This window comes from Strigops habroptila, chromosome 12, assembly GCF_004027225.2.
Source record: "Strigops habroptila isolate Jane chromosome 12, bStrHab1.2.pri, whole genome shotgun sequence".
Taxonomy (NCBI): domain Eukaryota; kingdom Metazoa; phylum Chordata; class Aves; order Psittaciformes; family Psittacidae; genus Strigops; species Strigops habroptila.
The window spans coordinates 17502104-17572951 of record NC_044288.2 but is presented as its reverse complement, the minus strand read 5'-3'; the positions used below and the strand labels follow the sequence as shown (position 1 = coordinate 17572951).

At 47.2% G+C, this 70848-nt stretch overlaps 2 protein-coding genes across 2 annotated transcripts; both read right to left on the bottom strand.

Moving 5' to 3' along the window:
* Positions 1-8692: 8692 nt before the first annotated feature.
* Positions 8693-10239, bottom strand: NKX2-5 (NK2 homeobox 5). Its single transcript, XM_030504635.1, has 2 exons — positions 9957-10239; positions 8693-9300 (listed from the first exon to the last, which is right to left on the bottom strand). The coding sequence occupies exons 1-2, from the start codon at positions 10237-10239 to the stop codon at positions 8693-8695; spliced, it is 891 nt and encodes a 296-aa protein (XP_030360495.1).
* Positions 10240-39603: 29364 nt separating this feature from the next.
* Positions 39604-52312, bottom strand: STC2 (stanniocalcin 2). Its single transcript, XM_030503960.1, has 4 exons — positions 51904-52312; positions 49607-49749; positions 46897-47108; positions 39604-43287 (listed from the first exon to the last, which is right to left on the bottom strand). Exons 1-4 carry the CDS (start codon positions 52052-52054, stop codon positions 42894-42896), a joined length of 900 nt encoding a protein of 299 aa, XP_030359820.1. The 5' UTR covers positions 52055-52312; the 3' UTR covers positions 39604-42893.
* Between the last annotated feature and the right edge of the window lie 18536 nt (positions 52313-70848).

The window sequence follows — 70848 nt, the reverse complement described above, 5'->3', positions numbered from 1 at the left end:
CCCTCTCCAGCCTCAGACACCTGTACCTCAGTCTAAACTTGACTCCTGTCATTTATGCTTCCTGAGCATGTCACGTTGACTTCTGGATGAAAGGACCGAGTAGAGCTAATGAGTCCCAGTGTCTTGATTTCAACTGCAGTTGGGAACAGCTGTGTGAAGGGAAGGAACCTGCCTGGAAAATGAAAGGAATGGCCATCTGGGAGGCACGGACAGGAGGAAAAAGTAGTCAGGAGACATTTCCTTCTGCTCTGCAGTTGACCAGCGTCTCTGTCTTTCAAGACAAATCTTGGAAGGCCAGCTTGGCTTTCCTGGAGAAGAATCTTTAAACCAATTATTTTAGTGCTTCCAGTAAGGGTGCATTTTACTATGGGGAGCAAATAAGTGACTGACTTTGGCAAAACACCTCCTCTATTCTGTTTTAGTTTTACACTGAGGTTTGAATAGATCTACACCTAAAACATGTTTCTACACAGGGCAAGTTGAGCATAGTGGTATTGACTTTCACCAGGAGAGCATCCTGTGTCACCAGAACTGACATCATGGTTTCTCTGTGCTACAAAGGGCCTTCTACTGAAGTTCGGGTCTGAATTACATGACATTTAGGAGCATATTTGTATCCAGCCTTTGCTTTGGGAGCCCACTTGCCCATATAAAGGTTTTTAAGGCTAAAAAGGACAAGTAAGATGGTCTAGCCTGATATCTTCTGTCATATAATCCCAAGTGTCTTCCTCCTTGCGATTTCTTATCCTTTCCCTGTTTGAGTAGACAAAATAGCACCATGGTACCTATTATCCAATATAGCTATCCTTGCAACAAACCTGTGTAACTCTTACCGTGACCAAGAAGTTAGCAAATCAAATGGATTAGAGAAGAATCCTTCTGTATCATAATAATGACGAATGTACGCATTTGCTAAGCATAAGTAGGTGGAGTCAGGGTGAAACTGAAGTTCCTGTACATCAGGGGTCCAAATCACTGAACTGTCATCTTCTAGGGGGAATATAAGGGAAGCTCTGGGTGTGTAAAAGGAAAACTATTTCAATTTCTCTAGTGATTTTATGTGATTTAAAGTAAGGTTGACATCTGATAGGGATTCTTTTATTCAGAAATCATTGCTCCACCAGGGCCCAGCCATCTCTGCAGGAGCTTTGACATAAAACTGTGGCATTACACCTCTAATGCTCCCTGATCTTCTAAGTAGCTTGAGTTAAGTCCCTGTTTCTGGATGTGTGAGATGGTGGTCCCAGTAGCTTGCAGGGAAGGTGGTGTCAGATAAGTAACACTGTGTGTGTGTGTGTGTTGGTTCGAAGCCCTCATCTGAAAGAACTGAAGAAGCATAGTTCATTGTTATATTCCAATAGGAGCTAAAATAGGTATTTGATGGCCAAGCCATCAGATGTTTTGCGTGCCCCACTGATCCCCAGCGCAGGATGGGTTACTGCTGCACAGGTTGATTTCAGCATGTGTAATCTGGATGTGCACTGCCAAAAGTCATCCGTCATCTCCTGTTGTGACCTTGTACCACCTGTCTGTCCCATGCAAGGCCAGCAATTAAAATGTAAGGTAATGAAGACAGCAAGACATGAAAGGGCTTTTCCCTAGCTGATCAAAGGGACAGAGCACAGTGTTTTCACAACCAGAATACTGAGACCAATAGGACTGGAAATGTGGTTAAGAAAGAAAGAAAATCAAAGAGGATATTTGGAAATTAACCTACGACTGCCCCTGTTGTTCCAGTGTGCTGCATGAGGAGGGATTCCCTCACATGCTCTTACTTTTTGGTAGGGAAAAATATCAAGTATTTATGTTCATCTTGTTACATGGGGCATAATCTTTGTGTGTATAAAAGCAAAACGCCGTAGATAATGTTACCTCTCAGGACTGAATAGGGAAATTTGGTTTACATTCCTAATGCCTCACTGTGTGAGAAATCATTTAGGCTTACATTTTCACATGAAATCCTGGTGGGCTCTAAATTGGTGTCTAACCAAACAAATGTGGTCACCTCTGGCCTGGCTCTCAGAGGTGCTGATGATCAGCAGCTCTCACTGATTCTATTTTATTTTGTGTACATCTAAAAGGAGAAATTAGCCCGAGGTCCCAGATGAGCACGCTGGATGCTTGTGAGTGTTGGATGAGAGATATGGCAGAACGTCTCTTTTTATAGCAGCAATTCCACTTTCATGTCTTTAGAACAAGGGTTAGTAAAGCAGTTTTTTTGGCCTTGCTTGAAAAGCGCCGTCTATAAAGATGCCAGTGAGGAACCTGCATTCTGAGCATGGCTGTGTGCATGGCATCTGTGTATGTTTAGTGGCTGTACGATGGGGACTCCTGCAATACCCGCTGGTGTACAGGGTAGGGATTACTTTCTGAGCATGTAATTGAAAAGAAAAACTCAGACATAACCTGTAACCCAGAACAAGTATAAAAACTCCCCTAAGCCTCACAACCAGAAATAAACAGCAGCAGAGTACTAGAGCTTCAGCATGGGAGGATGCCAGAAATGTAGCCAAGTGTCAGCATGTCCGTCTACTTCCACTGTGAGCCCTCGTACACTGTCTGTGTTGGTATGAGAATCTTCAGTGGGATTAACCATGACCGTAAAGTGAAGTGTGTGTAATTGCAGGATGGATCTGGACCTGTCTCTGTGGGTATGCAGCAGAGAGGGAAGCAGCAGCTGACACTGCACAATACAAAGAGCAGGACATAAAAACTCAAGTCAACTAAGATTTATATTTTCCTTCTCTGAAATAGCATAAATCATCTCCTTGATATCGTTTGAACTGAGTTGCTGAAGCCAGGCAGTAGGACTTTAATTTTTTTGTATTTAAAAATATAAGAAACTGATTTATTTGACAGAAATGGGTTTGGATTTTTTTGTGTGACCCATTTTTTAGCGGCTGCTCTTGATGACAGCCAGGCAGCGCTGTGCACATGTCTGTATGCTGCACCTCCACTGACTGCAGTGACTGCTCTCAAAGCTGCTTTTATTTTTCACAGATAGTAAGGAGTACAAAAAAGATCCTGGCCAGGAAGATGGGATGTGGGGGCAGTTTCTAGGAGCCGGTACTGTGACTTATTCAAAGCTTATGCTGGAAGACAATGCAATCTATTTAGGAAATGTCTGCTGTGCTAAAATAAACAATGGTATATTCTTGCTGCAAATCCTATTCCCAATACACAGAACACCTAGAAAATGTTTTTGAGAGTAGGTGTTTTTAACTGTGAAAGTTAATAAATTGCTCAACAACCAGATTTGTTGGTTCTAGGACTAAAACTCTAAAGTGCCTTTCTAAATTGTTTGGTATGTTTCTTACTAAGTAGCAGTTAGAGCAGTTCACAGAATTTGAAATCCTTGACAAACTTGCTTTTATTTTCCTATTTGAGCCTGTTAACTCCTGACCTTGCTCACTGTACAGTAGTGTCATTCATGCTTGTTTCTCCTTCAGCCTCCCCATCTCCAGAAATAGTAATTCAGCTCCACGATGTCTCCCCAAGACCAATTAACTTTATCCAACTCCAAGAAATAAAATTATTTTGGCCACTAAGAACTTATGCCTTTGGCAAGTTAGTTTTTCTTTTGGGCAACTTATTTCTCCAGCATATCAAACTAAGCAAGTATTGAGTTATCCCTGCAAATGGAATCGGCGAAGCTCTGTGCTTCACTGGCCCCTGCTTACAGCTGCGTAGGGGTGAGGGTCTGCCTACACTGACTCAATACCAAACCCCTCTCTAATACAGCTGGGAAAAGTGCCCAGATCTCCTGCGTTATAGACCTGTGTTTTAGCCATTCACCCATGATGCTTTGTTGACACCAAAAAAAGTTATTTTAAGCAGGAATAACTTAATGGATATGTTATAGTCTCAGTGGAGTCAGTGCATCAATTGCTGAGCACACAGAGCTGATTTAAAAATGCCCTGCTTTGCTTTGCTAAGTTTTCATCTCCCTTGCTGGGCTTCTGTCAGCTTTTCCTCTTGCTCAGTTTCTGGGAAACAGTTTATTTTCTGTCTTATCCTGCCTCTTAGTGTATTCATCCAGACATGGTTTGTATGTGATTTGCAGTTCCAGTAACTCCTTTGCGCAAAGACAGAGAAACTCACCTATTTTTACCCAGCCAGCCCATCAGCTCTAGAAGGCATTTCAAGCCACAGTCTGCGGTAAGTCTGTGCAGTACTGTAGTAGGAATGGTAGAGACGCTTTAACATTAGTCCATTAGCTAAGGCACAGCAGTACAGCCTTCTCTGTAGCTAGAAGTGGCAGCAATAACCTAGTTCAGCTGGTGCTTTTGTTCTGTGTTTTCTGAGGACTACAGTGGGAAGTGAGGTGAGTTTTAGATCTTTAAAGATCCCTTGTTGGTACCTAGAAGGAAAAATCTGTGTGGTTCAGTGCACTGCCCATGAAGCGTACGAAGCAGTAAGGATGAGACCTCTGCTGAGGCTGGGTTGGAGTTTGTACTAAAATAATAAAGCAAGCTGTTTTGAGAGAGGAAAAGCTGGCGGAAAAATACCTATTGGAACTAGGGAGAGGTTATGAAAGGCCTGTGGCTGATGGACTATTCTGAGGATGATTGTGTTGTTAAATGGGTCTTTCTTACTGGATGAAGCTCTGGAGTGGCGGAGTTTGAAATGACTGCAGGAGGCAGGTAGTGATTTTTAGAGTAACTTACTCCCTGTCACTTTGCTAAACCTTGATTGATTAACTTTCACAAATGTATTGCCAGAGCTTGATGTTCTCTTAGAAGAAATCTCAACTTCCCTCTCTTTTTGCACTAAAATGTAGCATAAAGTTTGTGTTGTAGTCAAGATCTAACCACCCAGGAATGAAAAATCAGATTCCGGCATGAAAGCCTATCCCTTTCTCACTTCGAAGACAACGTGAAGTAGCATTTTAAAGGTGTTGATTCTTCTTAATAATCCCTATTAACAAGAAATCACTCCTGATATTGATCTAAACTGTTGTCAGTGAGATGCATTAGGGTTGTTGATCTGTTGTTTTCCTGCTGGGCTTCTTGGGAACATTGAAACATTTAGCTAATTCCTGCCAGGACCATATCTCCTTGTTTTCTGATTCCAGAGAATAACTTTCTATGTGAAAATTCCTTGAATTAAGAAATAAAATTCTGCCCACAGATGCACTTTAGGAACTGCAGGGGTGTTATTTGGGAAAAACAATTACTTCAGTTCCTACAACACTGCTAAAGGCAAGGGATTTGGTATCAGTCCCTTACAGCTGACAACTTGTTCCTGTGCAAATTGTGTGAATTCCAATAAGTTTTTATAACCCTACCATATGCCATTTGTTTCAAGAAGACAAGTTGTGCTGAGCTGCACTTGCCCTGTTACCTACAGGTGGAGTCAGGGCACTGAGTTCTTCTAAAAAGGCTGGTCTGATGCAGAGAAATGAATGCCAGTGCCAGGCCGTGTAATCCAAAACAAGCCAACTGAGATCAAACCCAAGTGCAAATCTTATTAAAACCTCCTTCCTACACTCCTTAGCATGCCCCCAAACACTGAGAAGATGTCTGATTTCAGGTTCACTTGGGAAAGTGCCGGTATCCTGTATTTTCCTCTGGAATGATGTTTTCCAAGCACAAGGCTTTTCATATTGCTCTGTAGATGTGAAACACTTTGGGCTCAGGCAGAGAAATATATCGGGTTTGTTGCATTGAGTTTTTTCTTTGAGAGGGCTGGGCTCAGGACAGCACATCAGCATGCTGTGGTGTGTGCCAACAGCCTGGGTGCCTTCAGAAGTCCTGGGAAGACCTTTTACCGCCACCTGACCCTGTGGCTGTACTGGCTGCGGAGGCTGTTCTTGCTGTGGGGCTGCAGCCAGAGGGGAGGCAGGACTAGTAACAATGGGGTGTCTGTGCATGTGAGCCCCCCTTAGGCCAAAATCAGTGTGCTGGGGGTGAATTCCTACCGTATATGCTCTTGCACTTCCCCTTAATCCAGCTAATGAAAGGTCTAAAGACCGTGCCTGGCTCTGGGCTGCTGGAGCCTCTGCCAGAGCTGGGCTGTGGCACTGCGCTCAGCCTCAGCCAGCTGCGGTTGTGTCCTCTGTCCAAATCACTTTCTGAACCGGCTCCAGCGCTCCGGCTGCTGTTCCAAGCCGCTGTCTTATCCTGCCATGCATCTGCTCATGATGCAATTCCCGCAGGAATGGGGAAGTATGGGGAGGAGGGGAACATGTGAGCAGCGGTGTAGGCTGTAGTACATCCATCCCTATTGAGAACGAGCACAGTGCAGTCCTGGGATTTGGACCAAAGCTGATGCCCAGAACAATCTCTGGAAAGCAACAGCAGCAGGTTGAATCCCTCTGGACAGTAGGATTCCTTGATATCTGTAGTTCTGAGATATTATAGGAGGAAAATAAACAGTTTTGAAGAAGCTAAGGAATCTGAGGAAGGGAAAGGATCTTTGGAGTATGTGGAATGAGGTGCTGTGTTGATGTGTGGAGTTACTTTTTCCTGTGGCTTCTCCTGGACTCCCAGTGAAGTCCATCTTGGTAGACCACCTAATAAAGAGCCCTAATTAGACCACCTAATAAAGAGCCCAGAAACTCGGAGCCAGTTTCTGCAAGTAGTGGTTCAGGTTTTAGCTAATATGAATGCTTTCCCTCATGTTAACTCAGGACTTGTCCTGTCTGTTGAGGGCTCCCTGTGACCTCTGATCCCTGCCAAAGTCTGCAGTGGCAGGATCCAACTGCCAGAGGCACCAGTGTCACAGAGTGGTATGGCAGCTCTGTGCCCATTTTACAGATCAGGCAAACTAAAGCACCAAACTGCATCCGACAGTGGCAGAGTTTTCTCCTGCCCTCTCCCATAATCTTTGCCCAGGGCTCTCAGACCGTCTTAGAGCAGAGCATTTTTGGCTAACCTTATTAAAGGTTAACCTGCTGCCTCTCTACCATCTGCTGAAGTCAGTGTGTCCCTCCATGCTCCACCCTGCATTAGGGGCTTTGTGAGCAGCACCCAGGGGTCCTCTTCCATTTGCAGGGATAGGAAGGAGGTCGGAGCTCCTTATCTGTGCAATCCTACCTTGGGGTGTGTGTGAGGTTGGTCCCTTTGGGAAGAAGGGATAGAGGCTGCAAGCAGCTTCCATTCACCGGCAGCCTTTCATCCTATGTCCCAGGGCCACAGCCACCCTGTCTCCATCCCTGTTTACTGATGGGACCGATATGGCCGAAGCAGGAGAGGTTGCAGGTTCCCTTAATCGCCTTGTCACCGGGCCGGACAATCTCAGACACTCAGAGGATGTTTTGACTGCGCTGAATTACAATGTTTGTTGTTTCTCACTCCCAATAATTGACATTTGATAGCGACTACTGTAAAAGCGGCCGGCAGGCTGGGGCTGAGGCCGAGGAGAGGCAGGGAGCCAAGCGGTGGGAGCCCCGCTCGCTGCCGGGGCAGGCGGGGGGTCCTTTCTCCTCTCCCCGGTGGGCACAGGGTGCGAAGGGGCTGCGGGAACCTCCTGCAGATGCGCTGGGTGCGGTTCCCCTCCGGCAGAGCCCGATCCCCTCGGCTGCGGGCGTTCTGATCCCCCCCTTGCATTGCTTTTGTGTGCGGGGAAGAAACCAGCTGCTCGCTCCCCGCTGCCGGGGATTCGGGGCGACGAGGGGGCCGGGACACGGCCGGTGCATCTCGGTCCTGCCCGGGCTGTGAGCTCAAAAAGCGGCTTTAAAACTGGTTTTGGCAGACGTTAAAATACAAGCAGCGTTTGCAGGCGTCAAAAAGCGAATTGTTTGAAATTACTGGAGAGCTACACAAAGCGGGGGGGGGGGGGGAACCGGCAGGGCAAGGGTCCCGGAGCGGACCGGTGAGAGCCCCCGGGAAGGGCGGTCATAACCCGGGGGATGCTGGGGAGGACCGGAGGGACCGGGCTGTGCAAGGAACGCCAGGGACGCGGAAGGTTAAGCCACTCTCTTTAATGACAACTCGCTGATCTCCATCAGCTTGTACAGCAAAGGGAAACACGGACGAACGGGCGGCGGGGCAAGGGGCGGACAGTGCATTTCAATACTAACTCACGGTTTAGTGCATAACCCTACGGGGACCTGGCGGGTCGCAGTGTCTGTATTCTCGGCCGGGGTGTGTGTAGGGGGGGTCTGTCCTACCCCGAGCGCTGGCTGGAGCCGCCGCCGGCCCCGCTCCCGCCCCGGTACCGGGGCGCAGCCGAGGTCGGCGTCAGCTGCCCCGCGAGTGGTGACCTGGGGGCTGGCGGGATGCTGAACTGGCTGAACAGCGGGGACCGGACGGGAAGTGCAAAAATTGAATGTGAATTTCGGTAATAATTAGTATAGAGTAAAAACCTAAAAAAGTTGCAGGGCTTGGGTAGCTGTTGTTGGGACCAAGTCAAGCGAAATGCCCGGCTGCTTTGAAGGAAGGAAGGAGGGGAATAACCGGGGCGAACCGATGGAGCGAGGGGAGCCGGGAGCTGCGGGAGCCTCCCCGTGCTGTTCCCGCCCGAAGCGCAGCCATCGCACGAAATATTGAAGACCCCCTCCCCGTGGAAATGGCCGCCAGGCTGGTGACCTCCGCCGGGTTGCTGCATTGAACTATCCTCACCCCCCCCCCCCCGTAGCCTGGATATGTCCCGAGACCGACTCGCAGGCGCGGCCGGGGCCCCTCCATCCCCGGCGCCGGGGTCTCGCCGGTGGCCGTGGACCACATAGGGGAGCGGGGCACGGGCGGCTCTACCAGGCTCGGATCCCGTGTAACGTGGAGATCCCCGCGTTTCCCTGCGGGATGGGCGTCTGCACCGAATTCAAGTCCCCTACGCCGAAGTTCATGAAGTTGTTGCCGGCCGCCGAGGGCTGCATGGTTTGCATGGACGGGTAGTTGCAGTTGTAGTTGGCGTTGCAGGCGGGGCTGTTGTAGTTGGTGTACGCGGGGTAGGCGTTGTAGCTATAGGGGTTAATGCTGACATTGTACGGCGAACTGTAGGGAGAAGACTCCCCCAGGCAGGGCTTCCCATCGCGGACCAGTACCGGCACCGCTATCCGCCGGGGGGGAGGGATGCCCACCATTTCGAGGGTCTGATCTTGTCTCTGCCTTTTGCATTTATACCTTCGATTCTGGAACCAAATTTTCACCTGGGTAGAGGTGAGCTTTAGGACATTCGCTAGATGGTCTCTCTCCGGAGCCGAGAGGTATTTCTGCTGCTTGAACCTTCTCTCCAGTTCGTAGACTTGGGCTTGAGAAAAGAGAACGCGAGGTTTCCTCCTTTTTCTCTGTCTGGGGCGCTCGGGATCTTCCAGGTCTCTCTTCTCCTGTTCCAGGCTCTTGTGCAGGGAACATAGTTCTGCAGGAACATAAACGAGCAAAGGAGAAAGGGGAGGGGAAAAAAATGTGCAGAAAAAAACATAAAGCAATGTTCAACAAACCGCCTGCACCACGACTGAGCCCCGGCTCTTCCCCAGCAATTCCCCGCTGTGCCTCGGCCCCGCAGGCCGCCGCGGCGGCCGGCCCTGCCCCACTCTCTAAGCACCTCTTTCGCAATTTTCCGTCGGTCTTTTTTTGTTTGTTTTTTTGAAAAGGATGCTCCGTGCACTGATCTGAGTCGCGATCGCCTGGATTTTTCGCGTGTAGTCTTTGTACTGAATCCCACCCTGACCCACGGGCGTACATTCAGCCGAGTTAATTAGATTTGTCGCCTCATTTATGGACCAGCTCGAGGCCTCACGTATCATTCTGAAGCCTTGCCCGGCCCGTCGAGTGGCCGGCGCGGCCGCAGCCCCAGCCCCAGCCGCGCCTGAGGACCGCGGGGGGCTCCGACCCGGCGCAGGGAACGCTGCCTGTGGTGGCTCTGCCCGTTCCTGCACTACGGGGCCTGGCGGGGGATGAAGATGCTCTTCCTCTCTCCCGCAGCCCTGCACTCTCCCCGGGAGCTCCAGACTGGAGGTCCCCTTCCCCCTGCCTTCCCTCTTCCTCAGCTCGGCCAGCCCCGACGGTCTTTACCTTTCTTGTCTGCCTTGGCCTCCTTGGCCGAGTCCATCTCCACGTAGCTCTTAACGTAGTAGGAGCCGGGGAAGGTGGTTTTGGCCGCCTCGGGCAGCTCTTCCCGCGGGCCGGGCAGGGCCGGGGGCTCGGCGCCGAACGCCTCCTGCTTGAAGGTGGCCAGCATGCAGGATGGGGAGGCCAGCGAGGAGAGCTCCATGGAGGCCAGGCTGCTCTGATGCTGTTCCAGGTTCAAAATATCCTTGACCGAGAAGGGTGTCGTTGTCACAGGGCTAGGAAACATTGCGGAGGAAAGCAGGGCAGCGGCCGGAGCCCAGGGTCATGGAAAGGGAGGTGAGGAGCAGCCAACCTGGAGCAGTGGTGGAGCGTGGGCTCACGGAGGGGGCACATAGCATTCCTGCGAGTAGCCTTGACTTGTGCACTGGAGGCAGGTAGGACCAGACCATAAGGGAAGGGAAGGAGGGACTAGGCAGTTTTTGGGTGACTTTAGCTTTCTATTGGCCAACATTGCAGTGATGGTATGAGAGATGCAAAGTTCCATGTCACCTAATATAGTAATACATCTCAAAAACATCTCCACTCATTTAAAGGGGCGGCACTGTATTTATCCAGCTTTTCTCCGCTGAGTTTGTTGATCCATTAAAAAAAAAAAAAGAATCCAGAATGGCCTAATGTGTACAAAGCCTCTATCTGATGCCATCTATCATACAGTCAGATTAAATAAACAGGCCGGGAGGAAACCATCAACCAAATATGTGCTGATTTCAATTTTTTTTTTTTTTTTTTTTAAAAGCGAAGGAACGGAGGTTTCGATTTTACTGTTCTGCAATAGCCGATCGCAGGAACTAGAAAACGGGTGTTCACTGTTGTGTGGAGCGTGCTTAAGGTTTATACAGGTATTCTGAAGTAGCACCCGCAAATTCCGGCTGATGGGTGAGAGCCCCTAAATCGAGGGTGTTTCCCCCCTCACACACGTGTCCCCGTCCGTCCCTCCCCCCCACCCCGTAAAGCTTTCAAACAAACCCCAGCACGGTCTGAGGAAGAAGAAAAAACAACGCAAAGCCGCAGTTTGAAGGTGGTTTAAAACACATAGGAGTCCTGGGGGAGCAAGTCAAAGCAACCGGCCGCTGAGCTGCGGCCGGGAGCGGGGGACGAGCCGCGGTGCGGCTGTGTCCCGCAGGATTCCCGGGCGCAAGTGGGACCTCATTGATCTAACGGGCTCGGAGTCGCTAAAATAAACTTTAGCGGCAAACTCTCAGGTTGAGAAGGGGCGTTACGGCGCTTTCTGGCTTCGGGGGGCGAGGAGCAAAATAAACATATAAAATCAATCTTCTCCAGCGCTCCGCCGCTCTGCCCCGCGATGCGCGGGACCGGCTCTTCCCATCCGAGTCCCGTCGCGGCCGAGGGCGGTGGGAGACCGGGCAGGGCAGGGAGCCGAGCGGAGAAGCCCCGCGGGGTTGCGGTGAGTTGAGGGGTCCCTCGGCCGGGCCCTGCTCGGGTTCCTCCTCCCCCGGCAGAGGGAAGAAACCCTCCGAGGCGAGAGAAAAGGCGGCACCTGCCCACTCTGGGCTGCTCCTTCCTGATGGTACCTGCTGCTGTCCCACCCCCCCCCCCCCCTTTGTGACTCGGGCTCCTTTTGGGGGGATTCAGTTGCAGGATATTTTGGGGGGTGATGCTGTGGCTTTCGCCCGCTCCCCGGAGACCGCCGGCCGGTGCCATAGCAGCCCCGGCGCTCGCAGCCCCTGGCTGCAGCCGTCCGAGGATGTCCTGGGAGCGGTTTGCTGGCGAACCGGATCCGGATCTTGCGATGACAGTTGGAGCGATTATTGTGTACGGGGAGGCCTGAAATATTGCTATTTAATGAGGGGAGGGGGGCGGCCGAGTGGCCGCCTCGCTCTTCGCGGCTGCACTTCCTGCAAAATTCCATAGGAAACGGTTCGGAGGGGGTTTTCCTCGGTTGCGGGAGAAGGGGTGAAGTGTCCGGGGAAAGCGGAAGCGACTTTGGTCGCCCGGCTCAGGAGAGGGGTCTGCGGCGGGACTTTGCCGGGTGCCAGCGGCACCCCTTGCCCACGGCAGCGCTCGGGCGGTATTTCTAACCGCATTTCCTCCTTTTTATTACAATCTAATCGGGATAGGTTAGATAAATACTAAAATAACGAATCGATCCCGTGGTCCTCTTCCCTCCCCTCCCCCCCATAATCCGGACACGCAGCCGCAGGTTCGCCTGCCCCAGTGGCATCCAGATCCCTCGGGACGGGATAAACGCGGTCCAGCGCTGCCGTCCTCCAACCTGGGCCCAAACCGCCCTTCCCGGGTCGGGTCCGGAGCCCGCAAGGCAGTGCCCGGCGAAGCCGGACGGGAAGGCAGCCCCGGCCCGGCGGCGGTCCCGGGTACCGGCCCCGGAGCGCGGCCTCGGCGGCGGGCTCTGCCTCCAGCGGGACGGGAGCTGCCGGCCACAAACTGCCATTAATCGAGGGTTGACGGGCTTCCTCCAGACCCCCAATCACACGGCGGCTCCCGATCGATGTGGGCCCGGCTGTAGAGGGTGGAAGTGATTAATTGAACGATAAGCCGGAGCTATCATTTGGAATGTCATTAATGCGTCGGGGAGACATTCATTGGAGACAGACAGCGTTATCTCCGCTTTATCTTCAACAATGCATCACTTTTAATACTGCGGTTTAGAAACAAATGGGGGCTTTAGCCTTAGCCCTTCTCTTCGTGTTTATATTTTTGGAAGAATCACAACTAGTGGGAGTCCCGGCCTCGGCCCCCTGATAAATGAACATTAGCACTTTTTAGAACTACTGTATCAACAAAAAGAGCTGCAGGGCCGCAATAATTGGTGAAAAAGCAAACACTCCGAAAAGAGAGGCCAGGTCTGCTCTGTGTCCGGTTGATTGATGAATAAGTTACTGACATACAGCAGCTCATGGACTTTCCGGGTCGGGGCTCAGCACCCATTCCCCCCCTCCCCGGCCTTCTCCCTTTCCCGGTGCTCCCCGCAGCCCGCTGAAGCCAGGCTCCGGCTGCAAACGACGTCTCAGCCGAGGGCAGCTGAGCAGAGGGGACATAAGGGACCGGTTCAGGAAGCCGGTTCCGTTTCCCTGAACCCACGGGCAGGGGCAAGGGGAGCTCCCACCCGAGCTTCCCCCCTGCCTGTTCCCTCTGTGGGGCATCTTTTGATCTCAGGCCCTTGGATGCGAATTATAATCGCGTTTAAATAACACTGGGGAAGAAGTATATGGGTACAGGGGCCCCGGAGGAGCGCCCTGAAACACCTTCTCGAGCCCACCCGGGACCCAGGCCCTGCGGGAGTTCGCGGGGGAGATGGGGTGAGCAAAGCCGCTACTGTTTCTGGCTGCAAGGGGAAAGCGGGAGGTGCCCCGCTGCCCCCCCACCCCCCCGCTTTGCAGGTTGCTCTTGCTGCCCCTCGGGAATGAGCGGGGAGCCCACACCCAAAAAAAGCCCCTCGCAGGCGAGGATTGTGTTCCTCACCCAGTTGCTGCTCCTCTCCGGGGTTGCTAAATGCGATTTTCTTGCTGAAAACAAACAAACAAACCCCACGCAATTAGCTCCGGAGAGCACATCCTCTCTGCCCCTGAGCTTTCGACACCTCGGACTGTTCAGAGAGAAAGAGAGATGGGGCCTTTTAAAAAAGTTTTCCTCTTAATCCCAGTCGGTTACGATGTCCAGGGCGCCCTCCCGCTCTAATTCCCGGCTATCTACCGAGGACTCTGTTTATACCTCACCAGTAAACGCCGGGATTTGAAACCTTGTCACTAATTGAGTGCCAACACTTCAGGTGCTATAGATTTGTTAAGAGCCAGTAGTCCAGAAATAGCCTATTAGGGTTTCCTTGGGAGAACTTGTGCCAATCTCCCGGGTCCCATCGTGGGCGGCGGGAGCCGCTGGGACCACGGGATCTTTGCGGGACCCCGAGGGCTCCCTAAGGTCTTTTGGCCAGTTATTTCTTTTAAACGATTGTGAAGGGATGCTACACAACAGCGAGCCCTGGTTCAATAAATCCTTCCGGCGTCGTTGCTGCTCTGCCGTGCCTGTCTGCCGTGGCGGGGTCTCACCGGGTTGCGGCGGGGGGCCGCACTGCAGGAGCTGACTGGGGCCGGGGTTAGGTTTCCTTCCGTCCCTCTGGATTTCTGCAGAGGAAAACTCCTTTGGAGCTGTCCAGGCTCTCCACACCGCTGTAGCTAAACCCTTCTTTTCTTGCTACCTTTCTTTCCTCCTCCCTCCCCCTTTTTTATTTTTTCTATTTATTTGTTTAATTTTTAAATTTAGTTTCTTTTTATTTCTATTTTTTTCTTTCCCCTTCTCCCTTCCCCCGCCGGTCCTCTCGGGTTCTAACGCACCCGTGTTTCCCGCCGCCCCGCTCCGCTTCCCGCACCGGGGTTGCTGGCGGGGAAAGCGGCCTCCCCGTCCTCGGACACTGCAGAAGAGAAACAGTTTTGACCTTGCCGTGAAGGCGGCCCTGGCGAGGGGCCTCGGCTCTGCCCGGTGCTCGGGACCGCTGCGCCGGAAGCCGGGGTAGCTCCGCCGGGGCAGCACCGCTCACCGGCGGCGGGGCAGGTGGAGGCGGCCGCTCCTCCGCTGCTCGGCCTCCGGGTGTCCCGCCCGCCGCCGCCGAACCCCACCTCATCCCTGCCGTGCACTGGGGAGGGGGAGCCTCGGGCCCTTTCCCTCCGTGCAAAACGGAGAGAGAGCGGTGGAGAGCCGCGCAAGCTGATGCCAGGGCACAACAGGCGAAAGCAGCAGCCAGAAAGAACCGGAGCGTCTTCGGTTTGTTTCAGGACAACTTATGCAAAGCCCGGATAAACCCGTCCGGTGTGATTTCGGTTGCGCACCCCCGGTCCCGCTCCTCGGGCAAGCCGCGGGCAGCCCGGGAGGAGGCTCTGCCGCTACGTGCCAGTTTTGCCGGTGACCCAGGCAGGGGGACTTGGACAGCAAATGCCATCGTGGATTTTCCCCTCCTGCCCTGGGCTCCGTGCCTAGAATCTGACAATTAAGCTGGCTTTTGCACCTCGGGCGCTGGAGGTGGGTTTTTCAACCTTGGGGTGAAGCGAAAGCTGGGAGCCGGTCAGATAAACCAAAAGCTTTTATTTTCCCCTGCCTGTAACTTTTTCCGCCTGTAACTGTGCTGGGTTCGCTGGTGAAGGGAGTGCGATGAGGGTTTTCGCCGCCCTTCCCGGTGCCCCCTCCCGCACCTGAGGCCGTCGCGGTGCAGACGCCGGCCCCGGGACCCGCCGCTCTTCCGCGCCCGAGCAAAAGCTTTTTAACGCGGCTAGTTCATTACAAAAGCGCTTGTTCGTTATGTTTCCAAGGGGAACGCGCACAGGGCAGAAGCGATAGGTTATTTTAGGTATGGGGAAAATCAAACGACCGAAGAAGCTTTCACGTGTAGTAAAATTGCAGCAACGGTTTGACAGGCGCGTCCAGTAGCCAGGACGCACCGGTGTCTGGCGACGGTCAGGAAAACCGCGTTAAAAGCGAAATACCTTCCAGGCACTATGAGGCGTGTGCTGTTTGAAGGACAAAGCTTTGAATGCGGCGGGGCTGCCTTGCCCCATCCCTCGGAGCTTTGTCCCGATTCACCTCCCGCCGGCTCCGGTGGGAATAGGAGCCGCGCTTGGCCGGGAAGCCTGAAACCGCCGCAGGATTTCAGGGTGTTTGCAGCTTGTCTGTCCTCACGATGTTTTCCAGAGGAGATAAAGGTCTGACTTCTTGGATACTTCCTGCTGGCCGTGCAAATCCGATCCGTCTTGCGATGTCACCATGCGCGCTTTGCGCTCCCCGGGAGCCCGGGGGGGCCACAGCGGGCAGGGCCGGGACAGCGAGGCCCTGCTCCGACCTGACACAACCCACACTCCCCCCTCCCGGGTTTCGGGTCTGCTCTTGGCCGCGTAGTGCGGAGAAGGGGATCGCAGTCTGGAGGCGCAGGTCGAGGGGGAGCCGTATTTGACATGAGACGGTGTTTGGGCTTTAGTTGTCTTAAAATTGATATTCCCCAGCCCAGTTTGATGAGGGACCGGTGGCGTTCCCAGCCATCGCCTTACCCGGGGGTGCCGGCCCTCAGCCCCTTCGGGCCGCGGCAGGATCTCCCTCGGGGGTCCATGCAGCAGGACTCAGTCCGGACCCGTTGGAAGAACCCGAGGGGATCAGCTCGGCCGGGACAGGAGGGGAGATGAACCCGGGCGACTAAAGTTACAGAGCCTTGACCCCCACCTCTGCTCTGGCGTCTCCCGATGATGTCCCCTCTGCTCCGGCGAGGGCCCCGCCTGTGACCCACAACCGGAGAGGCATGAAATCGGCTGCCCCGAGGGCAAGCCGCGGGACGGGGCCGAGGAGGGGCTCCCTGTTCCCGCCGAGCTGCCCACGCGGGGCCTTTAGGGGGTGGGTGGCTGGCTCTGCCTCCCTTCCTTGTCGCCCCGGACCAGGAAGGCGGCTTCCCGGGACGGCCCCGTCGATGTTCCCGCAGTTGCAGCGGTGCAGCCGGGCTACCGTCGGGAGGCGCGGGCGGGTTGTGTCTCATCCCTGTCCTGCGAAATTCCCACCCGCCCCAGGATGGCTGCTGCTCCCGGCGGGACGGCCGGGCCTCTTCCCCGTGATAATAAATATATATTTTTTTAAATTACAACAAAACCCCTCAAAAAAAAAACAAAAAAAAAAACCCAAAGCAAAACAACCCCCAAAACCCAACGAACAACCCTCCCCCCATCTCAACAAAAAACAACAAATAAAGAAAAGGGTGTGTGTGTGGATTAACCCCCGCTCCTCCGAGACCTTCGGACCCGCTTTAATTTTTATCTGGCGGAGCCAGTTCCTTCTTTCCCATCCTTGAATTCTGCAAACAGCGGCCCCGGAAACGCGCCTGTGGGATCCCGGCGGTTCGGCCCCGGGAGCGGGATCGGGCCATCAAGTCGCGTTTTTATCTCGGAGCTGTTTGGTTTTGTGGCGGTCTGATGAGGAGTGGGTCTGTTTCTCCGAAGGGTCCCTTTTCTGCATCCTCTCCGTCAAACTAAACCTCGAGTGGTCCCGCGGCTTATTTTGCAGAGAGAAAAACGTTTGGGAAGAAATCCGTGCAAAATTAAAATATATGAGGGAGAGAAACTGGTAAATACACGCGCGGAGAAGTGTATTCGTCAGCCTGATGAATATACAATTCACCGAACGTAAACTACGATATATTTGAAGTATGTGCCAAGAATAAAGGGGTGAAAAGAAACGAAAATCCTGTAAAAGTTCTTCCAGATTTTTACTTTTCTTTCTTTTTTTTTTTTTTTTTTCCTTTTATTATTTTTTTTCTCCTTTTTAAATTTTCTGGGTAAAATTCCCAAGGTTGGATATCTTCACAAGCCTGTCTTTAAACTTCAAAGGAAGGTCGCATAAATAAAACTAGATCTGCATTTCCCCCCTAATTCCTGCATTAATTACCAGCCCGTTTTTCAGCGGTAGATGGAAAAGCACTATTTAAACGGCAGCCCTATTTTTTCCCTTGGAGCCCAGGAATACTGTAAGAAGAAGAAAGGGAGGGAAGGAAGGAGCGTCCCCCGCGGTGCCTGCCTTGTTCCTGCCTTGTCCCTGCCAGGTCTGCGCCGTTTGCCGCCGTTCCCAAGCCACCCTCCTATTCTGTTTGTCAATTAGAGAATTGAAAAACCCGAATGAAATACATGCAACGTTAAGCACCCTTTTATTTCTTGGATACGGTTTATTTCTTAAAGAAATTGGAGGGATTTGGGTTTGGCTGTTGGCGTTTTCTTACGGTTTTGCACGCTTTTCTCCTGGCCGGTCCTCGGGGGTCACTTTTGGGTTTTAATTGCGCTGTATCTTTCCTGCTTAAAAGCTAAAATTAGTGAGAGGAGCCGGCGTGGGACGGGGCCGCGCTGCTTTTGGGACGGTGGGATTCGTGGGGAGGGATGAATCCCGAGGGAAGGGGTTGGCCATATCCTGGTGCAGCCCGCTGGGATGCGGGACTGAGAGGGGCCCGGAACCTGCACGGGATGTGGACGGGAGAGAGGAAAAGTGGGAACCTGCTATCCCCTGCGGCTGAAAACCCGGCCCTGGATCTGTCTGACTTTTAGGTGTCTCCTGGTCTTGGTTCCAGCACTAAGCCGGGGGCTTGGGCTGGGATAGTGGCTCCTGGGGCCAGGAGGGCAGCAGGCTTCCTTCAGGGCTGACTTTATAAGCGTTATTGGTTGCGTTATTGATGTGCTCAGACTCCTTGCAACCCCAGGGCTGCGTGCCTCCAGAGCTATGCAGCTCCAGGGTTATGCATCCCCGGGGCTGCACATCCCTGGGGCAGCACCTGCTGCAGCTGGAGGGATGAAGGAACACTGCGGGGACTGGAGAAACAGCCCTTGGGCCCATCTTTCAGGCCCTGTCTCTCCAGCTTTCTAGGATAGTGATTTGGGAAGAGATCCCTGGGGAGGCAGTGCAGCCTTTCCAGTCACCTACTCATGGAATGTTAGAGCAGGAGTCAGAAAAGATCCTCCCATTTTTTCTGGTTTTTGACCCCGGCCCATCGCCGTTTTAATATACAGCCCTAATCAAAGCTCAAGAGGATATTTCCTCCTCCAGTGTTTCTCTGGGCAAAGAGGCACCAGCAGATTTTTTCCATAATGATGAAAACATCTGGCCATCTCTGAGCTGTCAGGCTCTGCATTGCTTCTTCACAGATGCCTTCTCCTCTCCAACCCTCTGACCACCCCAGCACAGCCCTTCTGTGCCTGGGGCACTCACTTGGGTGGTGCACTTCCGACCTTCAGCTTCAGCTGAGAGATACTCTACCCTATATCTGCACAGGGGGACCAAAACCTCCAGGATCCTCACTGCGGGTTTGGAAACACAATTTAGCCACAGTCAGCCTGGGGAGGTGGAAATCTCTATCCTAAAGTATTTTCAGAGGATTTTTCCCTTTGCTGTGTCCAGCAGGAGTTTTTTCCCCCCACTGCCTCCACATGGGTAGTTCAGGATTAGCTGCCCTGTGCCTTCCAGTTTGGCAGAATCCATCCTAGAGGGAAGGGCTACGGGAGCGCTTTCAGCCAGAGCTCTGCTCTTCACTGCTCATGCTGTCAAAACATGCTTTGGTGAAAATGTGCCCTTAGTTGTGTGCGTTGTGTGTATCAGAGCTGGATTATGCATCTGCTTTTAAGAAAAGTAAAAAGACAGTAAACCCCCAAAAGAGAAATGAGGAAACATGCAAGTGCTGATTCAGTAAGATCCTGAAGTGCTGGTCAAATTTTAAATATCTGAATTGCAAGGATCACTCGTGCTTGAAGTATCATACGAGAACTGAGGCCCAAATAGGAACTCTATTACATACTGTGATTTAAAAGAAGAAAGTAATGAAGCTAAACTGCTCCTGGAAAGCGAACAAAGGTATATCCAAGTGGAATGACTGAGAAAATAAATGCTTCCTCAGCCCACAAGAACACACTCTGAAAGATGCATTTGGGTCCAAGCAGGCAGAGCAGCCTGAGCTCTGTCTAGGGTGACTCTTAGAATTTCAGTATTTAAAAAGGAAAGGGGGGATGTCCTATGTTTAAAAATATGACTTTACTTAGTCCCAAAGAAGAATAAACAAAGCAAAGGCAAAAACCTAGATGCCTCTAGAGAAAAAATGTGTTTAACCACAATTCCAAACTATCCTTTTCCCTCCCCACTTTTTAAAAGATGGACAAATAACAACCAAGCTCAAAACCATTGTGTCATATTCCAGCCTCTCTAACTTTGCTCTCATTGATGCTAAAGTTCATAAAATAACAATAATATTTACAAATTATGAACCTGATCCAGTAGTTCACATTCAGACAGCGTTCTGCGCTGAAGTCATGGGAGTTGTGGCAAAACAGAGCAGAAAACGGCCATGTATCTCTTGTCTTGGGAACTTAGATTTCGTCAGGGATGTGAAACCTCTGCTAGTCTGATCCTTGGCTGTGTTAATGCTGAGACTTTTGGTGTTGTGCAGGAGGCAGCAATGGACTCACCACTGCTGGTGTAAGTCTGCGGTGGAGATCTAATGGAAATAGAGAAGGTCCGTTTGCTTAGTTGACTCTCCTGTTCTCATTATGAACACATTTGTTCTGAATGACTTGTTAGCATTAGCTGGATTAAAGTTCCAGTAGGATAAAACATCCTGCAATACAGATTTCTACTCTACATTTTGATGTGAGTAGATGGTGTTGGCTCTGTGCGCTTTTTAATGATAAGCTCCAGCAGTCCTGGAGGAAATCTGTATTTTGAAAAAGCCTGTTGTATGACTGGAGTCACTCTGAACTACTTTTTATATGTATCACACATAGGCAAAAATGAGGCAAAAGGGACATTGTCTGAGCTGCAACACCAGGCACTTGGCACTCAGGCTGTGACTCTCTAATGTGTACATTCCACATCCAGCTTTTGGTTTTATTTCATCTTTGCTTTTTATCCTAAAGTTTCTGTCTCCCAAAGTGCCCAGGATGCACAGTGCTTATGCCACAAACAGCCATTCAATATTCAGTTTTATCCCTCCTGGTGAACTCCAGGCTTATTGTTCCACAGCAAGCTGCTAAACCCCAGAGACAGATCTTTTCAGTTCCTCTTTCATTTCAGAGGTGTCTGAGAGCTTTGAAGGTACGAGTGGTTTTGCCTTTGCCTATCCCTTATGTTGGGAAGACATAATCCAGGAGCTTTACCCCTACTGCCTAAAGAATTTCAGGTGCAGAGTTTGAGGTTAAAAGCATCCATTTATTTGGGGTACCCAATGTGAGGCAGCTGCAGTGTGGGTTAAAAGTATTTTTGATGTTAAAAGATGCTACAATCTTCCAAGTATGTAGAAAGCACAGAGAAGCTGCTATTTAGCAGGGTGTGTAACTTGGCTACATTTAGGGTGATTCTCATGTAGGTGACAAAAATGCCTATTCCTGGCACAAAGGTACAAGGTCAAATCTTTTCCTACGCACAGAGGTGTACTACAGTTTCCCAAAGCAAAGATCCCGAGGACTTTTGTGGTGCACCATTTTCCATCTTTGCTCTCCCCTGAGGTTTTCCAGAAAGCGGGCAGGTACCATTTTGGTTCAAAAAGTGCTCAGCAGGTAGAAAGAATGGCATATGGGGCGAATATCCATTAGATGGGAGAGCCTCCTTGATCCAGAAGTAACCACTGGCTTGTTGGGCCAAGTGGCATCTTGTGGGAGCAGAGGCCCTGTCTGGGAGCTCCCAGGGTTTGGGGGAACAGGGGTACCCAGGGTACCCAGGCTATGGGTGCAGATGGTGAGCAGAAGGCTCTGGCTGCTGCTTGAGAAGTTGGGTGTCCCCAGGAGTGCCTGAGAGCTCTGCTGGAGAATAACCTGAGGCATGAAATCAGAAAAAGCCAAAAGCAGAGCAAAAAGCTATGCAGCCCTCAACAGCCAGTTAAATCTCGTGTCTTTGTTGAGCTGAAGGCAGATATTACCCATAGAAATCAACCAACACGGATGAGATGCTGTCTCCAGTTGGTGAGCTTGGAAAGCTTCAGTGCATGAACAAGCAGCAGGCAAAAAAAATGGGCTTACTTTAGGTAGAGTGCCCTGAGCAGGTAATTTACAAACTGCCCTCCCACTCACGCAGACCCTTTTTTTGGGGTGAGAAAATCTACCACAGACAAGTGCCGTTAGCACGTGCATCTGTCCAATTTGCAGACACCAATTTGCAGACATGCTCTTCTCTTGCTTTCTTTTTGTTTACTTTCCATTTTGTGCAAGTTAAATCTGTCTAACTATGGTTCTTCAAGTGAATAGTCCATTTGTACAAACTTATAGCATCCTGCCTACTGCCTTTTACAGGGAGTACTATCTTGGTCTGCTTTGTATCAGCTCTGTCTGGTTTTGGACACCCCATCCTCGGAGTGGGTTTACTTATATCAGTCACTGTGGTACATTTTTCTGATGGGGAAGGCTATCCTTAGAAACAGAAGCTGTTACCTCATCAGAAAGGTGTTAGGTGGGCTTAGCTTTTGATCACTTTATTAACTCAGACTTGATGGGGCTGCTGCGGCAATTGCATGACCAATACACCAAGGCATCCTGTCAAACTCATCCCTTTCTCCTTTCTGCCATTGAAGTCTTGAGATAAGCAATAGTGAGATGTCTGTCTGGTTGGTGGAACTAGCAGTTTCTGGTCTAATCCATGCTGGGCTACAGCACAAGTGTCTACCAAGGATCACAGAGTAGTATGTTTTATACAATACAGGCTGGTGGGTAAATTTAGAGTTGACAAGTCCCTTACACAGTTGGAGAACTCAAGGACAGTCCTATCAGGTGGCAACTGGCTGGGGGAGTATTTATAATCCATTTGCTGACTGGAATTAATATGAATCTGTCATCCCTTGTGTCACTTGGGAAACCACGTAACCGAGGGCTGATGATGCTAATAGCTGTTGGTGATCTTTTTTGGCAACAGCTGAACATGTTGCTCCCAACTGATTTCAGAAAAGAAGGTTGTCACCAAGATAAAGCACTGTCTGGATCCTCTTTTCTCTGAGCTCTGCAGACTTGGGGAAATGGGACATTTGACACAGCTGGTAGACTGATGTCAGAACACAGCTAATGGGAGAGGTGGTCTGATCAGAAGGGCAAAATGTTAGTGCTGGGTAAGATAAACAGAGAGAAGGGGCTGATTGGGGTCCAGATGTCAGAGGAAGGGTTGGTGAACTGGTTTCTATGGAGGTTTCTGGTGAACTGGTTTCTATGGTTTCACCAGTGCTTGGAGCATATTCCCTTGGAGCAGACAGGTTCAGCAGGACTCAGGCAAATAGGTACTGCTTTTTTGTTTTCTGTGCATGTATACGACAACCTAGAAGATGATAGGACTGTGAAGGTCCCTAGAAGAGTATCCTCTATCTGTGCCTGCCCTTTTCCTCTGTCAAAGCACTTTGACAGGCCAACCTTGGTATAGGTAAGCCCCTCATGCCCATGTGCCCATATGTCCAAATCTAGGATGCATCCAGCTATGAGTGCGCCTGCTTATCTGAGAGCAAGACCTGCAGCAGATCTTGCTCTGGACACTTAACAACCCCAGGCTGGCTGCTTGTCATCTGACCTGGCTGCTTCTACATCTTCTGGAGAAGTGATGCAGTTCACATGGCATCAGGTACACCCAATATCACTGGCCTACACCTCCTGCATGTCTGTCCAGGACTCCCTTCCAGCCTGTCGGATGGCTAAGCTAATTGTCTTAGTTGTCTTCTCCTAAAGAAATTGAACCAAAATAGTATAGCCAGCTAACCCTTGCAAAGGCTCCAGGTCCATCGCTTCTCTGCTGCTCCCCTCTACCTTCTTTATTTCCTTTCTTTTCAGCTTGAACCATTGTATTCAGTCAGTCTTTCCCTATCTGTTTGATACGAATGCTTTGCTGTAGTTCCTTACCTTTACCATTTGGCTTTCGTATATGTTAAGAATAGCTGAGTTTTACCAGCAGGAGTCACCTATAAGCAACATGTACCCACAGTGGAGAGGTCTGTAGGCTGTGAACAGCCAAATACCCATGAGCTCGTGTTCAACAGCCACAGCTGGGCTAGAGCTACTGCAATCTTGGGAGAAATTAAAACTGTACATCAAGGTTTCCTGACAAATAACATCCCTTGGCTTCACATTTGGGTAATCCTGTGATAACATCAGCAAACCTAGCACACATCCTCCTCTATTTCAGCCTTCGTATATGTGCATGAGGAAGGTTGCCTCAGGATGTGCTGTGGAGCAAGTCCAGTCCAATGTATCTATGGTGGGTGCCAAGGAATTGGCAGGAATTGAGGAATGATGCGATGCAATGTGACAGTAAAAGGGAAAGAGCGATTGCTGGGTAAAGCCACAGGGCGTGCGATTAGATTACAGCCTGTCTGGCATGGAAGCAAAACAAGCTGCTATTAATTTCAGAAGGGGGAGTAGCCTTTATTTACTATTTGGCAAGAGGCAGTCATGTCTGCAGCCATAGGCAGCAGAAAGCATTTGAGAAGCAGTCAAAAAGCCAACTCAGCACCCTATTTCCTCCATGGCTGGGTCTAGGAGCCATGGACACGTATGTATGCAGGAATATAGGTGCGCAGGAATATAGGTGCACAGGAATTTAGGTGGGTCTTGTGTGAATAGAGATATTAAAAACTTTAACAACTTTCCCAGAAGGAAAAATGGAAATCAGGGAGAAAATGTACAACCCTTTGAAGGTGAGTCAGTCAGGAGACCGTATACTTGTTCCACTTTGCCAGTGACATTAGCTAGTTGAGTAGATTGAGTGGCTGTCCCATGTTTGAGGGCCATGTGCTTCTGATGCTGTTGTTACCTCAATAGAGCTACCATATTCTCATAGCATAATGCCCCTACGCTGGAAAACACACCTGTCTGCTGGATGTGGCTTGCTCAGTTGGCTGCTAAAAAAGACAAAGCCGTGACAGACCTACCACAAACAGGATTAAAAAGGACAGATGAAGCATAGGTAAAAACTTCAGTGAAAATTGTGGACTGCTTTCTGGGCTGTTGGGAAAGAAGCAATGCGATTTGATGATTTTGATGTTTTTCCTTAGGCCTCCTACTTTAGTAGATATAATAAATAGAAATAAAAGCCAGGGCTGTTGTAGCTGAAAGGAATTTTAAAAAGTAATGAATTTCTCCTGGATTTTGATGTTTATTTTTGCATTTCTTTCTGTTCACAAAGGCAAAGAGACTGCTTCCGTCTTTTCCTCTACTTGGACGTTGACCTCTTCCCTTGGAATTAGAGTTTAGCCACATTTTATCCCCAAGCAGTCATAGTCAAGATATTTTTTCATTTTATTGCCTACTCTAAGACTGTCTTCCCAAGTTTTAGAACCTGAAAGATGAGACCTTTAAGCAAAAGGGTTTATTCAATGATAGTTTCCTGGAGACTTCCCTGAGAAATAACAGGAGGCTGGTGATATTCCCTAGGGAGCCACACGCCTGTCCTCTGCTTAATCCTCCTATGACCCTCAGCCTGGAGAGCCTGGCTCCCTCTCTGCAGATGCTCTTTCCCAGCATTGGCTGTGCAGCTCCTTGACTGTTCCTGTGCCCCAGATGGACATGGCCAGGTTTCAAAGCTCTGTCACCAGTGTGCTGGGACATTTGGAAAAAAGATCAGAAACCTGCCCCAAAGTTGCCAGGCAGGGTCTTAGGTTTCATTTCCTACTATTTTCTGCTCACAGACCAGGCGGAGTTGGGACCAGATAGTTACAGAGGCAGTACGGGTCGTTAGATGAGACTTTCTACTTCTGCCTGTGCCTCCAAGCCCTGTGTATGCAGTGACAGCTGAGCATATGCACTACACTCTAGTTCTTACAAGTTTCAGATGTTGCTTCTAGAACCAAGACAGGCGGATGCACAAGGAGAATTATTCTTCCTTTAGGGATAGTCTACGCTGCCTTCCCAGACTCCCACACTCTCCTGAAATGGGAGATTTTGCCCTGATACATCTGAGGAGGATCCTCAGTTTCAGATGAAAGTTCCTAGAAGTTTTAAATGGGACTTCAGGCAGGTTTCATGGGGTTAGTGCAAGTAACGTAACTGTGGATAATATACTGAATTTACCACTTAGCCTGAGCCTCTGTGGAAAGGGATGCAAATCTTTCTAGTTTGACATATTGCATGCACATAGAGAAAACTGTATGGTAACCCACAGCTTGCTTCACACCAGATCTTTTCAGCATCTGAATTTGACTTCAAGCCCATGTACATTTCAGAAGAGAACTATATTCTGCATCCTTAAATCACATGAACTGCTGGAAGTTGGCACAGATTTGTCTCCAAACAGAAACCAGAGAAAAGGCTCCATTCCAGAAAGTCTGCTGCCAGATGGTCATTTGGAGCAGAAGGAAAAGAAGAAAATGTTAAATACTGCTCTGCTTTGAAGAGCGGTTTCATAAATGCAGCTTAATGCACAGTAATGTTATTGGTTGTTCTCTCCAAAGTAGTGTCAAGAGGTGGATGTATATAATTTATCAATGTGTCTGTTCCCTGAAACGAATGGAAAAGACATGTTTAAAGCACTGAACTCTTAAATTTTTCTATATTCCATCTCCTCGTATTCTTCTTCTCTGCATAAAACAAATTACCACTCACTGTTGTACCTCTCACTGTTGACCAGTCCATGGGTCCTGCTATTCATCTTAGGCTTTTTCAGGTACTTATTTCTCCTGATATTTTTTTCCTGGCATCACAGTTAAGCAGATAGGTCTATAATTGCCTGATTCCTCCTGTCCCCTGCTTTTGGAGAGAGACACTACCTTTGCCCGTCTGCTGGTATCTCACCTGTCCCTCACAAGTTCACTAATGGCTGAGATAACTGGCTCCCTGAGAACCCAAGGATAAAATTCCTCCGGGAGAGCTGATTAGCAAATATCACTCTTATCTACATTCCAGCTTATTCTGTCCTCGCTCAGAACTGAGCTCTCACTCTGTCCCTGCTATTAATTGGGTCATTGCTGATGCTGTTGGTGAAGAGAAGAGCCAAAGCAGGCAGTGAGCACTGAGGCATCACCCAGGGACATGTGTGCTCCCGCACAGCTGCAGATCCACTCTTTCCAGCACTGTACAGGACTGTGATAGGAGAGTTGTGAAATCACGTTTACGGGAACTAAATGACAAATCAGCAGTGTGCAAATATTAATGAATCAAGCCTTATAAGTGCAATTAAACTGTTCCTCCTTTGCAGCTGGAGCTCTGCCTCTTTCCACCTGCAAAGTGGGGTATCTGCGGGGTGAAGCAGCTGCCGTGCTGCCCCTGCCCAGTTCTTTTTATAGACATATGTGGCGCAAGGTTGCCTTCAAGTGAAAACAGAAAGGTACTGCAGGGAGGGGGGAATGAGGACTATGGATATCAGGAAAGATGGAAGCAGATTTGTGAGCTGCACTCCTAGCTAGAGCTCTGGAGTTCAGAGCACAAGAGAGCCTGTGAATAAAAAAAGACACAGGAAGACAGAAAAATCCCAATAATTTGAGAAAATGTACATAATTTTGGTAATCCAGACCATAATGTGGCCTGTGCAACCCGCTGTGTTTAGAAACAGTTTGTTGTCCTTTCCCACTGCTGCGTACAAATCTGAGCAGTGGCTTTGTGGGAAAAGATGGTGTTGCCAAAGGGAGGTGAAGCTTTGCCTTGGAGAGTTGGCACACAACGTGGTGGCTGTTCTCAGCCCTCCTCTGATTAAGATCTCAGGGTTTTCTTTAATAGAAGTAAATCTTTATGTGCACTCACACTGCCTGACACGAAAGGGAAAATGCACCCTGTGGTGTGCAGGAGAATGAGCTTTGCCCTGAGTCCCAGCTGCTCACCATTTCTTTCTTACTGGAGAACCACAAAATCTCATGTACTGGCAACAGGTAATTTTGGTCCATTTGGATTATTTTTCTCATTAAAAAATGCAGCTAGTTTCAGAACTAACGACACAAATGGTAACAAGAAAATGGTTAAAAGAGAGTGTAATATCTTGAAAATACCTTCTTAAATTTTAATTTCTTTTACTTCAAAGGCTCTTTGAAATAATCACATAAAGCTTACTTAAAGTTAATATCAAGTTTACACAGTTTCCACTGTCAATTTTTAGGTGGGTCTAACTGAATATTCTTCCTATTTTAAGTACTTGCACCTCCTCTGCTCTTATTCTCAGAGTTATCTGAGAAATCTAGATGCTGACAGGAGAAAGACGAATTCCTCTCCAGAAGTGAGGAGACCTAACTAAGAGTGTCACCAAACAAATTGAAAACCTGAGGCAAACACCTCCATGTGCTCTGTGTCCTCTCCCCATCCTCACCACCTCTGATATTGCCTAAGCAGGGGGAGGCAAAAGACTGTAAAGGGTCATTTTGGTGTTGCTGCTATGGTTTCAGTCACATCCTTTGCTCTCCCCAGTGCTCTAGAAGCACATGGCAGGGAGCATGGAAAATGTGGGAGTAGGGAACAACATTTTAGAGGTTGTGGGGACATATTAGACTTTTTAGACTCCTATTACTGCCTTTGTGCAGATAAGTCACACTTGTTCCCTTCCTGTCATGGATGTGGCTATGCCGGTATGGGGCAGGTTGGTGGCGGATGGAGGGCTGTGCTAGGAGCAATGCTCACAGAGAGGTTCAAGCAGAGAATTTAGCAGATATCTTGGTTTTAGTTGGGTGGAAAGCAGCCACCAGCAAGGGAGGTAGGACGAAAAGGCGCTGTGAGGGCTGAAGAGTTTAACTATAAAATACTGAAGCCTGCAAACTATTCCCACGTTCCCTTTCAGCCCAGTGCTGATGCTGGGGTCTGTCTGGGATGCTGGAGGCCATAACTCTCTATCCCTAATAAAAATCTTTCATCTGTTGTCTGTTCTGCTCCTGGCTGCAGCTGCAGTCCAGGCTGCCGTGTCCTTCAGGTCCACCTCTCAGTGTTGCGCGTAAAAGGTGCTTTCTTCCCTCTTGCTGCAAGATGGTGCTGCAGAATAGGGAAATGCGTCTCTGGGAGAGCTGCTGGGTCTCAGAGCCAGAGATGCAGGAGTCATTGCTGCTGGGGGACATGGCCTCCCCTCCAGTCTGTGCTTATGGTTGTGAGATGGTGCAGGAGCTGCTGGCAGCATGGGGGCCCTGGTGGAGCAGGGTGAAGGGGGCTGGTGAGCCCCTACAAAGCTGGGGTGGGCTGTGGTTGCATCTAACCTGCCCAGGGAAAACTGACCAACTGGTGATCCCTCCATCTCCTGCCCACTCTTCAGGTACGGGGGTGTTAGGGCAATATGGGTGGAAACTCCCTATCTGCCTATGCTATATGACAGTGCCTTTTTCTGCATCATGAACAGGAGAAGAAGGGCAGCTTTGGTTTGAGCATGGTCAGCTGGTATAAGATCACTGACGTTATCATGCTTTAAATCATGATGTTAATGTCATGAATCCCCATCCTGCCCTGGACTGAGGTAGTTATTTCCTTGCAGAAATCTGAGTTCACACTGTTGGGACTGTTTGCAGTCAGATTTTCTGGCTAATGTGCTCTGGTGAAACTACTGCTGGCAGTTTAAGATATTACTGCCCTTAGTTCCCCGTCTTGTGGTGTTGTGGGAAAGGACAGGCTGTGCTTTCAGATGTCCAGCCTGATAGCATGTGTTTGGGGGGCAAACTGACCTTTGTCTATGGCCTAAGCTGATGTAACAAACTCCTCTCTGAAACTCCTAAAATGGAGGTGTGTGTCCCATGATGCCAGGTTTGCTGCAGGAGTGGTGACCATCAGCAAGCCACAGCAAAATCCTTTGGGCGTCTTAAACTGGTCTGCTGTGGTTGACCAGAGGATGTAGGTCAGAGCCCTAAATACAGCCCTTGCACTGCATTTGTTCTGGGTTTTGCCATACCTGTCCACATTTACTTACATGGTTATACAGCTTATCATAGGTTTATTCAGATTCTCAGGAGGAGACTTTATTACATAAGAAAATAATATGTAACTTTTTTTTTTTTTTATTTTCTTACCTTTTTAAATTATTTTTGGACAGACTTGGTGATTTATCTTAAAATTTATCAGGATTGAAATGGGAATTCAGAAAAGAAATCACAAGAAGGAATTATTATCTAAATGAAACTGTCTAATGTATCAAATATATGTGAAAAAGTAAGTATATAGAAGCCTGTTCTGCACGTAAAGCTGACATGTTAAGGTTATTTTTAAGTAGTGAGTTAGATGAGGCATTCTTCCTGGTCTTAGGGTCTTCAAGGTTTTAGTATTAGCAGAGCGCTTTCTGAAATACTTTTCCATGGGCAGAAGAGGAAAATAAACGTCCCTGCTTTTCAAGTCATTAATTAACATCTGAATGATAAAGTACCTCAATCAAATTGATTGAATACATCAGAATGAACAATTCCAATTGGTTTTTTCCACACTTGCAGTAAAAGTTATTTTCATCAAAAGCTTGTTGAACTTTTCGACATGTTCTTGTCATGGTCTGTGGCTTCTACCATTTCAGCAGTTTGACTTTCTTTTAAAATGCTGTCATCATGTATAATTTGTGCAATTTTTCTCTATAGTGTAAAGGATTTCAAGAGATTATGGTATAAGTTTGATTCTATTTCTAATGTCATTTAAAATGTATGTAGGTCAAATGAAAAAGTAAAACTTAGTGAGAATAAGTTAATGGTTAGCTACACTGAAAGCACCCACTGGCAGTCTATATATAACCCAGCAACTTTCTTTTAGGCTGACACTGGTTTTGTTGATGGCATTGGCCTTGACTGGGTGCTATGTCTTTTTTTCTATTCTCATCCTCATGACATTCATCCCTAAAGCACATGGCTCTGAGAGTTGTTGTGAGGGGTTTGGACCTTTTTCCTCAGACCCTACATGACTCTGCTTCCAAACACTGGCTGGAAGTGTTTCCCCAGTGCAGGGAGTTGAATCCTTGTGTGGGGAGACAGCCTGGCCTGGGGCATCAGGCACTGGTCTTGGAAGCATGCAGTCAGTTTTGTGGACTTAGGTGTCCTACTTGTTCTCCAACTGCTGCTCTAGAAGGCCACTGGACTCCAGCAGGTCCTGGGTCATATATGCTAGCCAGTCTTGGATAACCTAGCACATATCAGCTGGCTCCTGACACCAATATTCCCGCAATAACCCCTTCCATCTTGCACTAGACACTGCTGTTGTTCTGTTGCACTCTCTTGAGCAAGTCACTTCTCACTTCTCCTTTCATCCTTTGCTGTGGCTGTTTTGAGCGTCATCACCTTGATCCATGGACTCTTGTACCATGTATTTACCTGGATCTGAGTAGGAATAACAAGAGTAATAACCATGTGGCCCAGAGCCACCTCCATCTGCAGCAGGTCTGACAGGTCCAGCTGGCCATCCATGTGCCCAGCAGGCTCCTGGTGTGCGCCGGGCATGGATCGGGGACTGTGCAGGGGCAGCCTGCCCAGAACTCATGCCCGTTTGAAGCTGGGACTGTCTGAAATCTGGAAGTTGAGTAGGGCACTGTAAGGGACAGGTGGGGTGGACTGGAAAACTGGTGGATGGGTGCAGGGATAGCAGGGGATGTGGTGATAGTGGACACAAAGTTATCTGTGTTTTGGCTTTCCCTTCCTGCTGGACAAGCACATCCCTTTGCTCTTGGTGCAGAGTTTTGAGGGACCAGAGCAGCCTCCCTTCTGCGCTATGCTGTGTGCACAGGCTAAGCCTCATTAGCAGCTCATTTTTATCACATTTTTTTAAACATCTTGAGCCTTCTACACACCGCCAGCAGAGTGGTAATGTCTCTGGAGTAATTTCTTTACTCTGTGCCTTCCATGTCTGCCTGGTCTCTCCTTGTAGAAGATGTACCTCCTCAGGGAAGGGATGAGTTGAGTTTGCCTCTTGCCATTCAGCTACAGAGAGAAATTTCTGCCATCACCTCCACTCTTTTAAAACTCCTTTAAGAGGAAACTGTGGAGTAGCTGAAGATTCTGAAGATTCTGAAGATTCTAAAGAAACCCATTTGTCTTCACTTTTTTCCATATCTTCTCTGTTCCTTCTCTTTCTTTTTTTGACTATTCTTACACTTTCCTTTCTGTTTGTTATTTTCCTCTGTTCAATTCTTCCTTTTTTTCTCTCTATTTTCTCCCCCTTTCTCTTCCTTTCTCTCTCTCCCTTGCTGCTGGATATTATGAGCAGTGACAGCAGCCGCTGGGAGCTGGAATCCAGGGAGATAACAGCATTGCCATGAGAATCAGTCTGCTCAGCTACAATTAGCCCTGCTGATATCTTTCACCTGGACAAAGCTGCCTTATCATTGCTACTTCTTGGAAAATGAAGGGTCACAGATACTGATCGCAGATAGCATGACTCTGGCATTTCTCTCTGGTTTTCATGTTGCTGGAATCCCTTTTTGGCTCCCTTCTCCGTACGATTAGTTTTGCATCTCTCTTGTTCAGCTGTGCTGCTGTCAGATGGAAAGCAGGCACCGAAGCTTTCCAACGGTTGTGTGGCTGAAACAGAGACCCCGGGTAAATTCACCTGGTGTGAACGACGCCACGTTTCCATGAATCCTAGATGTTTCTGAAGTTCAAAGCCAGAAATAAAATAATGCGTCAGTGCCCTGGGGCCTCTTTATGGTAAATCGTTGCCCTGTCTTTGGAAACTATTGAGAAGGGCACAAGGCAAAGCCAGCTGGGCTTGTTAGTGTTGGGCTGATCCACCCACCCTCCTCCTGGCTGGTTGCGCAGTTCCTGACTAGCAAACTGAAGATGTTGGCAAATGCTCCCACAGCTTTCTTTTTCCCCCATGGATGGGCTTTAGCAACTGTTTCTTTAGTCTGGGGACGGCGGGGTTGTCCTTCTGGCCTTCCTTTTGGTGGCAATTCCGCCTATCTGATCCTAGAACCATAGACTCATAGAATGGTTTGGGTTGCAAAGGACCTTAAGATCATCTAGTTCCAACCCCCTGCCATGGGCAGGAACACATCACACTAGACCATGTTGCCCAAGGCTCTGTCCAATCTGTCCTTGAACACTGCCAGGGATGGAGCATTTACCACTTCTGTGGGCAACCTGTTCCAGTGCCTCACCATCCTTGCAGTAAACAGCTTTTTCTTTATATCTAACCTGAATCTCCTCTGTTTAAGTTTAAACCCTTTACCCCTTGTCCTATTGCTACAGTCCCTGATGGAGAGTCGCCCTCTGGCACCCAAAGCAGTTAAAGGCAGCTAACCCAGTCCCTGATTTGCATCCTCCCTTTCTTCTATTTGCTTTATAAATACAGCTCTGCAACAGGAATAAAACCTAATTCCTCACCTTTCTGGAGCTGGAAAGCATCTGAACTGTAGGACAAGCTTAGCCGCAGGGCCACATATAGAATTACAGAATAGTTAGCAGAGATTGCCTTCTTACTTGTATGTCTTCTTTTTCTCTTGCTTTTCAATACCTTAGAGACACAGCTGCTGTTGTTAGAGATCTGTTAAGTTGCAGTAAGATATTAGGTACAGAGATACTGACATTAAACTCATGGCACTTGGTCATAATGGGAAGAGAAAAGCTAGACTTGCAGGGAATTGGTGCTTCACAGACCATTTAATAAAGCCAGCCTTCAGGACAGGTGCAGGGATGGCTGTTGATATATTCTCTCACTCTCTGTCTGGTTTTGCTACCGATTCGCTCCATTTGCAGACAGTAGTGAGTGGGAATCAGCACAGTCCTGTGGATACAAGCTGATGAACTGATGTTTCTATGTCTTCATTTTCCCTTCTCTGCCTTTTCCTCTGATATGGTTGAACTCTAAGTCCTTTTTTGTTATTTTCACATGAACTCAGGACAAGGGTACCTCAGTTGGGGTCTGTTGTATTACTTCCAGTAGTAATTTAGCTAATTGCATGCTGTTACAGTAACCTGTGAGCTGATGCTGTGGGTGTCACAGACCCTGCACTACCAGATTGCTTGGTAACATACATCCAGTTGAGATGCACCACACCAACATACTCACATTTTGGTCAGTGGGAGCACACAGTTTGGAGCCAGCTTTATGCTTTTGCAGTGATTTTGGTGGGTTGTCAGATTGCAGTCAGAATTACTTCTGACTTATCCAATACCAGCCTTCGTGTCACGCGGCTGCAGCATTGCCAGTCCCATAGGACGGTCCCTCAGACTGTCCCCGCTGTATTTCTGCCAGAGGAGTGAGCTGTGTTCTGGGGGTGTGTGACACTGAGCGTATTAGAGCCGGGGTTGCGTAAGAGTTACTACGGGTGTACCGTGGTGCAGCTACACTTGTGGTGCTGTAGACGCAGCCAGGAGACGACCTTGGAGAACCTGTGAAACTGTGTGGCTTCTGCCAGTTACTAAGGACAGAGAGTGCTTGCTGCATCAAATGTGCCACATGCTGTCTGCACGCAGGGACGAGGGCTGAGGGGGGAGTCTGCTGGGTTAAACCAGCACATGCCTTTTATGTAGCATCCTTCCAGCATGTGCCTCACTGTCTCTGCTGCTTTCAGGCTGCTGGACACATGCTGTCCCTGCTGCAGATGAGCCATCTCTCAGGATAGGCCCTCCCTTCCTGCTGATGTTGCTCCAAAGCAATTCCTCAGTGGTAGTACCTGGTTTATAACGGTTTGGTAGGTTTTATGGCCCCTGAAGGATTTTAAGTTCGCTCATTTGTTCACCCTTGAGAGATCAGAAAATACTTGTGTTTTTCTTTCAAAGATAAGGATGGGTGTTGCTTTGGGGACTGGTGTTTGTTTTTCCTACAGAGCTTAGGCTTTCCATTGCAGTGTCTGCCCTCTCTGTGCTGGTAGAGATCCTCCTGTTAGCTGCCCACCATCCACTAGAACCCTTAGTCCTGACAGAAGAAAACATAGGTGAATCGCCAGAGGAATGTGAATCCAGTTAGTTGCGACATTTGTATGTTTATCTGACCTTCAACGTTTACAAATTTGGCTGACAGTCTCATGAGAGAGGGTTTGACCAACTTATTGGTCAATTGGACCTTAATGCTCTTCTTGTTTCTGGTCAGTCTGGCAATACTGTAAGAACAGCTTGTTCCAAGCAAGTTCCTAAATGAGTTTATGTACTTAAATGGCATCATCACATATTCTCAGTGCTGTCTCCTGGTCCTTTTTTACTCCACCCGTTCAAGTTTCTGACTTCTATGCTATTGCTCAGAATAATTGCTGTATTTTCCTGAATAAATGGTATCATCCTGCTACCATTTTTATTGGGAGGGGGGGAATGGCTGGTCTTTTCTCCTCTGGAAAGACAGCCTGGCCATTTCTCCAGGCTGTACTACAGCTATGCTGTGTGACCATCCGAAGAAGGGGAGAGGCTGTTATGAGTAGGATGGCCAGAATTCAAGCAATCTGGTATATAATGTCATAAAGCCTAGTAAACTTTATTTCAGGTTTTTAAAAGCAGCATGCAAGTCTTATCTTTCTCATATTTTACGTGTCATCCAATTCTGGATGCTGTTGAAAGATGCTATGGATTGCCTGCTCTTCCATGGCTTGCAAATGGTCTGTGCTTAGGGAGTGCTGCAAAAAAACCCCCGTGCCTCAGATCCAGGCATTTCTGAATGTGGGATGTTGAGAACAGATTATTTTCAGCCTCATCTATTTTCTGACTTTAAGACTATTCCTGATAAGCTTATGTAGTCAGGAAAGCTTCAGTGATTTCCAGCTCCAGCAGGAGCCTAATCTGAATGTCCTGCTATTAACAGTAACATGTTTTACCAGAGGCTTTGGTGAACCCAAGATTGGGCCTTTAATTATTATCCAAGACTCATTCCCTGGTCCTGGATCATCAGCTGTGGCCAGCTTTCACTGGTCCATGTAATGAAGATAGCCACAAAATACATCTCCTCTTCCAGGAATCTGCAGAGTCAGCTGGCTGCTACCATGGGCTGCCCAGACCCTCAGGAAGCCTTTCTTGCTGCAGAGCAGTTTCAGCTTCCCTGGGTGTCCTCTGCCCCCTCCAAGGCATCCTGGCTGCTTTAACTCCCTCTTTCTGTACAGGCTACAATGCTTTTAATAGGCTTCTGCAGACTCCTCATCAGTTAGTGTTAGCTTTGGACCAGCACGTGGAGGTGGTTGATCTGAGAGAAAACCATCTAATTCCTGTGATTACTGTTCAGAGCATCTTGTGCAGTGAGTTAATGCTAAGTGACCAGGTAGACACTATTTCATTTTCTGCATGTGGAGGCAAAGGACAATGTTTCCTTCTACTAACGGTGATGGTAATTCTTTTTGGCCGGGTCTCTCTCCTGTGATATAGAGATCGGTTTTGCCAAGGTTGGGACTTGCTGACAGCCAGGAGCTACCGCAATTATAAATAATAATAATAATATATTCAAGAAGGCTTCAAGGACGTGCACCGCACCCCTTTGCAAACTGATTTCATAGTGGCTTGATTTCATGTCAGTTTAACAAAATGCTGAATGTGCATAGTTCCTCCTCATTTTATCTTAAAATAGGACATCTAAATAAGGCACTCTGTAGGCCTTTCCCAGTCTCTCCTGGCTGTCAGCTTTCACTGAGCTTCCCCACACCTCCCACTGCATTTTTCTCCAGGGTAGGAAGAGACTCTGCAATGTAAGTGGGATTATTCATGGGTGACAAATGTAGCCCGGTGTGATTGTGGGACAGAGAAAAGCAGATACAAACTGCAGAAAATCTGAGACATGGAGTGGGGTTTATAGAGGGGATTATGTGCCATAATGTCTTATATAGTGGAGGGCCGATCCTCTGCCGTGTTAAAATGCAGCCTGGGTTTAGCCTTTCCATAAGCTGTGACACTGGGGAAACTGCTGCGGTCTGTGACATGGGGGCACATTGTTCTTGTACCATGGAAGCCTACCCAGGATTGATTTCAACCCTATTGAGATGATTCTTGCAGAACCACGTGTCAGGGCTGATCTCTGCGGTGTCATCAGAGCCACTGAGATGCATGGCAATGGTTTGACTTGATGATATTCAAGGTCTTTTCTAACCTGGTCGATTCTATGATTCTATGTCCAGCACACTCGCTGCAGTGGTACTGGCCTCATGCACTACTTTCCAGCAGTGGCCAATTGCCCTTAAAAAAGGCTGTATCCCCATGTACGTGGAGAACCTCACAGCAGACTCTCCAAAGACTCTTTCTTATTTTAAAAGAATTTCTAAATAAACTCCAAGCCACATTTTTATAAGGGAGGATGGTATTTGCAGAAAAAGGTCAAGGCTATAACAGTCGGCATCCTCAGAGATAGGAATTCTCAGCCCCTGCAGCTTCCCATAATTTGTCATGTCTTTAAACCCTCAAGTCCCCATTTTGCATTCCCGATCGAGAAAGACATGAGGTTTTGATTTCATAATGAAATGCTCCACTGGCTGGAGATGTTTTTCCCCTAAAGAAAATGTACAGAAACAAAAATTGTTAGGACTTCACTAATGATATGATTATGCTTAGCCACAACCTTGTGCCAAGACCTGTTAGTGCTGTGACTGCAGAAACAGACCTGGGAAGGATCTTGCAAGGCAACAGTGGAGCTTCTGCCTCTGGGGAGGTCTGGATGCACCCCCGTGCATCCTCTCTCCATGATTCAGCTTTGGTTGGTCACAGGGCAGGTGACCATGATGGGTCTGGGTGATGCAGGCTCGTTGCTCAAAGCTCGAGATCTGCTATATCTGTCTCTGGGGAAGCATGCAGCAACTTCTGACTTTAGCAGGTGTGAGAGAAGCCTTTCCTGCGAGAGTCTGCGAGGAGAGCATGGAAACATGAACATAACTAGCAGTGAAAACTGAGTGGGATTTGTGTTTCTGGTGAGGTGTCAGGAAATAGCTTTAAAAATGCACTGCTCAGAGGCTTCCCAGCAAGTTTTAACTATTCCTTCACCTGGGAAGATCGCTGCAGTGAATTCATCAGGGTGACGCAGCAGAGAGCTGCTCTGGAGCTGCCTTGGCTCTCGTGGCACCTCCAGGCGTGGGCTCGGGGAGGAGAGCGAAGGGCAGTGCTGAGGAAGTGGTAAAGATGAACACAGAAGCACTGGCAGTAGGTTTGACTCAGCTCTCTATGTGGGCTGACATATGTAAATTGCTATATACATTTGTAAATGTTTTGGTATGCCTGAGCAAGCCAATATCTGGAATTAATTTTGTTCTTTTGGGAGGCTAGCAGGGAGCCTGTAGGAGAATAAATCCAAATGGACCGCATGTATGAATCTTGGTGGGATTTGTTCGATTGGATGAGACCTGTGTATGGGTGTGCATTTGCAATCTGAATTGCCTTGATTTGGTTTTCCTTTCCTCACTTGTAAAGTGACTCAGACCAAATTGAACTAAGATCACCTCAGTCTTGAAGCAGACTTATATGCTGGTATTAAACATATTTCAAGTTGTAAACTTCTGAGAGTTGTGCAATGCAGAATCCCTGCTCTGCAGTATGGTTTAGGGCTTCTTTTTCTCTCTGTGCTTCTGTACTTTTTAATGTCAGCACTCTGTTACTTACTGTGCTATTTTGTGAGATGTGATGCCCTAGGGGAAGGTAAGGGTCATTTCTCTATCACTAATGTCTAGCCACTTTTTGGAGCAGAATGCAGTCTCACCACTTCATGCTTCAGGAGATGAAAAATAACTTTTGTAAGTTGAAATTGCAAGGAGGATGGTAGAGGGCAGAATGCAGTTACCTTAGCTGCACCACAGCTAAGATGCGGACCAGCTCCTGCTTAAAAATGCAATGGGATCTTGTGTGGTCCAACACCAGCACAAGCTGTTCTTAGCTGTAGCCTGACTGCAGCTTGGTCTGAGATCACATCCACCAAACTCTGTGACATCTCTGCTGGCAAGATACACTTTCCTGTTAGTGTTTGACACCAGTCCGAGGCAGGATTATAAAGAGCTATTGCACCTAAAGGCAAAGAAATGCTACAGGTCCTAGATAGCTGCAAATCACATTTAGGCTTGTGAAGCCCATCTCATCCAAAGGCTTCAACTGGCTTAGTTATTTTTAAACCCCACAGAAGGAGTGTTAAAAATGCGCTTTTTCATGCAGCCTTAAAAAAACCCTGTGCTTTATGTTCTGAGGTGCTTTCTCATAATTTCCCCATCCCCTTGCTGCCTACACCCCGATGCTGTATGAAAATGACTCTGGAGACAACACAAAGTGCTGTTTCTGAAAATTGCTTTTTGTACATCTTACGAGTTTGCTTTTCTCCTTTGCTGAAACTCCAGGAAGCATTTAAAATTTTGGTATCTGATCACTGCTGGGATGGTGATGGAGTGATCAGAGAGAGAATTACAGCAACTGTACATGCCTGTTTCATCCCTGTACAGAGCCACTGGCTGGTACTTACTGATAAGTTATCAACAACTGACAGTGCAGGTCCAAATGGATACCTTGTTTTTAAGGTAAAATCCTGAAGGGATAACTCTTGCTATTACATGGACCGGGTCTTTTATACATGCAGGTCAAATCTTACCAGCTGTTACAGCTTTCAGAAAGCACTGCACGGGTCTGGTGCTTAGGGCTCTGGCCTCATGCTGAGGGCTGCTGACAGGTTGCCCACGGGCAGGTGCTGTGGTCAGCCACAGATCCCCTTCCCAGCCCTGATGGGATGTGCTTATGCGATGCTGAGTTACACCTATAGCCAACCTGGCTGAGCACAGTGTGGCACCTGCGAAGGGACTTTTGTAATCCCAGATCATCAGGGCAGTAGAAGAAAGCCATCAGTACCTGCATCCCCCTACTCCTAACCTGAATACGGACTAATTTAAAGCAGATGAGGTGGTTCTGGCATGCTACAGTGAACCCAGTGCATGGCTCCTGCTAAGGGAAACCTGCCAGAACAAGCAGGGGCTTTGTCTCAGCCTGAGAAAGGCACAAGCTTTTGTTATCTGTGTTTTTCATCCTCTAGTTCGTTGCACATCTCCCCTCGAACTAGTCTGCCACATCCCAGCTAAGCAGCCGTGGTCTACCTCTCCCAGGGGAATGACACATTGGTGACGAGGTCTCCACCCCTGCGCCAGTTCTCCCCAGTATACACAGAGTAAGGGCTGGCTCCATCCCCACATCTACCCCAGCCAAGGCACCTCTGCCACTGCCTGGCTGGCACAGGGAACAGGCTCAGGGGGACGAGCAGACAGATTACCTCTGCCCCTCTTGGCTGAAGCTGCTGGCCCAACTTCAGAGGGCTTTTCTTACCCCTTATCACATCAGCTGAAATTCCAGCTAACAAAACCCAGCCACAGACTTATTCAAAACATTTATTAGTGTTTAAGGAAAATAATAGTGTGAAAGGTACAGAGCTTTGTCTAAAGCCATATGCATTTTCTTTGTGTTTTTACAAGCTTATTTGGCTGCAAATTCTACACGAGATAAAACTAGTATGTTTTTCTCCCAGAGATTTGGAATTAAGGACAGGTTTGGTTTTTTTTTTTTTTGTTTGTTTTTTTTTTTTTTTATTATTTTCCTTTTTTTTTTTCCTTTTAGTTCAGCACTTTAAGTTAGGACAGCATTTTCCAGGGTTTTCTGCCATAGCTTTCCAGTAGGCGTTTTGCTTCTCCCATTATTTTCATTCCAGAACAAGGCTCATTCCAGATGCAAAGCGTAAAGGAAACATTCATACCTTGGCTTTTAAGCTAAACCTCCTTCATGAACAGCACGTTCATAAGGAATGTTAATTAAAGCATCATACAGTATCTAAATGGACTTTTTTTTCTGTTTTTATAAAGAATTAAGGCTATGTAGATGTCACAATAAAATAATCTCAGGTAAAATGCACCCTTTTTGTTAGATATGAAAGAAGGTTTAACAATAAATAAATGATTTATGCTGTCAATAACATTATGGAACTGTATAAAACTATATTTACACAGCTTTAAACATAAAAAAAAAAAATACTAGTGGCATGAATATATACAACACAGGTCATGACATACGTTTAAATTATCATAGCCAGCAGTGTTCTTTTTTAAATGGGGACACTATAATAAATAGAAATGTTAAATATTTACAATAATAGCATATGTGGAATCAGTAGATGAACACATAAAATCTTCACACACAGAGGAAAAAAAATTATGCCTTATACAAAAATCCCACCCACAGCTTCCCTCCCTCCCCCCAATTTTTACTGACTAAACCAGGGGAATATACAATTTTCCCCACAGAACGAATGAATACAAGTAAAACTGTATGCATGCTGAGGTGATACGTTGACTGAGACATTCAAGGATGTAGATCTGTATGTTTGGTTCCCATCGATGAATCAGACCTCTAATGAGAGAGGGATCTTATTTTAGTTCAATGCAAGAGCATTACGTTGGTAGCAAGTTGTTGTTTCTGTTTTGTGTTTGTTTTCTTTTTTTTTCTTTTTCTTTTTTTTTTTTTTTTATATAAAACAGTTGGATTGTCTTTTTGGTTTGAGCTTGTTCTTCATGGTGGCTGTATGCCACCAAGGGGGAGAGGACGCTCACAGGAAACCCATGGAGGCACGCTAGAAACCTTCTTATGGTACCACCAGCAGCCACTTAGTTTTTGGAGCAGAGGAGTTGGCCATTAGAGGCAGGTCCAAACCAACCTTGGCAAGCTCCTCTGTGGGACAGCTTGGGTGCCCCATCCATGGCAGAGCTGTTCTACAACCCAACGGGGCAGCTAGCACTTGCACTGCCAGGAGCTCCGCTCCTCAGGTCAGCATAGTCTTCACTGCCACAGTTCCTGGCCTGATCCCACCTCTTCCCAGTTAAGTTGAATGAAATTTTTTGTCACAGAACTTACCTAAAATCTGGCAGGATCAAGGTCATGTCTGTAAACAAAGACCTGGTGATCACATAGAGACACACCTTTTCGACTTAACTGTCCTCTCTTGCTTCCTACGTGGCTCCTATTAAAAGCAATGCCTGTAACTTCTGCGGGTGGATACATGCATTAAACCCTGAATATAGCTATTAGGAGCTGTGTTCACTTAGCAGTAAGTAAAATCTGAGTTGGAAATCGTAGCCAAATTCCAACACCCTCTACTGTTTATACAGCTCCTTCCCACCATGCGACATGACGTACGTTAGTTCACTGGGTACGTTCTGTCTCTACTGAACTGCCTTCCTGCCCCCACAGCTTTCCTCCCAAACTTTCTAAATGAGAAGGCTGAAATCCCTGGTGTGATTCTCACTTTCTAAGAAAACTTGCTTTTTCTCTAGAGGAAGCTGAGGAGCTCACCCTTCTGTCCCCGTGGATGCTGTAACCTCCATTTCCAGTACAGTATCTGGGGATATAGGATTGCAGATCTGCAACCTGAGAATTACAATTGCATAGGGGGTAGGAGAGATATGTTCAAACACCTCATTCACATTTAAAACTGGTTAGAGACAATAAGCTCTCGACACTCTTCATCTTTACTAACTCATTCTGCAGAGATTGGTGGTTATTATTTGCATGACAATTAAAAAAAACCCCAAGTCAACCCCCTCTCCTTATCTTTGGCATTTGGATAAACCACAGCTGATAGGCAGGTTAGAATGGGGCTCCACATCCTAGCAAACCGTGCCATGCTACTGCTAAGGAGATTTCTGATGGGCCTTCAATGCAGTCCTGCAGAAGAACCAAGTACATAGGGTCCTTCACTGTCTGAGCCTATGCCCACCCTTTTAAGCTTGGGCTGGAGGACCTGTGTCACTGAGCAGACAGGTGTAAGCAGAGAACGTGCACAGGGTTTTTATAGAGGTCCACCAGCATATTCCTGGGGGTCCCCCCTACTGTGCAAGTCTTAACAGTCACATTGCCTTGTCTGGAAGCTGACTACTCGCCTTTGATATGCTGAAGTGACTGGATTAGCAAGTGTCAAGTTATGCAGTGGTTAAAAAACAAACAGGGGGCACTTAGACTCTAGGCAGCATCACCCAGATGGGAACAATGGCTCAGAAGTTAGTTAAGAGAAAGCGGTGGAGCTCCAGACCCCACGGTTCCTGTGCAAGAGATGGGGTAGCTATTTCATTAGAGAGTGTCACATAGAGAGCCTTGAGCTCTTGTGTTCTCAGCCACAGACAGAAACCAAATCCCCCTGGAATTCAGCCATCTGCTGTAAGGCTGTGCCCTAAACCTTCGGAGGTGCTAAGCCACAAGCAGCCACATGCAATCTGGCAGAGCCCTCTTGGAACCTTCTCCCCAGCCAAGGGGACCAAGAAAAAAAAAAACCAACAAAAAAACCCCAAATCCTCAAAACAACCCAACAACCCCAAACAAGATCCTAAATTTCAGCTGACGTCCATTTCATAAAAAAGGGGAAATGAATTTAGCTGGAGACATTTTGCCACATTTGGTGGCTGCTCAAGTGTTGAGTTTGCTGGATCTATAACCCATTGCCACTGCTCTCCCTTTGCTACTATATACACTGTTGCCGAGGTCCATATATATCTTGCAATGCCCTGTGCTTGACCTCTGAATGGGAAATGCTTTGGAATGTCCATAGACGGGAAGATGGGACTCAACGGAGGAGGTTTCCAGTGGAGGGGGAGGATGGGGGAACGGGGACTTGGTGCCTTTTTTCACCTCCGGATGTCAGAGAAGTCGGACAGTTCTTCTGCCCGGTCCATGATCCCATGTACCCCTTTGGGACCGTGGCCCCCAGCTTTCACCCGGGCATGGGCGTTCAAGTGGCCCTTAGTACCTCTCTCTGCCTTGGATGCTCGCGAGCTCTCTCTATGGTCGGAGTCGGAGTGGGCCAGCATGTCCCCACGGCCAGCAGCAGCTTTGCCGGCTTCACCCGCCTTCTTCTCTGGACCCAGGATGGTGTCACTGTGCACAGACGAGGTGCAGAAGCTCAGGATGGAGCAGAGGCTTCCCCAGTTCTGTTCGCACTGGGCCTGGACGCTTCTTGTTATTGCTTTTTTCACCTCATCACCACAGGTGAGCAGGATGTTCACTAGATCAACATATGGCCTAGAGGGAAAGGAAACAGTGAGAGAAGAGTCAAAAAGATATATAAAGGTTATCTACCAGTAAACAAGTGCAATGGCCTCTCTGCCTTACCCTCCCTTGTGCACAGCACAGCTCAGTAGCGTTAGTCCCGTGCTACCCACTGACTTGGCAAGGTAGAGTTACTGCTACAAAATAGCTTGTAGAGCAGTTCTGCACCATATGTTTATTATGCAATATATCATATTCTAATCGGCCATATCGCTGTGAGAAATGCACATGATGGCATCCTGTCAAATGAAGCTTCACTCAAGTGCTGGATCTGCCTTGATTGCTCTCCCACTGGAGATACTCTGGGAGTACACCACAGGAATACACAAGGTCTACATGCTTGGCAAATGGGGTTGCCAAATGGAAGAACAGCTGGAAGAACTGCTATCTCACACCTTCTGCCACTCTCTCTTTCCATGCCCCCTCATCTTTATTAATCAGGATACGTAAGAAAGGAAACCTGCTCATGTTTAGAGCCATCAACTTGATCAAACAGCCTGCTATCTCCAGCTGTACTGCTGGTACAGAGCATATACCGATCATTATTCCACATTAGGAGGCATTTCCTCACCTCTGCAAGGAGAAGCAGATACTCAACTAGAGGTTCCCTGGTTTTTCTCATAATCTTTAGCTTTCCCTGGAGCACCACATGTTGGTCTCCACCACAACCAAGATCCTATCTGGACTCAGGATCTAGCTCCACAGAGCTCAGACACATGGGAATCCACTTGGTGTGGGAAGAAACAGGGCCATCAAAGTTTTTCTTTCCTTTATTTCCTCACAGAGTTGAGTACAGCTTTCAGTACATACTTTTTCCCAGCCAAACAAGGACTCCAAATGAGCCATGGCCAAATACCATTTCTGCTTCCTCCCCGTCCCTCTGTGCCCCCACAGCACAACGCAGCCTGAGTACAGGCACTTCCTCAGCCATGGGTCACCGAGTGCAGCGATTTTAAAATAGTTGTGGTCACAAGTTTTATGGGTCAATATTGATGTTGTCTATTGACACAACTGCTCAGCTGCTAGCAGGCCCAGAAGGACGTGCTTCAAAGTCTTCCACAGCAGGAACCATCCACAGTGCTAGAGGAGAACTGCCTGGGGCCAGCAGTCATGGCCATACTGGGTGCTGGGGGTGCACTTTCTGGGCACCAGCTCTGGTGGCCCTGGACCAGCCTCAATCTATTCCCAAGAACTATGTCAGAGGAGATGAAGAAAACCAACAGATGATGATCATAGTCTGACGCTACCCTGGTTTTACTTTGCCCAACGGCTTAAACTCATTCTGAATGACTAATCTTGGAGAGCCACCTATCTCAAAATATTTCCCATGTTTGGATTGTTTCTGCTGCTTAGAAAAAGTTACTTGGAATGCAGCGGCGACTGATCTGCCAGGGCCTGTCACCACTTCCACCATAGCAAATCAGCCTGACCCCCACCCCACCACAGCTGACTCAGGAGGAGACTTCACCGCCCTGATCGCGTTCCTCAACACTCATCGGGACAAAACAGTCAGAAGAAAATAGTCAGAGAACAAGCCCGAGAGCTGCCACTTGCTTCTCCACTCTTAGGTTTAAATGTAAAGCGGAAGATGAGAGAACTGAGCACATTGCACACAGAGAGATCCAGCAGAAGGAAGGGAAAAAAAAATAGAGAAATCAGTTGTTGAAATTTGGCATAACCTTTACAAAAATCTTTGTAAGAAAAAGGTTGCTGGTATGACTAAAAAGTGGCTCAGCTGCCAAAAATTTCAGGTATTCAGTCTGCCAGAGCCCTGTGGATTAATACTGGCCCATTTCTCAGTCACTGTTTTACTTTCTGCATTTCAGCTGGCCTGACCAGAGTACCTGAGCTGAGCACAAGGCTGCAAGTCAGCAGACGTGATTTTATTTCCAGCTCTGCCACACTTGCCTATTGATCTTGAACAAGTTCCTCAGTTCAAGAGCTTCGGAGATGGCCTCTAAATTTAGGGGAGGAGGCTGGCTGACTTCTATTTGGGGAGTCCTGCATAGAAAAGCTACACTCCGACTCAGTGAGATGCCGAAGTGTAGAAGCATTAAATGAGATCATGCAAATTATAGGTGTTCAGCTGAATGACCCATCTCTTCTCAAACCAAGACCCCCCCTAGTTAAGCTTCCAAGAAATAAGCAGCTGCCTTTGAGCATTCCTGCTTTAGACTGTTTGTAAAATAAGGATGACTTACTCCTCTTTGGACAGGCTTTTGGCTCTCAGAGTTCTTCTCATCCCCAAATGATGGGGGGGAAGGGAGGGTTTAAGTGGTGCCAAGCACCCAATTTATAGCCTACTAACGCAGTCTGAGCAGCACCCACAGAGAGGTGCTGCTGCGCAGGACAGAGCCCCGCTCTCCCTCTCCCCCTGCCAGCAGGATGCTGCCCTTCACCCTGGCAAGACCTGGATCTGCCACTAGCCATGCCTTTCATCCCAGCATCAGGAATGCCCATGGAAAGGGCCTTGCTTTCAGGCCACCATGTTCAGCTCATACAAATCACAGCAAACAATTCTGCATGAGTAAACTAGCATCGAAGTGTCTCTCTGCAACTACAGCTTAAGTATTAGGAGGGTGGTTTTCAACAGAAAGTAAGGGAATTAGACCACAGCTCCTTTGGATCCCAATGCAAATGCAAGGTTAGAAGTCCAAAATAAATTATTATGGAAAGAAAAAATAAATTATCTCTCATGACTGCTGGGATTTGGAGTTTCTGTGCTAATTCCGCTAGGGATAAAAAGGCATAGAGGTGTGGTAGGAAGATGCTCTAAGGTTAAGCCTGTTGCCAGGCTGTGGCTCAGCTTTCTTGTTTGGGAGTGAGATGTTCACCTGCAAGAAAAACAGGCTCCAATTTTTGCATTTCTGCACAAAGAGTTGGTACAAACAGCTTGTGCCTGGTTTGTTGCTGTCATGTAGCAGCTTTGATCAATTCCAAATAGGATTCATGCCTGCCATTCCTCAGAGGGCAGCTGTGTTCCCAGTCAGAGGGATGAATGCCTCAAAATCTGACTTGTGTCTTCATTTTGTACACCTCCATGTTTTATTAAAAAGCATCTGAGATTAATACAGAATAAGATGAATGGGAGATTACCTGGGGGACTGCAGCTCTTTCAGGGACAATTAGCTACAAGACATTTGAAAGTATGTATTTAAAGAAGAAATCATCATCTTGCTGACAACTCTGCACAGACCTTCTTCCCCTTTCTTCTCTAGCTGTCATCTTTAACAGGATACTGGGGTCAGGAACAGTGCCTTTGAGCTCAGAAAGCTCAGAGACATTGTGAGATGCCTCTGGAAATGGCAGACTGTATTTGCCAGAAGACCAAGGAGACAGCTAGGTCCAACTTCAACCCATTTCATCTCCTTCCACAGTCACATCTAGCCCTTGTAAACAAACTAGACTTCCAAGGCCCCTGTGAAGAACGCATTACCTTGGTCTTGTACATGGGAAAACAAGACATGCTTAAGGCCAGAAGAAGGTGAAACAGCTCCTGGGCAGATGCACAGCCCATTGGCACCATCGTGCTCCTGGAAGGAGCTCCCACGCCTCTGACTGCACCAGCGCGGAGGCACTTACTCATGCTGCAGCAGGTCTTTGAAGTGAATCATCTCCACAATGACCTGGACGTTCTCCTTGGCAGCGGAGCAGAGGTCATGCTTCAGGTAGCACTCCCGCTGTAACTGGAACACCATCTCTTTAATGGCAGGGCACTTACGGCTGATGCAGCTGAATTTATGCCTCAAGGCATGAGCCTTACACTTCAGAGCGTCTTTAATGAAGGATTTTCCCTGAGAAGAAAAGAAATGGAGTAGGTCTGTATTTTTGTCCATTAAGCACAGCAGCTGATTTATGCCCAGCCAGCTGCTCCTCTGTAGGACAATGTCAACGGTTATTAGATTGCTAAGGGTATCACTTAATAGCTTTTCCCCTCCTCTTTTCTTTGTTTCTCTGTCCTTAAAGACCATGCCAAATTACCTGGCTTTGCTCCCCCAGTAGAACTGAACACACAGGGCTTCCTCACTGGTATTTTGAGGTTTCCTTTGCCCCAACAGCTGAATGCCCAACAAGGGAAAGGACAAAAGTGAGCACCTTGAAATGATTCAGTGCTTGAGTTACTGGCTTTGTTCACTTCTGGGGTGGCAGCACAGCAGGTTCACACAAAGGAAAGGGCAGGGCATCCTGCCATGGCTGAAGTGCCCAGGACCACAAGCAGATACACATGCAGTAACTGCAAATAAGGGTTTCTTTTAATTTTTAAAATTAGTTTGCAAACTCATACACATGTATGCACCTTCTATATGCACTTGTCCCACTCCCCAGCTGTCAGTATTTTCTCTATGACCACTGCCTCAGGGAGGGACTCAAATCAGCACTAATAATAATCCTACAGTGTCTGGATGCCTGTTTGCTGCAAGAAATTGTGAGATTAAGAAAAATCAAATCAAGAAACTACAATAGTAAATTGCAGGAAAGCTGCTTTAGTAGCACCTCTTTAACCACTGTTTGGGATTCCTTTAGTCAATTGCTTAGAGGGCATCAAAACCATCCCTTCCTTTTCTGTTTGCTATCTGACACTACAGCAGCCATATACAGGGCTTTTGTCACAGTCTGACAGCTCTGCTCAGACTCCCTTTATGCTGCTGAGCAATAGGTGTGCGGAAGCCTCCTGCACTGCATCCATCCCTTCATTAGCTCCAAACTATTTTACACAAGTGAAGACCAAATTCTTGTTATCCTTTATCCAAGGAGTATATTGGCACAGCTCCACTGATATTAACTAAGATTCACTCAGGCCTGCAAGCAGATGTCCCCAAACTGTTTCAAGCCAGAAATGTTTCTTGCTGCACAAAGAACTGCTTCAGTCATCATCCCTTTCAATTCCCCATACTAAAGGCACTTGCTCTTCCCTTCAGTAACAAACATGCTCAGCATGGTAGGCAAATAAGGATAAAAAAAAGAACATACTTGTATAAACCAAACCTGACATCAATTCTCTGGTTTCAGAGTGAGGGAAGGAGAGCAGAAAGCAGAGAACAGAAAATGGCCAATGTTAGTCGTGTCATTTAATGCAGCCTGAAATAACTGTACGTAATAGAGAGATGAACCATGAAATGTTGTGTCATTGCAGAGGCTAAAGTCACCTCCATATTGACTAAAACTCCGTGGGTTTAATACTTCTGCTCTGGAGATAGCCTGGATGTGAAACAGGCTGTATTTAACTAACAGCATCTAGGGATTGTGGGAAATAGGCATCAATGGCTACACTGAGCCTTCATAGGCCCCTTTCTTTCCCCTCCCAACAGGCCTCAACTTCTTTGGTCAACTCTGTTCACCAACAGAATATGGTGCAAAAATAAATTAGTGTTTTCTGGAAGCCACTTGGAAATTTAGTTGAAGAAACAGAAGAAACTATTCCCATTTCAATGGCTTGCCACACCCTTCATGCATCCTTGAGAATTTGAGCCTAAAACTCCAGCACTTCAAAAGCATTTCCTACTGGGTGGTCCCACCATGTCTCATGGAACAGGCTGAATCCTGAAGACAGCTCTACTTTATAGCATGTTTTTAACAGTGCCATGTAGCTGGTGCTTTTAGTCAAGTTATACTGTAAACTGCATGGTCAAGCCAAATGCCGCTGGCCCGTCGTAATGTTCTCTTCCCTCCACGCTGAAATGGGAGAGTAGGTTTACAAGACATAATAACAGGATGTCTCAATGATGCATAAATGGTCTGGGGAGAAAATGAAGGAGACAAACTTAATACCGCATACCATCTAAGTAACGTATTTTAACGTGCTTGAACCAAAGACTTATTTGAATAGAGCAGCTTTAGGAGGTTGCCTGTACTGGTTGCGTGCGAGTCTTGAGAACCAACTTTAGTAACTGCACATTGGGAAATATTTTGATATGTCTAAAGGACCTGGGAGCCCAAGCTGCATTTCAGAATTGGCTTTGAACAAACATGGTGTAGAAGCTTAAGCTGCCTAATGTTTCAGAAAACCATGTTCAGCATTCCAATTTAGTTATTCTGGGTACAGTAGGTGGAGGTGATCCAGGGAGCTGTAGCTAGAGACAGCCCGTCTCTTGGGACAGGTTGCACACCCCTGTTCTATTACTGTTCTGGGGTCTTGATTCTGAACCCTTCAACAGAAATATTCTTAGGTCATGTGCAAAAGTAGATTTGCTCTGTAACTAACTTTTTTTTGCAAAGATATGTTAAGGAACTAACATACATGCCGAGTGTATATTAGAAGCAAGCAAGTACATAGGACATTTCACTGTGTTACCTGGGCATCAAATTTTCCAGCGTTGTGCAGGAATGTCATGCAGATCTCATGTAAGCCTCGGATCTCGCAAGAATTGTTTTCAAAGCATTCAAACACTCCACATCCCACATCGCCAGCATTAACCAGGCAGTGCTGGATTTCAGCTACAACGAGCATTGATTACAGTTAATTTGAAGAACTGTTCAGAGAAGCTGTTGGTGGGTAAGGGGAGGGAATTATTTTGCCAACATCATCAGTTCGAAAGTAAAAACACGCAACAACAGCTCTTGTACTCACAGCATGCCCACTTTTTGTGGAAATTAGGCCAAAACTTGGGTGTATTTTGTTATGAAAGTGATATCCAAGAAGTAAATGCCAAATCCACTATACTTACGTCAAGCTATTTCACTTGAGAACTGTCTAATGCTTTCGCATTCCTCAGGAGCAAAGGACAGGCATGATTTTTGCTGTCCGACTTGTACAAAGCCCCCCATCAACTTCCAAGTGCCAAAATGAGAAGCCAAGGACCCAGCCAGCTAAAATATCTCATTTCTGGTACTTTGAGCTAGTTTCTAGCTATTTAGCACAATGTTTTTTGTAGACCACTGGGCTTCTCCTCTGGTGATGCTTATGAAGTTAATGGCAAAACTCTCACTGATACATAAAGTCCTTTAAACTGAGTGCTGCATAAAGGTCCAACTATGCCTTCACCTATGCAGAAGTCAATTGAAAAAATACATATTTATATATGTAATACATAAAATAGATGTACTGGAGCTAGCCATTACACATGTTTATTCTGCCCTTTCAGATATTATGTAATACTGTAATAAAAAAATGCTAATACTCACTTAGAAAAAAAACCCCAAAAATCTAATTCTTAACAAGACACATTCTGGTCCTTAAAAAAAAAAAAATAATTAAAAAATTAAAAGAAATGGATGTCGTAGTACTGCCAGAGGGAAGGTGGTTGCTGAAAAAGCCTGGGGATAAAGTTAAACAGGAGCAGTTTTTAGACCAGAACTGAGGATGCTAAGAATTCCTGTACTCTGTACCCTAGTGGTACCTTTAATTAAAGCTCGCCCTTGGGAGCCAGCCTAATCCCTCTCCGAACCGCAGCATGGTTCAGACATCCCCAGCCCCCCCTCCTTTACCATGCGGTCCATTTGCAAGTCTTTACAGCAACTTTCGGTCTAATTTCAACCCGCTGCAAGGCAGAGAGAGCAGCCGCGGATGGAAATGCGGACTCTGAGGGAGTTCCCATGCCCTCCCCCCGGCTCAGAACCAAATCACTGCCGCTGCATTTTTTTTTCCCTCCCCCCCCCCTTCTACCTGCCCCGAAGTGCAGCGCTGGGGGAGGGACAGGGGGTCGGCTCCGTGGGTTGTCTCGGCCACACGCGAAAAGCTGCGCAAACACACACGCACCGAGGGGGGATGGATGGAGGGGGATGGAGCTCTTTGTGGAGCGCTGCAAAGCGCGGAGCTGGGCTTTTTTTGGGGCTGGGAGCTCAGCTGTAGTGCTTGTGTTGGCATCCGGATGCAAACCCTTTGCCGGATCACATGTCCTGGCTCCAGCGTGCTGAGAACTGCACAGTGCCGTGATTCACATGTGGCAGTCCCTAATGGGCATTCGTGCATTCCTGCTCGTGTGTGTTTAAACACGTCTCGCAGCACTGAGAGTGTTAAAAGGGGGGTGGGGGGGGGGAAGAAAAAAAGGGAAAAAGGAGAAAGGGGGAAAGAAAGGGGAGAGGGGGAGGAGGGAAGCGTCTGGATCCCGCGCTCTCTCTTTGCACGGCTGGGAAGCGATCCAGAGAAGTGCACGCCTCAGCTCTCTTTTTTCTAGGCAGATAATACCCGGGGGAGGGAGCGCAGGGGGCGGGAGAGGAGGAGAGAAACCCCCGGCCCGTTGCATCATTGCATGACTCCCTACGGAGGAGGCAAAGCACCAGTCATTTCCAGCCGCTTCCCCTTCCCTCCCGTCCGTCCCCGTCCTCCCCTCCTCGACCCGGTTTCAAACGCTGCGCCGAGAAACTTTCTCCTCGGCAGCCCCGCACCTCCGCGGGCCGGGGTCGGGCTGCCCAGGCGCTTCGCTCGGAGCGCGGCCGCGGCTGTTGCAAGGGCAACACGTGCTTGGCAAAGCCGGGCTTTAAAGGTAATTAGAAGCGAGCTCTTATTTCCTCTGATGATTTATGCCTGACAGTCGGACGCCGGAATAAAACGCCTGTCATAACTCCATTTCACCGGCGCTCCAGAAGCGGTGGGTGAGGAACACACTCACCCACACCCCACCTTCGCACCCCCCCAAGCCACTGCCGTACCTGTGTTCTGCAGGGACAGGCGCCCCTTTTGCTGCGGGGTCCTGTCCTGCGGCCCCTCCGGCGGGTGCGTGGCCTCAGTGCCCGCCGCGGCCCGGGCGACAGCGAGCAGCAGGGCCAGGGCCAGCAGCTTGCCGCGGAGCTCCGCGCACATGGTCGCGCCTTCCCCCCGCCGCCGCCGCCGCGTCCTCCCCCGCGGGGTGCCGCACCCGGGCCCAGCGCGCTCCTCGCCGCGGCCCCGCGAACCGCATGTGCCCGGCGCGGCGGCGAGCGCGGAGTGGCGGTGGCGGCGCCGGAGGGTGCCTCAAATATCCCCGCCGAGCCCCGGTGTCACTCGCATGAGGGAGCCGAGCAGGTGTCGCTCCGCGCCGCGACCAATGGCAGCCGCCGCACCGCTCCGCCCGCCCGCCGGGGGCCGGCCCGGCCCCGCCGGCAGGTTGCAGCGGCCCGCCTCCCCCGGCCCCACCCGCGCCGCGACGCGGGGGATGGGCGTGCGGGGGGCAGCGGGCACGGACGGCACCCGGCGGGGAGGGAACGGTGGTGGTGGTGAGACACAAGTTGCCTCCCCCCGGTGGTATGGGCGGGGTGGGGGCAGAGGGAAAAATAAGGTGAAAAAGCGGGATTTTGACAAATGCGCTGCTTTGGAGGGGGGGAGGAGGCACCGAGCGGCCGGTCCCCCGCAGCCCCAGGGCTGGGAAGGGAACTTCGGGCGGAATGGGGAAGCAGTGGGGGTGCCCGTGCCCGGAGCGGGCTGCCCGCGCCGGCCGTCTGCGGCACTGCCGCCTGGTTGTAAGACTTGCTTTAAAAGAAAAAGGAAAAAAAAAAAAAATCTCTCTCCGAAGCAGCTATTGCACTGACTTTCTTGGAAACCCTCCACCCGCCACTCCTTTTTTTTTTTTTTCCTTCATTTTTCCTGGGATTTTGTACCCTGCGAGCTCCGGGTGGATTTGAGCAAAATCCATCACTTGGAGGGGGGGCTGGCAGGGGGGTCGTGGTACCTGAGAGCGGACCCGGCCGGGTGAGCAGGGCCGGGTGCTGCCTTCCGTACCCCCCCCCCCCCTCCCCCGGGCACCACGTGAGGAGAGCATCACTTCTGCAACCCCCCTCACTCCCCAGAGCAACCCCCCAGCCGGCTCTGGCTGTTCCCTTTGTCCGGTGGCTGGAGCGGGGCGAGGGGACGGGGACACGGACACGTAGGAAAATCTCGAGCAGGTGATGGGAAGTGCCCATGCAGTCTGCCCTTGCCCTGCCGTAATGCACATCAGATGTTTCATCAGAACCCGCGGATCCCGCCTCCCCCCTCAGCCCCGGGGCGCGCTGTGCCGTGCCGGGGGTCCCGCCGAGGGGAAGGCGGGGGGGGGCCCAGCCAGGAATGTCTCCATCTGCTGCTGCCGCCCCGCTTCCTCACAGCTGTCAAAATGCACTTGAGGAAATCCACTCACACCTCCCCGAGCAAGGGTCTCCGCGGCGGGACGTGACACCGCGCCGCAGGACCATGGCTCCGCGTCTGTCCCCCCCTCCCCTTCCCGCATCCCCCGAGACATCCCTGCCGGCCCCGCTCCTCGCCTCGGCCTCCGCTGGTTTTGTCCCAGGCCGGGAGGTTTGTTTGCTGGGTCTGAGCGGTGCAAAGTTTGTTTATCATTCTTTAGGGTTTCACTTCGAAACATCTTTTTTTTTTTTTTTTTTTTTTTTTTTTTTTTGGCTGAAATTCTTCGCGGTGGTGCCAAGCTCATGTGGAAATTCCCTTTTATCAATACGCTGAAGTGCAACTCGCAGCTTTCCTCTAAGGATCTGGCTGTGCCAGTGTGGATGGCTGCAAAGCTCCTGTTCCTGGTCTCTGCCCTTTTTGACAGCAGGGCTGTTAAAGGAATAGTTTTTTCTTCTTCATTTTTTACCTCACCCTGAGTGCCCGGTGGCCCTTCTTTTGTCCATGGTCTCTTACTATTGACACTGCTGAAGAATTTTGATATTTAATTGCCTTTGCTAGGTCTAAGTAGCCTGATTTTAGCAATTCTCATCTCCAGTGCTCTAAGACCAGGGTCTGAATGAACTTGGGAGCAGCAGAAGGAGTACAGGCAGGGGGATTTAAGGGACAGCAGTTTGTTGCAGGAGGTAACAACCACTGTACTGTTCCTAACCAGCAAGTTTGTATTATACACATGTTTAATTTTTTTTCTTATGCCTCAGAAACTGTGCTTCCTCCTAATGCCTTTAACCTGCTGCTTCAGGTCTGATGCCCTCGTGCAGCCATTCTTCATCGATCTTTCTGCCTCTTTTTAAAGTTACGATTTTTGGATGGGTTTTGCCCTTTTGACTTAAAGGAATTCCATGCATCCTCCATGTGCCAGACCCCGGGTTCCTCCCTCTGGTTCACTTCTCAGGTCTCATCATTTCTCAGAGCGTGTCCTTCAAACCACGCAGCCCTGGCTGCCCTAGTGCAGCTCATCTTCTCCTTCAGCCAATATCGTTTTAATTGCTCCATCCAAGGTTATTTCACATCTTTTCCTTACCAAAACCGTGCCTAAAATAGCACCCCCTCGTGTCACTATTTGGTGAAGAAATCTGCCGGCACTCAGAACGTTCAGCATTCCCCATCCCTTCCTGCTCAGGAGGCGCTGCTGCGCGGTGGATGGACTCTGCGCGGTAGGATTTTTCCCTGCCTTTCTCCCTCGAGGTCACTCATCAGGGTGCTGCTGGGATTAGAGGATCTGATCCCACTCAGCCCTTAGCAAGGCAATGAGCTGTGCCTGCATTTTAAAGGTGAGTGCTGGCAGGAAAAATGCTCATGATACACAAGTCATGCTCTAGCAAATTTGGCATCTTTTGGAGTGTGGCGTAACTTGCTCCCTGGCAGCACAATCGACTGCCAATCTGCGTGCCAGGTAATTTTATAGAATAGTTACCAATTCCAGTGATTTAGTGACTGGTTTCCAGGAGACTTGGGATGCCTGGGTCCAGAGGCGCTGAGCCTGCAGCTTTTCCCCAGTGGCAGGGAGCTTGCGTGGACACCGGCACCTGGTTGCAGGATGGCATCCTGTTGGGAGGCGTTTGGTGATGTGTTTGAGGAGTAGCACTTTGGAGAAGACCACAACTACTTCCAGCAGTTTTGAATGACTGTTGGCTTTTAGGAATACACTTTTGAGCTCCCTTTAGCTAACATACATAGGTTTTACTTTTTAAGAGTGTTTCATAATTTGATTAAAACTTTGTATGATGAAGCAGTAGCATGACAAAGCAGTAGCATGAACATTTTGCAACTACCTTTAAATGGGAAGCATTTAATTGTTTGGGGTTTTTAGGGAGATGAGCTACTCTCATGATTATTAAGAGGGCTGTGTCCCTGCAAGGCCGTTGCAGGCAGGTAAAGGCTGAGGAATGCTGTGCAAGAGGCTCCAGCGCACAGGGAGAGAGCGAGCACGCCCAGTTACGAAGGATGGAGAGGCTGATGACTTCAAAAGGGAAGAGGATGCTGTGGGGAAGGTGTGCCGAGGTCTGGATTCTGTGTTTTTTTATCTGTGACTAAACACATTTCACAGTAGAGTTGGAGTAAGCTGTGCTGTGCAGCCCCAGCAGCACAATGGGATTTCATCAGCCTTGAGAAAATAAGCAAGGCAGGGGAATTTACTGTTGCCTCTTCTCCTGGGTAATTTCCCCACCTCAGGGCTTAGTGCAAGGTGCTGACTTGCAAATGACACATCATTACGAAGCCAGCCCAGAGCTGCAAAGCATTGCTGGGAAAGTGGTCGGGAGAGCAGAGGAAGCTGCCTCTTGGACTTGGTTCCTCCTGGTGTGGGACTTGCTCTGGGAATGTGTTGATTTAATTCCCACAAGTTGGTTCTCGGATGGTGCGAATAAAGCTGCTGACAGTGACTGAAATGGGATTTGACACTGGAGAACCTGTTAGGCTCAGTAAATGTAGGTCTGCTGGGAAGCTTCAAAGGGTTGTATTTTAAGCCACTTTTCCCCCATCATCGTTGATTTAGTATTTTTGAATCTCTGGTAACTGTAGTTTTTATGATGAACGAGCAGAAGTTGACAATAAAGCCACAGAGAATGAAATGCGAGAAAAGTCAGAGCTAATCATATTTAAAATTATACAGCCATTATTTTTTTCCTGATTGCTTGTATAAAAATCAGGTATTTGAGAAATGGGTTTCAATGACTTACGCACCACGTTTAAAGATGGTCTGGCTTCTTTGATAAAATATGAACTATTTGAAAGATTTACAAGTGTCAGAAATCCTGCCAAACATTTTAGTATTTAGAGCAGCAGGAAACCACTCTGTGATATTTTTAAAACAGGTATTTACTCAAGTAATTGGTTACTTTTTATGTGGAATAAGAAAACCTGGTGCAGCTATATTGGACTTGACATAAAAGACAGGTATGTAATTTGTGAGCAAAACAGGCTGGAATGTACACATTGTACCTGGGGAGGTATTTCGAGAAAGACAACTCCTTGAGACAAAAAGCCAAAACAACAGACATGCTAGGTTGCGTGCCAGCATTGTTTATTCCTCAGTTAATCAGCTGTGTAATGAGTGTCCTGAAACAATCCCTTCTGCCCAGGTAGTTTAAGTTTCAAACTTTATAAGCTTTGCGGCCTTCATAAAATGGATTACAAGAAAGTTGGATGAAAAACACATGTTTCTGAGAACATTTTGGTTCAAATAATAATAAAAAAAAAAAAGTGGCAATGTCAGTGCCAACAATTTACTACAGAATATCTGAACCAGATGCCTCTAAACTATAATTCCAAGCAATTTGCCAGAATTATGTATTTGCTTTATTCTTTAAGTCAAACTAAAGATATGCATGGTTTTTATTACTTGTGGATAGAAACAAAAATGTGATGTGATTACAACTAATATAAGGCAGATAATGCCAAACAGTCATGATTTCTGTGACTACTGCACTAAAGCAAAATGGAAGCTCTGTTGGCAATTATGTGCGAAAGGGTTGTCAAAATGTGGCTGTTCAGATTGAGACATATCAGACTGCAGTCTGCTTAGTCATCAGATAAGAGCATTGGCCAAAACATCTATTTTTCCCCTTTTCTCACATCAGTGCATTTTTCCCCCTCCCCGAGAGAATGGGGAAGAGATCTGCAAAACATGCTGAGTTACATTCTTAACTAGAATAATGCACAGAAGGGACTCTTGGTAGGAGATACTTGTAGGCAATCTCTGACTTGCTGGTTCTTATGCAGATGAACTGCTTTCTGATGGTTGAAAAGACAGGCATTGACATCAAAATTGCAATCTTGAAAGGACAGAGTGAGTTTTAGCAGGAGTTTTTATGACATTACATGTCACTCAGGTTATAAAGGGTTCTAGCTGGCACTCCCACAAGCTGAAACAATCTTTACCTACTGTCAAGAGGCTCTCAGAAGAACTCAAATAATTTCCTTGAGTGAAGTGGCTACCTCAGTCAGCTGCGGCTTGACGCAGAGAAGTGCTGAACATCCTGTAACACCCATATTCCCAGGTTGGATTCCAAATCAGCAGGGAGAAAAATACATCAGAAACTAGGGAAAAGCTTTTCAAGAAGAAGCTTTGATTTAGAGAATTGTTCAGCAAAGTCACCAAAACCGAATCCCCCTGTGTGTTATAAAGAATCTGCAAAAGATTTGCAGTGGAGTCTCTGGTTTCATCCAGACAACGGCCTGCTGGGACACAGTCAGTTCCATCTCCCAACTGAGGGCTGCGGTGGCAGAGCCTGCTTGGAGGAGCATGGAAACTCATCACAGCTCTTCTGCAGAAATCATGTTTGATTTTTGGGAAAAACATGCTTTTGTATAAAACAATAAGGAGTTACCTGGGTCCCTCCTCTGAAGACCACCTGCTATAGAAAGTGTTCTTCTTTATTTATGTGATTAAAGGTTAATATGTGCTTTATTCCAGGTAGGATCAAACCCGGAAATGAACTGGGTTCCACCTGAAACACAAGATGGTTTTGCATTTTTGAGCCTACCAAATCCTGAAGCAATAGCTGTAGGAGAGATGAGAATGACCACTATGATATTAATGCCAAAGCCCAATGTGAATAATTAAGTGTCACGGCTGACATATTTATCAGATACACACATCTTATGTGTGTTTATGATGTAGTTGTGTGAGGCAGAAGTTAAAGCTGGGTGAGATTTGCTAGTCCCAGGGTGTCCTTCTCCTTTGCAATGCCAGATTCTTCTGGTGTTCTGGTTCCTTGGTTCCTCCTCCACTCCACCTGCTGAAGGAGCCACAAGTGATACTTGCAGTCAAAGTGGACATTGACAACATTGGTTTTTTGCTCTGGAAGAAACTAGCTCGGCATTCCTGGCCTTCCAATTCATACTTACCCTACCAGCTTGTGGCCAGGCCAAAAAACCAAAAAGCTATAGCCCGTCGTGCTAGGACTATCAGAAACCCAGGTAAGGTAACGGGACTGTAATTCCATGGGGCTCGCCAAGAAGGAAACATGCCAGTGTAATTAGAGTGGTAATTATAGCACCGTAGTCACCACCCACAAAGTACGACTCTCTGCAGAGTACAACGATTCCAGAATCAGAGTCCAAACAATATAATGCTCTTAAATTGCCCTACCCACCAGTCCTGGCTCTCAGTTGGATTGACCTCAGATTGAAAGTGAATCTGCCTCTCCTGTGAATGGCCATGCGGATGCCAGCAAACACAAATCGAATGGATGGTCTGCCTGCCTCTCCTATGCTTTCTCTCCACTGATTCACTTCAGGCAACAGCTGATGCTGAGATTAAGGGCCAAGTTTTGTTTTCACATTGGACCCAAGAAATTCAATGCAGAGCATGTCAGAGCAATGAGACAGAAATCACATCTACAGTCCCATCTTAGTCTCTCATTGGCTTTTCATAAGCCACATTTCACTTTGTACGTGCAGATGGTCTTCCCACTGCTTTGGGACTTATCAGTGCAGATGTGACAAGAGCTAACCCACAGATCTAACTCTTCGCATGGCCTAACCACAGTTTCTTGGTGGGATCTCTCATTTAATTTGTATGGGATCTAGGCAGATGCTCTGACACAGCACAGCCCGTAAACCATGTTGGCTTTGAGATACTTGCATTTGTGACATACATGATACAGTTCATGGGTTTGTATTCTTCCTGTGGAATAATGAGTAGTGTGAATTTAAGTTCACATAAATCCCCCACCTTTTCAGTGAATAGTTAGTTGTCGAGCCCACAGAGTTGAGACTAAAAAGATTCCTCAAATCTTAACAGTTATGAGCAGGTCTTGCAGACAGCATGTAGAAAAATCAAGGCTCAATGTAGCAAGCAGACCCTTGGTCCTGCTGCTTTGTGGGCATTGGATGAGCAGTTATCAATACTGGAACAGGCAAATTTTAATATACAAATTAAAGTCCTGCTCTGTCTCAGGGTCTACTGATTCCACTGGGACCACCCGGATGCAGGAACCTGCCTCAGCCTCTCCTTTTGCGGGGCTGATGCTAACAGCTGTTTTCAAATCAATTTTATTGATACCTTTAATTATCATTTATGACAAACAGCTTGCAGTTTGCCACTATGATGAGCACGTTGCCAGCATCACCTGTATCTATTTATTCTGAGCATCATTTAATGTGTTTTTATTATGATTAATTAAGATCAGATTTTTGCTTGCTGTAGAAGCCTTTGATTTTGCAATGCTGTGGTGGCGAGAGCGCTGTCCTGTTGTTTATACATCGCCATGTGCTTGCTCTGGGGACATTGTGCACAGTATATCCACAAGCATGCATGCCTGCTTTCAGTGGGATCTGACGCCAATGGAAACACATTCTTTGAAGAGATAGGTAATTACTTAAGACTTTGTTACAGCAGGACCAATAGACTATTTGAACCAGTTTAGTATTCATAATAATACGCGGTTCGGAGCTGAATAAAAGGCTATAATTCTTTTGAGGGGTTCCGCTGACATAATAAACCACGAGAGCTCAGCTAGTCAGCAGAAACCAAAGATTGGATTATAGCTGGGCTCATCAGCATGGGACCGTACATGGTAGTTTCTCATGTCTGCAAAGGGATTATTTCTGAAGGCTTTTTTCTCCTTATTCTAAATTACTTTAAATCTCTAACCCCAAATGGAAGAATTGCTGGATGCTATTTTCTGTGAGAAAAGCCTTCAGAGGTAATATTTGCTGTCCTCTGTATCCTAGTGTAATCAGATTTTATTCTGGAAATGTCCGTGAATGCAATCCAATTCTTCCACTCTTTCACCTGTCCAACTATAAACAAGCTTTGGTGCTGCTATACTGCACAACTAAATCTGCACATCTGGCTGCTGCATGGATGTCCCCCTGTGATGTCATTCAGATGACTCTTCTCCTGCCTAAGAGTTCTGCCTGTCTGTGGACCAAGACTGGACTCTCTATTTATTTAAATGCATTCTGTGTATGAGTTGGGTGAGTCCTTCCCTGGGGCTATTTCAGCTACACCCATTTTCATAGCCAGGAGTGGGTCCCATGTGCCAAATATGCTTTGATTTTTGGTTGATGTCATATTGCATTTATAAGTTGTTAGGGACCATTTCAAAACAGAGATGTGTTTATATAAATTTTTTTTTTTTTTTTTTTTGATAGCCTCAGGAAACCAAGTCAATGACTGAGGAAATAACTAACCATGGAAAAAATCATAAGGGTATTGTTTTTGAGTAGATTATGGGCAGATGATAATAACAAACAAGCAGAATGAATAAATTGGAGAGGCAGAATTGACATGATGGATACTAGCTTTAATACCATGTACTGAACTTTCAGTACATCTTGTTTTAGGATTCATATTTCTTGAAAATCCACAGGAATAAATTGGATTCTGGGTAAGTGGTTCACAGCTGACTGGAGGGTGGAATATGCAGAATGAGACCACAGGCAGGGTGTCCATGGTCTTCTGCTGCCTCCCAGGACTAGTCTCTGCCTTTTCAAATCTCCATGTTCAGTCAAGTTTCTATTCTGACAATTGATGGCACATTGGCTGAGGTAAATGCTGCCTATGCTTTTGTGTCTTCTTTCACCAGCAGCTTTGCTGGGTGCCCCTAGAGTGTCTGCTGAGCTTCATCTGTGTGTATTGTATAATGCCCCCAGCAGGAAGGTTGGGGTTGGTTCTCCCCAGTCTCCTATGACCCACGAAATGTTTCATCCCAAGCGGAAAATGGACTGTCTCTGACTCAGATATGTAGTGGCCATGGAGCAGACCCTGCTTCAGGGGTGCAGAGCATTGGCAGCCTGGAGGAGGATGCAGCTCCTAGTGGTGTGTGGCTGGTAAAGTGGCTTTGTGTCAACCTCTCTTACCCTTGGGTTGGGGAATGTGATGGAGAATGGGCACAGCAGCCTCAACACTGACTGTCTTGCTGCCAGAGTCTTTTTGGGAAACTGCAGGGCACAGACTTGAAACTGGTATAAATTGCTCTGGAGCCAATCTCGGCTTGGATGGCACTAGGATTGGATTGCCAGAAGGTTTTTCAATAATAACACCAACCATCCTAACTAGTGACATAGTAATATTCATTTATATGATTTATGGGAACACTGTAGGTAATGATTCCAGTATATACAAGCAGGACTGAACTTCTTTTTAGTCTCCTGAATAGAGACAGCCATGTAATACACACAAGACCTTAGTTCTCTAAGGAATATCCAGCACTGCCTGTGGCTGGAGGAGCTGTTTACATCCATCATTTCAACTGGTCCCATTAGGAGTTTTTGAAAGCAGCAAAGAAATTTCACTGGTGTTGAAACTAGGAGACCAGGTAGCCTGCTATCTACATTACCTTTCCGTGTTCATCTGCACATTTGAGTAGCATGGTCAGACATGGGGATGTTGTTTGTATTTGGGTCTGGACTATCAGTGAGTATAGAGCTGGTATTGTCTTGGCTGGGCCCATCATTGTGGGCAGACTGTCTGACTACAGTGGGTTGAGTCCTGAGATCATACCAGCAATTCTTCTTCCACAGCCAGTCTCCCATTATAGGCTGCTGGAACACAGTGGGATATTTCCAAATTCTTTTCTGCATGTGTCTGGGAGGGTTACGGAGTTCCCTAGCCTTTCTTTCAATGAACGTGTGTGGCAGGCTGGGTGTACTAAGCAGGCCAAAATCTTTCGTTTTTCATATGCTCAAAATAGGCTGTTTGGTTCCTTCATTGCTGGGTAAGATTTATTAGGTATGGAAACCAGAGTGTACCCCCACCGGAGCACTCCTTACACTGTACAATCCGGGGCACCCTCGGAGATATATGGGTATACATGTCTGTATATACTGTGTGTGTATACATTCCTTACCATGTGCCTGGAAAGCAGCATTCAGTGCAGATGTCCTCGGCTAGCTAAAGAGCAGTGAGAATAGATTCAAGCTGGTCTTGTGACAGTGTTACACAAGAACAAGTCAGGGAGCCTGAATTGTATTTTGAGCATCAACAGACCTAACAAAAGAGAGTCAGACTTGGGAGGCTCAATGCAGCTGGTTTGTGTGTGTTATCCACCCTGCAAAAACCAGGGGGAATAGAGGGAATAGCATATCCCAGGGAACTCCAAGCTTACTCCTAGTCTTCACGTGTAACATCTTGCACTTTAGTAGGATACTGATTTTGCTCTCAAAACCTTTATGCATTCCTCAGGTGACCCAATCACTGCTTATCAATCACCTCAACTGTATAAACGCGGATAAACAGCATCTTGAAGGTATTTTGAAGGACATGAGATGGAGTAGTGATTTGAGATCAACTTGGTTTTGAAGTCCTTTGAATTCAGGTAACTGAAAAGGGATTGATTTTAGGCAATTATAACTGTCTAAAATGCATTGAGTATTCCCTTCCAGTCAAAAATCTGTATTAATTAGCTGACGTAATAGTTCTGTGCCTCTTCTGTGAAGTTTTGAGCAAACCTGTATAATTTATTGAGCTTACTAACAGCTCCATCCCTTTAATGTGCCAAAACATCTCACCTGAAATGATCAGATGATTAACCATCCTACCAGGAGGATATGATTTCTCACAAATTGATGTCTAGTCAATTCAAATTTACACTTTATCTCATTAAAGTGATTTGGAGTCCATTACTCTTCTACAAAAAGTTCCCTCTGTGTTTTAAGGACACAAACAACATAATATAAATGAAGATGTTTTCACTTCTCAAATCTTAGCTTAGATTGTGTGTCGTTCTCTGACATATCACTTGAACATTTATGGGTTTAAAGGACATTCAGTAGATAAGGGTTTTGCCTTGATGTTTGGGTACCGTTTTGGTCTGATGGCACCATACCTAAACTACAAACATTTCACTTGGTGTTTTATCATGGGTGTCTGCTACATGGGGATAACAGTAGATTTGTTTGTAAATGAAGGTTTCACTCACCAATGCATATGCCTAAGTATCTCTTGGCATTTCTTACTGCTGCAATTGGGTCTGCTGGGGGCAATTTAGATAGTTGCCTTTGGCTGTGCTCCAGGGTGTGATTTTGTTTCTCTTTTGTCGCCATCTGACCAGCGTGATGGTAACAGAGCTTCTGGACAGCTCTCTCTGGTTTAAGCACAGTCTGATTTTGGATGAGGGTTAGGTCCTAACTTTTATATTTCTGGATAAGGGACTAGGGTGTCACGAGAGCCGCTTGTTACGCCCTTGCTGTTCCTTCTACTGTCACGTCTGCCAGCCTTTAACTCACTGAGCTATTTCAGAGCCAACCTCTTGTGACACCAGGTACACTGAACTCTGTCCCTATGACGTGACTTTCCACCAGATGCACCTGCTACTTGTTCATGTCATTCTCCTGCAGAATATGGTCTTTGGACCAGCATGAGCTGGCAGAATATGGTCTTTGGTCCAGCATGAACTGGTCCAGCAGCTGATTGCCACCAGTCAGTAGAAATGGCATAAGCACATGAAGAATCCTTTCTCATGAACAGAGTTTCATGAAGAGGCTTCACCACAATTTTACTTGGAGTCCACATGGAGAGTAGTTCATCCTGTCACCCTTGAGAAACAGTGGGGAAACCATGAGTGATCTCCAGAGTCAGCTCTTGTTCTTTTTCCTGTCCAGTAGACATGTCTGAAAAATATCCAGGAGCAAACGTATTAGGACAGTTAACAGACAGATGAACTCAGTCCAAAACAGCATCTTAGTTAATTAGCTACGCTTCACAGTCGTAAAACAACAGGTAGCTGAAGTGAACGTCACCCAAAACCCACAGCACCAGAGATAGTGATTGTTTTATTAAAAGTCCACCCTTATATAGACATGAACTTCACTAAGAGCTGGATTTCTCCTGATGTAGCTGGTGATTACAATTTATTTACTTCTTGTGCTTCCCATGCACTTCAGCCATGCATGTTTTCCATGGGTCAGAGTTATTTCTGATCATCAATGTGGCTTTCAAGCTGCCAGTGTCATACCTCCAATGGCAGCCCAGTGTCCAGCGTTTTGCCTGGGCCTTGGGAAGAGTTGCTGTTGGTGACTCTGCTGCTTCAGCAACTTCTAGTTTTCCCTGGTGCGGTTTCTCTATACTTGGGCAATCCTGTCACTGGCGACCTTTGCCTCTATACTGCCTAGAAATGTCATCCGGCCTCAAACCCACGTGGGAAACAGACGGTCTCCTCCGAGCTGTGGGACACCTACCACAGGCTTGTGCTTGGGCCTCCTCCAGTTTTTAGCCAGTTCACTAACGATCCTTTTTGGAAGGGCTTTATTCTACACACATGATAGGAATGGGAATTACATACAGATGGGATTTAACAGCTGGTGCTTTAACAGGACCCCTATTTCTGCTTCCCTGGGGAAATTTGTCTAAGTTAGGTTCATTCAGTACCTTCTTTTTCTTCACCAAAGTAGATTTTTAAGTTCTTTCTTTCAGTTGTTTACGACCTGACTTTTCAAAAAAGCTTTTTTAATGGAGCCCTTGTAAAAACAGGCATCTTTTCCCATTACGACTTCTGCATTCAGCTCAGTAAAGCTGCTTCCCAAATCCATCACTGGGCTGAAGTGCTCCATCAGGACCTACCAACCCAGTCTCCTCATTGCACGTTGTGTGCCAGGTCCATCTCCTCCCTCTGTCTGGCATTTCAAAAGGTTTTCATTGTAGCTGTCTGCAAAACTAGAGTCCATGCAGCGAACAGAGAGAAAAAAAAAAATAGTTTTCTAAGAGCAATTGCTAAAGCATTTTGGTACACGGACCTAAAATCCTTCATGAATACTGCAGAGGCTTCTCAGCAGCCTTCCAGTCCACACAGACCCCCGTCTGATGTGCTTTTGCACATCATCTGCACCCTACTGCATGTCTTCACCAGTAGAATAATTTTTTCCTAGCTGAAAGCCTTTGCCAGCTGTTCTAATACTTGCATATAAACTTGGTTACAGAGATTTCACAATTCCAGCAGGCAGGACTTTACTCTTAGCCCGTGCTTAAAGTGCAGGCTGAAATCTTGAACTTGGTCCTTTCTGAGAAGTAATTTCTTTCTCTCTGCAGGCACATTGCAGTGAATGTTCATTCCCCATTATCCCATGTAAACCAGGCAGTCTTCTATGAATTTCAGCTAAAAAAAGCTATGTTGTGTTCTTTTCAATGAAATCAAAAGAAGTCCCTCAGAACACATTTCTGCCTTATTAAAAGAGATTATTTTTGTCATAACAAAGTTTGGGCTAAAGGGTATTATGTTGGGCAAAGTTTGATAATGAGTGCTGGTGTTATGTGTCTGATCCTGATAGCTCATCACCAAATAAGTAGCCATTTACCTGCTTATCATCTTTTTCAAGCATTTTCCTTTGAAGGCTTTGAGATAGGAGACTGGAAACTTCCTTTGGTTAGTGCTTGCACAGGCTGTATTCTCAGGGCAACTTAATCAAGTGCTGTTGAAGCACTAGATTAGGCCAAAAGCTAAGATCTCTGTCAGAAACAGATGCAAGACAGCAAGCATCTGCTGAGGAAAGTGTGTTGGAGAAAGGAAGCATGTTCCTGCTTACTACACTCACTGCTAGGATGGTCCCCTGAAGTCCGGCCAGTGCAGAAGAGGATGCGCCACAGTCTCCCTGGCTGCGGGGCTGACTCTGGTGCAGCATCTATGGGACCAATACAGCAGTGGGGAGCACAAACTCAGCTGCTGAACTGCTGCTCCACCTGCGCAGCTCCTGCGTCTGCCAAGCTCTTGGGTAGAGGGATGGATAGCAACAAACTCCCTGCTGGACTGCTCATGCAGCAGCCTTGTCCCTGCAGCTGAGGCTGGCTGGTGCAGATGTGCTAAACTACGAAATCAAGGATAGCAGCAAATTTGGTTGGGGTTAGGGATGAGGAAGAACAGAGAAGAAGGGAGAGAGAGGCTTCATTCAGACCTCACTGACACCTGTTTTCTGTTCTGTCTCTGCCTCTTCAGCCTTGGACTAATACCTTTCCATATTAATAGGAAAAAATACAGGTTTTCTTCTGCTATTAAAGCCCTGATTTTACAAAAAGGGTAAATTATCTTGGATTCAGACTCCTACTTATGTCTCTGTGAGCATATTTCCAGGATCAAGTTCTCCTGCCCTCTAATTCACTTGGATGTTCAACCCAGCAGGAATCAGTGCCATAATGATTAATAGAGTCTTTCTCCCTCTTTCATTATTTTTAAGCTTTTTATTTTAAATTGGGAGTTCTGGTATTTCTGTGCATGATTTGCACAAGGATTTTGTTGTTTTAAGCTTGGTTCATCAGTTGAGATAGTGTTTATTGCTGTGTTAGTATTGTGACTGTAAAGGAACAGTATGTTTTCATTCACTATGTTCCTTTCCTGAGCAGATCAATCCCAATGAACTCTTACTCAGCAAAGGATGTGACTTGTACCAAACATTTGCTCAGAAAATACATTCCGTGGTTAGGTATACTGGCATGTTTGCTGATATGACCACGCTCCAACAGTACATGGTCAGAGCTGGCCTGTGATTTATGATAATGAGGTTGATTGTAAAGCAAGGGTTTGTTGCTTTGTTTAAAAAAGTATTGGGTAAACATCAAATCACACTTTAAAAGTACATGAAATTTGAGAAGGAGAGAGAAAAATGATTTAGATTTCAGTTCTGTGGACCTTGACAATGTCCTTTTGAGTGCCCTGTGCCAAAAAAACAAACCCCAGTGATTCTCAGGCTGTTTAAAAGAAGCAGGAGTAAGAGAGCCAGTCCTCCATGAGGCTCTGCCAAAGCCTCAAGTAGAGGCAGACACTGATGTCAGAAGAAAGCTGCTGTGATTGTCTTGTTTCCTGCGTGATTGACAATATGTGTGACACCATCCCTGTGCCCAGTACAACTCTGTTGGAGTTTTCCATTGGCTTTGGTGAGAATTGGCTCAAATCCGACATTTGTGTAATGTGTTAATGTGTTAACTGTGTCAAAAACTTTACGACACCATTGACTATTGTACAGCTGATGATCTATTGGATGATAACTGTATCTGAATAGGACAGACAACCACAGGAATTTCCCTCAATGTCTGTTGCATTGTTATTAAAGACAGAACTATCGTATGGCTCTGACAGTGCGATTCCAGTACAACAACAACAGATATTCCAGGAAGTTAACTTTTGAGTTACCACTTAATTACCAAACTAATGAAGTGTTGTTAAACTGAACTGAGAACAGTTTGCCTTTGACTGGATGGTTATTATTTTTAAGGATCACATAATTTTATTATTTTTGGTCAAGGATTAAAAACAAGTCTTTGGTTTGTGTCCAAGCCTTAGATAAGAATATCATAGCAGAAAGTATAGGAGGAAAGCCCTGCATGCCCTCCCTGACATTCCTGTCATCAAGGGGTTTATTGTTAAGAATTGTGCGTGTGTAACTGCATGACTGAAGCACTTAATTTGCAGTTGTAGTGTTTAATGGGTATTAAATAATGCATCTGTACAGCAGTTACATCTGCAGGGCAGGTCTGTTTTATCATTCTAGAACATTATTAGGACATTCCCCCTAAGGTCAAAATGAAGCAATGCTTCACCCTTCAGTCTTGTTGATCAAGCCTGATATTTGTGCCTTTTCCTTTCTCAGTGCAAAGGAAAGCATGTGGTTTTGATGAACTTTCACTGTCCACAGGTTTTGTCCTGTAAAGGTAGAGCCTTTGTGTTTTCAACAGCTAGTCTCCTAAAGCCCTTGAAGCAAGCATGACTGAACCCTGAGGTCCTTTCTTAGAGTTGATTCTCCTTCTTGGTTGCACTGATTTAAGGGAGGTTTGCTTGAGGAAGAGGGTGAAACTTATGATTTGGTGCAGTATATTCTGCAAAAGGACATTCACCCATAACCTATATTGCCTTCACTTGGCAGTATTGTTTTATCTTGTATATCTGACACTCTCACTGCTTACGTAAGAAAATCGTTTGTACTGTCAACAGCTCTGTTTAACCTTTAATAGTAAAATTAGTAACTAAACCCAAGAGGCCAAGTCCTGAGGCCCATATTTGGGTAAAGTTTCCATTAAACTCAATGGTAATTTTGCCAGGGACAGGTCTGGAAAGGCCCTGAATTTTTACTCAGAATTTACCCCAGCAAGCTTTTCAGTAGCCTCTGTTTCTGCTCTACAAAGAGCAGCTAGGGCTACAGTGGCAGAGAGGGGAAACGTTAGAAGAACCTTTCTGTATTTTCCATTTAATGACTTTATTGGACGAGACATCTGATGATACCAGGTTTTTCTAATTCTCATTTTTATAAGCAATCTAATGCGCAGAAACGTCAGTTCTGGGCATATGTTCTTGTCCCTGGAGTCTTGTTCAGACATTAGAGAAACATTTCTAACCCAAAAGATAAACACTTCTGCTGGAGTTCAGGGACGGAAATTGTTTTCATCGCAGCAGGTGTTGCCTATTAGTTCTACTAGAACTAAAACCCTAAGCTGGGCTTTAAGTGAGATGCATAATCAAGCTCTTACATCATTGTGAGATGTACCGTACTTGAACCTTTTGCTTGCTGAGACTGTATTTCCTCCAAGAAACATCCTGTTTTGCAATCTCCCGAATTCCCCATGTGCCATACAACATTAGGGATTTCATCACCTCCTGGGCACACAGGCTATGCTTTCTGCAGAAGATCCATAGGGAGGGAGAGACAGAGAGCCAGACAAGTCAGAGGTTTCCATAGTTCCTGGTGGGACCATGTGATCTATGAAAGATAGCTTTATTTTTATTCCACCACTACCTCCCCCCCCCCCACCTTTCACTTCATGCTGTTTCCATTCTAGACCTGAGTCTGTCTAGCAGGCTGCTGATTGCATCATGTTGAGGAAGGGATCATACTCTCTTCAGTCCTGTTCAATTGTTTCAGGTCCCATCTTGCTTTTAATGGCCTTGGCTGCTTTATTTTTGTCCTTCACCTTGCTGTCATACCTGTAGTGGACAAAATAGGCTGGTAAAAGGTATCACTGCTTGTAAAGTCAATTCTTCATCTCCAGCTTTCATTGTATTTTACTGCTAAAGGAAGTGAATTTATTTGCAAGTTCTATCTTTATATTTAAAAACAGAATATATTTCTTAGTAGTTTTTTCACTTTGCATCTTTGCTGTAAGTCTTTACTTATTTCTTTTGGACGTAGTTTGACTCACCTGAATTCACTGGGGATCATTAGTCTGGATTTACAAAGAGGTTTGCCAGAGCTCAGCAGGTGTCTACAGGCTCTGACTGCCCTGGATAGCTCCACCTGGGCTATCACCCACGTGTTCTGTGCCTACTGCTCCTGACCTGTATTTAGGCTTAGCCTCTGATGTTGTGGGACTGCTGTGCTTAGCCTTGTGCTATCTCCCAGGGCCTGTCTGGGGCTTTGCATTGTGGCTGACCCTGGTTGTGAGCACAGGACCTATTCAGCTTCTGCCAGGTACTGCGGGGGCTGTAACTAGCTGGGGTGCTGCCCTGCTCTCATCCGTGGTCCTGCTTCTCTGCCTCTTGCAAAGCATCTTGCTCTGTCTCCTCCCTGGCTGTGAGAGGCAGGATCCGACCTTCAGTTGCTGCAACCACTTTCTAGAGTGGTTTGCCCTGAGGACTGCTCACTTGTTCCATTTTGTACAGCTGACCTAGGTCAGGGTTTGAAACCTGTTTACAGGTCTGCTGCTTTTTCAGAGGTTGTACCATGACTGCGGTGCTCGCTGTTTAGCAGCAATATTCCATTTTTCTATCTTTTATAGTCAATTGTATTTATCTAATATGTAGAAGAAAATGGGCTGGATTTTTTTTTTTTTTTAAAGCATTTTTGTTTGTTGGTGTGTTTGTTTTTTCTTTATAGCAAAAGAAAGATATAATGGTAATTGCAGCCACTAATTCACTGGATTAATCACTGCTCAGTCACCTATGAAACTGCAGTTAAAATGGCACTGACTCTGAAGAGTGCCAGGCAAAGCTAGAAAGAAAAGATTGCCCATAAAGTTTCTTGGTAAAACTCATCAGGGCTTGAATTATCTTTTAAAGCTAAAGTGCCCTATTAATGTGCATCCAGCACACGTGCGGGGAGTAGAAAGAAGCAGAGAAAGAAAAGTCTTCGCATGCTTATCCTATGCGAATGTTCTTTCGGTGTTTCAGCAAATCTCCCGGTGCTGCAGGATAAAGCACACATAGGAGAGAACCGCAGCCCGGAGCAGCATTTTTTCCTCATCCCACTAGAGGGTGGGTGCAGTTTGAACAAGCGAGGCTTTGGCTGGCTGAACTCTGCCTGGCTTGGCAAGAGGCACAATGGGAGTGCGAGCTTTAATTTATCACCTAACCAGGGTGGCGGGGCTGCCAGAATTGGCAGTTGGTACTTCAGAAAATATTTAGCTTGGGGATGGATGCAAGCGTTTCCCCGCTATAATTCATGCTTTGTAGTCAGAAGATGCTATAAGTATTAATAATATATAAATTGAGTGAGCCAAATGCTTTTGATTTTAGTAGCTTAAAAGTGTCTATACTCTTTTATTTTTTTTTCTAATTGATTTATAAGTTCCTCATGTGGCATGCTCTGTCAAGCTC

Bases quoted from the DNA above. Each gene is read 5' to 3' on its own strand.
- NKX2-5 (XM_030504635.1), bottom strand. From the start codon at position 10,239: ATGTTTCCTAGCCCTGTGACAACGACACCCTTCTCGGTCAAGGATATT. The intron at 9,301-9,956 runs GTAAAGACCGTC...ATGTTCCTGCAG, and splicing joins GGCCAAGGCAGACAAGAAAG to AACTATGTTCCCTGCACAAG.
- STC2 (XM_030503960.1), bottom strand. From the start codon at position 52,054: ATGTGCGCGGAGCTCCGCGGCAAGCTGCTGGCCCTGGCCCTGCTGCTC. The intron at 47,109-49,606 runs GTAACACAGTGA...TTTTCTTCTCAG, and splicing joins CTGGAAAATTTGATGCCCAG to GGAAAATCCTTCATTAAAGA. The intron at 43,288-46,896 runs GTAAGTGCCTCC...CTTTCCCTCTAG, and splicing joins AAAGACCTGCTGCAGCATGA to GCCATATGTTGATCTAGTGA.